General features: G+C 35.9%; 1 protein-coding gene and 1 non-coding gene across 5 annotated transcripts; one reads left to right on the top strand and one right to left on the bottom strand.

The window, feature by feature from the left end:
• Window positions 1-40,825: 40,825 nt before the first annotated feature.
• On the bottom strand, window positions 40,826-44,505 carry LOC141697422 (uncharacterized). Of its 4 annotated transcripts, none has more exons than XM_074501806.1 (7): window positions 44,083-44,505; window positions 43,069-43,176; window positions 42,154-42,261; window positions 41,934-42,053; window positions 41,758-41,856; window positions 41,545-41,646; window positions 40,826-41,464 (listed from the first exon to the last, which is right to left on the bottom strand). In XM_074501806.1, exons 4-7 carry the CDS (start codon window positions 41,976-41,978, stop codon window positions 41,435-41,437), a joined length of 276 nt encoding a protein of 91 aa, XP_074357907.1. In that variant the 5' UTR covers window positions 41,979-42,053; window positions 42,154-42,261; window positions 43,069-43,176; window positions 44,083-44,505; the 3' UTR covers window positions 40,826-41,434. The 4 variants fall into 4 exon arrangements, with proteins under 4 accessions (XP_074357907.1, XP_074357906.1, XP_074357905.1 ...); XM_074501805.1 differs by having other exon boundaries at window positions 42,154-42,216; window positions 44,083-44,503; XM_074501804.1 differs by having other exon boundaries at window positions 41,545-41,614; window positions 44,083-44,492.
• Window positions 44,506-54,084: 9,579 nt separating this feature from the next.
• LOC141699264 (small nucleolar RNA R71) lies at window positions 54,085-54,191 on the top strand. Its single transcript, XR_012565739.1, has one exon. It is a non-coding gene; the product is annotated as a small nucleolar RNA R71 (small nucleolar RNA).
• Window positions 54,192-72,089: the final 17,898 nt, after the last annotated feature.

Below are 72,089 nucleotides of genomic sequence, written 5' to 3'. Positions count from 1 at the left end.
TGCGCCTTGAATCTATTGTTGAACTCTTCATGTTGCATCGTCATGTGCCCAGTGAACTGCATGTGGCTCTCCCCCAGCTCCTCTACCATCCTCGACACAGCTGCCAGGTTAACATTGAGATTAGTCATGCTCTATTCCATATTTTCCGACCTGATAAATCTCCGGTTCTCATATATGGCACTTTTGCACTCATCGGAACTGCTACCACTGTTAGGACACATTAAAAAAGGTCATATCATAGGAGTAAAATAAAAAAATTCAAATCTAAGTTCACCAATAATGTAATAACAGGAAATGAAACGATGAGAATGTCATAAGTCAGTTGAAATAATAGGGAAAGAAATCATATGACAAGTATGAGGAATGAACCCAATCCTGAAAAATACAAACTTTTACCCCCCGATTTAGCATTTACAACACATGAATCAAAATTTTAATAAGAGGCCTAAGTTAATCTATATTTGACACAAGGTATGAACCATTAATCGACACAAGTTGAGGCATAAAGTGATGACATCAAATATGGGTTTGAACATCCTATTATACAGCACATAAAAGTGAGAAGAGGACAAAGGTTGTAGAAGATATGCAAGTGAGTAAGAAGAAGAGATGCATAATATGAAAATCATATAACATTAAGCAAACGCAAAAAATCATATAAAGGGAGTACAAATTCAGAGAAATGGGAGTATTCACATAGGTATCTAGATGCATGAGTTAAGAGAATCACCTGTTCTTTGAAGTGGAGGCCATTGTTGTGATTGATCTGAACTTTAATGAAGCGGAAGAGAAATAGTAATATGAGTGAGAGGAGATGATGAATGAACCGTTTCTAATCAGATGCAGTCTGCTTTAATAGAGGTCGTGGGGGAGATGAATAGTCCAGGTGTATCACATGCAATGGTCCATCTGTTCGTTCACCAAGACACGGTATCTAACTGGCGTATCTCTTCGACGAATGGTTAGGTAGCAGATGAAAACGATTCAACCAATCAGTATTAATTATAATAAATAATTAAATACATAATAATAACTTTGATTTAAATACATAATTGTGAGTTTAATTGAATAAAAAATTAAAAATCTGATTTTTACAAAAAACATAGATTACATTATTTTTAAACCACAAATGATGGCTCCGGTTATGTCAAAAAATAGTATGTCAATCAATATACGATTAAAATTTTATATAGATTTTTTAAAATGAAACATTAATTGTACTTCATTACGTATATATTGGATACATAAAAGGGGAATTATTTCGACACTGTAATCATGTAGTTTGGTTAGTGTAACGTAAGTACATCATGTAAATTCTGAAGACTTATTACAAAAGAATCACATAATTCCTATAACAATAAAAAAAGTGCTATTAAACAATTATCTTCAACTTAAAATTTTCAATTTTTTTCCAAACAAATATATATTGTTCAAGAACTACGTATAGTAATAAACAATTATTATTTGCACCTATGTTGTTAATTTTTTTTTAAAATTGCTAAAGAGTAATGAAATCCGAATATTAAGTTTGGAAATGTGTTCTTTAACAACCTATAAAAGTTAAAAAAAGTTAAATAGTAAATTACCTAATAAAAATAATCAAGCAACATACATAGTTTATAAACTACCTTAATCATTGGTTTAAAAATGAAAAAACTTAAACTATACAACGAAAAAGTACTTACAAACGTCCATTATATTTAAAAATTAAGATATGTATTTATTCACTTAAATGAAACAGATTAAAAATACACTATTTACTCACATCTACATATTAACTCCTTACAAAAGGTTTTACAAACTTTATTATTCAAATTAATTTATATTAAGCACTAACCTAAAAAATATTATAACAACAAATACTACAATCGGTATTGACATCCAAATATTAAAATTGGTATTTTGCTCTTAAGAAAGTTAGAGAAGTTAAACATAGTAAATTTGTAAATTACATGGTGCTTAACATGATGAGTACACGATATTGTTATGTAATTTTAGGAATTTGGAGGTGAAAAACATATCGATGACCTAATAAATTTTTTCAAGCTACGTACATAGTTTATCAATTACCTGAGTCAATTGTTTTGAATAAATAAACTTAAACTATACAAAGTAAATTAATTTTGAACTATTTCTTTGTTTCCAAAAAAGTTTAATTATAGAATATATCTCCCGCAAATGATATGTCCAATATTATTAAAGCAAAAGTTGAAGTTATGGAACAATTCATTTTACGTATTAATAAAATTGAAATAAAATTATTCAACACTTTTAATATATAGACTTATGGAACAATTCATTTTACGTATTACTAAAATTGAAATCAAATTATTCAACACTTTCAATATATAGACTTATATTAGATTTAGTTGAATTTGAAAATGTATTTATTACTTGCAGAAGCTACCTGTTGTACGGGAATGAGTTGATAGTTCCGGGTAAAGAACGAACCCTCTCAGGTACGGATCTTTGACTCTTAAATTAGATTCTGCATTATTCATGTACTACGGAACAAATTATGACATTACCATATTATGTTTACCACTACTACTCTATAACTCTTAAACGTACAGTTTCTATAGCTGAGAAAACTGTCAACGTAATATTAAAATCTTCAACTGATTTCGATATCAGGTTCCACTACGGACCGAAAATAACAAAGAAGAGGAAGTAATTTGCAAAAAAAAAAGAAATAAAATATCGTCGCACTCAATCCTTTTTAAACGGTTTTCACAAATATGTAATCCCATTCATTTAACCTTCTTCCATTTTCTGACCACCCTCATAAAAAAAATAACAATACGCATCCAAACTCCTAATTTTGGAAAAGTTGTTCTGTGTAATCACTTGATTGTCCTCTGAATTTATTAAAAAACCAACGCCACGCGAAGCGGGCATCCATACTAGTTGTATATTAATATGCATGTACGATTTACTCAGGTGGAAAAAGATGTACTAAAATAAACTATAAACTATGACTTGAATACATGGACCGCGGGTAAACAAAACAGATAAATTAAACAAACTAGCTACGCAGACAAAATTGGAAGATGAAAGAAATTGTACTTGAAAACAATGAATTAATTTTTATAAACTAGTAACCCCGGATAAAGCTACCCGAGAGTGTAAAATAAATAACTACAGAACTCTAGGTGTCCTAAAATATAAGAGAGGAGCCCATATTTATAGGGAAAATATTAGGGATTTGGGTCTTTAATTACTCGTAGGATTCTAAGAGTATTTCATTGTATTCCTTTTTCTTCTCCAACAAGTATTCTATTTATCTTCCAATTCCTTTGACTTCTAGAATAGTCCACCTCCTTCCTTATTTCCACCTTTTCCTACTCAAATTCTGATTTTATTAATTTTCCTACAAAACAAAATAAAATAATTTATTTATTAATAAAATTACGAAAACGGATACAAAATAAGTATTAATAATACTCAATATTACGGACCTAAAAATTACCTAAATTTTTTTATTGATGATTGCATTTGTACTTGATGTACTAATATCGTATGTAATACTCCCTCCGTCCCAATTTATCTGTCTTGTTTGACTTTTGATCGTCAAATTGACTCAACTTTGACCATAAATGAAAACTCATTTTTATTATTTTGAAAAATTAAAATATACATATAAAAGTAGATTAAACATACTTTCTAATGATATAAATTTTATAAGTATTTTCGATATTATACTATATAAAATTTTCGGTCAAAGTTGGGTCAATTTGACCGTAAAAAGTCAAACAAGACAGATAAATTGGGACGAAGGGAGTAGCTTGTTATTTTTTGTGCATTGATAACACCGTGTGATTCTGGTGTTAGTTTTGACTCATCAAACCTATTTAGTAAAATTATATGCTTGTAATTTTTGTTTTGTCTTCTGAAATTATTTATAGCCTTTGATAGAAATGTGGATCATTAGTATTTTGTCTACTTTTTTTATAATAGGTCTGTAGTACGGGTGAGTATCGGGTGGAATGGGCAGTTTTGGAGCTCATAATCATTCAAACTAAATTTAGCGGTTTTACATTTTACTTAACCATTACTGTAACCATAACCATTACAGATATAACCAAGCCACTCAAATTATAACGGTCTGGGTTGGGCAGTTTTTGTTTAAACCGTTGAGAAAAATATGTGCATATATGTAAGTTCATTATGTAATAATTTGGATCTTTTAACTTTAATATTTAACATTCAGGTGTGCTTAACATAATATGGATTCAACTACTTATAAATATCAGCAATTCATGTAATATATATATCCTTAAAATATATAATTAAAATATTTTAATATATTCGGGTGGTTTGAATATAACGGGCGGTATAAAAGATAAATCTAAACCAAACCGTTATTTTTTGGATTTTGGAAAAATGAAACCATAACTGATCCAAACCGTTACAAAACCATAAAATTTCGGCTTAGGCGGTTTGAAACGGTTGGTTTGGACGATTATGGAAATTTTTGCTCACCCCTAGTCTGTAGTAGCTGGATACCAGTGTATATTCATTGCAACGAGAATTGTGTGGGATTGACATTCTATGATAATAATTGCGCCTCCAACAAACTTATCTTAAATCTTTACTATCATTTTGTTAATTAGAATGCTCAGAGCAATACCGGATTTGATTATCAGTTGAGTATCCGAATTTGTATAGTCCACTATAAGTTGGGTATCCCAATTTGTATAATGTACTCCACTGCTAGTTCGGTATTTCATATATGGGATAATTCACTGATAGTTGGGTATCTCATTAAAAGCACTTGGGTATCCTATCGGCTAAAGTTGAGCAATCTTTCAAAAATTGGTCATTTTTGTTAATTTTACATAGAAATAAGTAAAACTTGTCTTTCACCCCAACACACATCTGAAGTTATCATCTTCGACGGAAAGAATTACAACAACCGGTGTAGAAGTGTGAAAATATCTTTAGGGACAATAAATAAGTTGGGCTTTTTAGATGGTAGGATTTTTAAATCAGATTGTAACACCCCTTATTATAATAAGTGGATTAGAAATGATTACGTGATTAGGTGTTGCCTTTCTGCAACTGTTACACGTAGCATTACAAAATAAATGTTGCTTGTTAATTATGCTAAAAAGTTTTGGGATGCGTTTTCAAAAATATATGGACAATCAAATGCAGCAGAATTGATTTGAAACAAAATAATATGAATGTGTCCGAGTACTATGAAAAATTAAAAGGATATTGGGATAAGATCGACAATATAGAAGGGTTTCCCATTTGTAGTTGTGCTGCTATGTCAAATTGCACTCGCGATTTGCTAAAAAATAAATTGAGAGGGAATAAAATAATAGAGTCGTTGAGTTTCTTATGGGTCTGAATGGAGGTTTTGACAATCAGAAATAAAATATCATTGTGATGGAGTCTTTATCAACAGTGGAAAAACAAAAAGAAATATGTAGTATGATGGAATCAGGAGCAGAGGAAAGTTCGTTGTTGGCAAAAAGACAAGCAATAAGTTAACCTCATCAAGGAAGTAATAATGCAACATGCAATTTTCATAGGAGAGATCGTAAATAAGAGAAGAGTAGAAAGAAATAGGAACACTGCAAGTACGCCGGGCATAGCAAGGATAAGTGCTTCAAGCTTCATGGTTATCCTGAATGGTAAACAAAACTGAGGTCTAAAGGTTCAAAAACAGGACAATATGTTGCTAATATGAATGCTACTATGGATGATGGATTACAGGATAATCTATTGGACTCTATTAACTATAAAGAGGAGAACAAGAGATGTAAAAATAATACATGAATGATGAGTGCAGTTGTTCAAAAGATTCTAAAAGTAATTAATCAAAAACAACAAGGAATCGGTGGATCAGGAACAACAATTGGTGCAAATTTGCAGGTATGATATCTACCTTACATGTGTGTTCTTATTATGACATGTATGATAAAAATTCTTAGATAATAGACTCCGGAGTTTACGACCACATGGGTAGTAACAATTTTTTTTAGTGAACTGAAGGATTTAAGTAAAAGTGTCAATGTGAGCATGTCGGATGGTAGTAGTAGATCAGTCAAACAAATTGGAATAATAGTATTAAGTCCAAAAATTATACTTAAAAATATCTTATGCATGCCCGAGTTCAAGCATAACTTTCTTTCGGTGAGTAAACTTGTAAAAAATGGAAATGTGAAGATTTTGTTTTCTGTGGTGGTTGTTGTTTTCAAGACCTTATTACACGGAGAACACTTGGATATGGAGAGGAGAAAAGAGGATTATATAAGTTGATGCTACTTGGGGAGCAAAGGAAATTGAATGATAAAAATAAGAACTTAGAGTTGTGTCTTATCAATTCGTTAAGCTGTAAAAGCAAGACTCATTCAGGTCTGTTACATGAAAGATTGGGACACACCTCTTTATCTAAGATGACACTACTAGAAATCTGTCAATAAACATTGGATAAAAAGCGATATTTTTAAAAAAATCAAGCGATGTCTTTGCATGTGATGAGAAAAGTAGGGGTCTTACACATCACTTTTTAGCTGATGTCTATAGTCGTTTTATACATCGTTTCTAGTAAGAATCTGATGTATTTTACTTCATTTTTTTACCTTGACTAGAATATCAAATCTTCAATATTATGACATATATATCATTTTAAACTTATCACATGTACAACAAAATGATACATTAACATCAAATACCTTTTTAAACCGACGTGTATCTACTTCTTTTACATCAGACCTATCGAAAAAATGATGTGACATCATAATAAACCGATGTCTTTAAATATATCTTACATCATTTTTATAGTATGGTTATGTCTATTTTATAGTTTTACATCAGTTTTGCCTTATTACACTGATATGTTTGCCTGCTTATGACATCTGTCCATTTATTTTGGTTATTAGTGATGTTATTTTTATTTTTGAAATTAATGAATCACCTATATAAATGAAATGCCAAAATTTCAAAAACATATTAAAAACCAAATTACCATTTTAAAACATAAGAACCAAACTAATGTCACCAAAATCATACTAAAACTAAATTACCATACCAAACTTAATAACCAAACCAATGTCGCAAAAATGAACACATTCATTAATTTTCCATCAAATTTACCAAGTACATACATCCACTAATCCAAAACAACTACATTAATCAAAAGTAAGTACTAGACATATTTGCAAACCATCATTTACTCCTTCATTCATCCCAAACATAACTTACCAACTCAGTTTACTCCATGTATAACAAAAACCACAAGTCTTACTATTTAGTCAAAATAAACCAAAGTTCTTAGAGTTACAAATTAGGGCATTTTCACAAGAAGGGGTCGATATAGCTAAGAGTCTCAAACCGAACCTCGTCAAGGTCAGCCTTGGAACAAGTCATCTTTCGATTCTTGACAGCCCACTGAAAACTATAAAATACAGGAATAATTACCATGAATTCTACCACAATTTATATGTAGACCAATTATCTACTTTGAAGGAATTAAAAATATCTTTTTCACAAATGACATTTCATTGTTCGAGATAATTTCTTTCATATACTGCATAATTACATTGCCATATTCAGTCTCGACGGGCTGTTTAGGATATCCCTAAATATAAAAAAAAACTCAGACCAATAAGTAAATTAATGCCATGGTCAATAGCGAAGAGTCATTAGTGCATCATCCTTAAAAACTAAACTGTAGAAAATATTTTAAAAAAAACTTACTGGAAAATATCTTATAGTTGGGGATTTATTTCCCCTCTCAACCTGAATATTGAAAGAAATCATCGCCCTGTCACCTTGGTAATGTTAATAATATAAATTGATTGATATTTTAATAATAAGCAAATTGATACAAGGAAAATAAAAATAACCTCACAATGCTTTTTCCAACTCAGGAAAAGTAGTTGTACGAGGCAGAAGATTGGGTATGAAGATCTCGCCAGCCCAAATCACAACCAATATCCAATAACAACCGTTTTTTAAAAAAACTATGACAACCACAATTAATATCAAAATCTTATATAATTATTATTTTAAGGCTTACAAAGAAATAATAAAGCGATTTATGAAACGATCAGGATTTATGAAATAATTATAATTTTGATTTATAATCGGGATTTATGTACTTACTTATGTAGCATTCCACAAAATACGATCAGGATTACCCTTCATGAAACGAGTAAGCAAATTAGCTTCAAAATTGGCGTTCGGGGTATACGAGGCTCCGGGATCACAAAAAGCATACTGCTCCAAATTGTCATTTTAATGAACCACGTAATGCAAGTACCTAGATTGTAAATCAAATGAGAAACAAATGTAAAAAATAACCCATGAGCCTAAACAAGAGTCACGATTAACAAGATAAGAATAAAAAATTATATCACTCATGCCATGTATGCATAAATTGCTTCTTGACCAATCATTTTGAATTCTAGCAAAGCGATTATGTTTTCATGCAATATGAATATTCTTTTCTCAACACCAAACACCTCATCATCAAATAAGATTTAAATCGAGATTACAGTGGACTTCATGAATGTTGTTACATGTTTATACAACAATCGGAATCGCTTCGGAACATTTTTATTGATCTCCATTTTCACAAAGTTAGACTGAACTTTATGCATATCATTTACATGATCATTTCCTTCCTTTTTACTTTTCTGAAAATATTACCAAATTAATTAAAAAAATATCTTGCTTCCTATATAACTGTGTGACCCAATACAAGTTTTATAGCTAATATATTACCAAATTAATTTAAAATAAATATATAGATGAAATACACATCACTGTAGCAGGGGCATTTGGGAATATGATCAAGTCGCAGGGCCATGAGAAGTATGAGCCAACAGATTGGTTAATTGTCTCAATTTCACCCACTACCAAAATAGGAATCTTGGCTTGTCCTTGAATTGGCCCATCGACTAACACACGAGCACAACCAGGCTACAGCGGCATTCTATGTACAGATTTGTTCATCTCATCAACAGCAAAAAAACAAGCCAAATGCTACCCTGTTTTCAATTGTTCCTACTGCCTAATTTTCTTGGTAGATTTAGAAGTAGTGAATGTTGTCTCGGTTGCTTCTGTTGCTTTCACAGACTCATGTATTTCATCTGAGGTTCTATTGCCGACACCACTACTTTATCTATTGCGTTCTCTGCCTTCTTCGGGTCTTCTTGGAACCTTATTTTGTATTTTTTTTCTTTTTATGTGCCATTTAGCTTCTTAAATATGAAAATAGGTGAAACTATTAGTCACATGAATGCAATATGAAAATAGGACATGAAAATAGAACATGGTACCAGCTCATTATAAATGCATATAAACAATAATCGTGCACATGCATATAAATACATAAATGATGAATGGAAGTATATAAGTAAATTAATTTAAACTAATGTAAACAGTTAATTGATTAAGGGGATTCAGAAAAAAGTAAAATTCAATAATATTACAACGTTAAAGAATTTAGAGAATTAATTCAAACTAATATAAACAGTTAACCGGTTAATAGGAATCAAACAAAAATAAAATTCAAATAATATTACAACATTACAGAAATTAGAGATACATGACTCAACATATAAATCACTTTTTCACCCAAGCACCCTTAATATTTTCTATGATATTTTTCTCAACATCATTTCCAACATCACATGTATGAATTTGGGAGCAGAAAGGGGCATTTTCCATAGTGGTGTCTTCTAAATCATCCTCATTATATGCCTCTTGGTAATCTCGAGTCGTAGAGGTTAATACAACAGACCACTTGGCATCGACCGGATCTTCAATTTAGTAAACTTTTTTACTTGGCCTATAGACACATATTTATCTCTCTTATGTCCTTGTCGATATAGATCGAAAAGTGTAAATCCTAAATCATCCATCTTTATGACCTTGTCATTGTCTTCCCAATTACACAAAAATAATGGGGCTTTGAATACATGATAATCCAGCTCCCATATTTCTAGGATAACACCGTAAAAATCATCTCACCCTCCACGAGATTTGAATCGTTGGCACTAGATACTCGAACCGTACTCGAACCCTCGCATTGTCTCTCTCTTTTGTGAAATACCGGACCCCGTCTACTAGATAACCATCATAAGTCAAAATGGAAAATGATGGTTTTTCGGCTATCCATCTTATTATCTCTGAAACACCTTTTGGATTCTCCAGCATTTCACTATTAACCTACACATTTTCACAAACAATAATACAACTAAATTTTATATTACTATGGAGTCAATAAAGTAAGACACAAAGGAAACTATAAGAAAATTAACTCTTTCTAGAAACCAATAAGCAAAGAGCCAATTGTGCTCTCTCAAAAGCCAATGAACGATTTTCTTTTTCCCTTGGTGGATTCTCTCTAGATACTCCTTATGTATTTTGATTATTGTTATATATTAATAAAAAAATCCACTAAATACACAATTTAAATCTTAGATAGCCACAGAAGTAAGAAATTCATACAAAATATATAGTTGTACTTCAGGGTTGTTTAGAAGGACATGTAAATGAGCCTCATCTTGCTCTTCTTCTTCGATTGATTTCATTGTCACAGCAGATAATGGACCACTTAACTTGATTGCATCATTACGGAGACCGGCAGTGTGCAATTTTTCTTGACAAAGTCTTGAGAGAATTCTACCGACTCTTCTCCAAAGTGACATTCTGTTATACAACCTTTGGGGTAGTAACAGTTTCGTACATAACTCTTCAACACCGTATTTATATTAATTTCTAAGTTCAAACTACTTGCAAATACAACTGTGTATCAATTTGAAGATTTCTAATAATGTACAAGAAATACATACAACCTATACCTACAAATACACACAAACTCATGGAAAAAATATGGAGTTAAAGAAGTTTAAAATTATTAGATCTAGTAACATATATGGTAAAATTGAAAAAATAAATGTGGATGGGTACCTTGGATCAAGGAGAATGAATTTAGGGGAGCAAGAATGGAGACGAAAAGCCAAAGACCAAAATTAAAGCTTCTTGAAAAAATGGGCTTTGTGATTTAGAGTTGGGTGTTTTGGAATTGAGGAGATAAAAATAAAAGGAAGAGGAAGAAGTTTTAATTTGGCAATAAAATTCGAAAAAAATATAAATTTGAACCCCCGAAATAAACCCCCAAGGGATGGAGCGCGCCCCGAGTGGGTAACGATTGCGAGCAGTAAAAAAATATCCTTATAAAATTTTTCAAAAAATATTTGTGAAGTAAAAATTGGAGTTTTTAAGTATAGAATCTCGGAAGAAAGTTTTATCAACTAAATGCTTTGTGAGGTAGAACAAGTTTAAGCTTACGAGAGATGAAAATCTACATGCAAAAAATTGGATGAGGACTCTACGGTAAATAAGATGGAAAGCTATTCATGGAAGTTTGAAAAAATTGAAGAAATTTTCCACTTTATTTATTAGAAAACTAGGAAATTAAGGGTGTTTGTTACGATATAGGGTAATGAAAGGAAATGGGTCGGATCATTGTCAAGGAGGAAACAAGTTGAGTTTCGGAAAATACGTCCCCAGTGCCCCAGGCACAACCCTACACGATGCTAGCCATATGGGGCGGCCGTTTGCGACGATTATCAATGGTGAGGAGTTGCAATGACAATTTATGATGTTTTATAGAAAGGCTAATGACAGTCACTACAATGAAGTTTATGACAGTCACAACAATGAAGGTGTACGATGGTAGTTATGGCTAGGGTTCTATGACGTTCTCTATGGTGAAGGGTGATGACAAAGAGTGGTTATTGATGAAGAAGTACAAAAAATATGTTCCACAACTATAAGAGAGCAAATTCAATTGTCAAAGAGTAAAGAGTAACCCGGGCTCCAGGAAAGTGTCCCCGGACCCTCTACGGGGCGCCCCGCGCTATTTGGCCGTAAGGTTTGGCCGTTTTACAGAGCGGAATGAATATGATTAAGAAGTTTTTAAGGGTAGTTGTTCTCACAACTAAAATGGTAGAAGAATTGAATATAAAAATTAAACAAGTAATGGAAAGGAGCCTCCAGAGAGGCCCCCACCCCTTGAGGCGGACCCTAAGGGTTTGAAGAGTCACCGTAGAGGCTCCAATCCGTTAGGGCAGGCCCTGAGGGTTAAAAAGGGGTTTCCAGGAGCCTAACTTCCCAAAAAACATTCGAAAGCTCCGTTTTGTAGTCTTGTGAGTTGTCCTCATAGGGGAACAGTCATTAAAATTTAGTATGTGCTTTGGGAGCCTTGTTTCTAAATTCAATAGTTGTCCTCATTGGGAGACTTTGGGGTTATCTCGCACTTTGTACTTATATGCTTGGTATCACTTGTCATGTAGTCTGGTGGGTTATCCTTGGGACGAGGATGCGGTTGAGCATTTGCGTTAAGTCATGGCTATATCTTCGATTACGATCAACGAAAATAGCCATAATATAGAGGATATCTGCCGGCTAGAGAGTTTTTTTATCCTTGAAGTTCCTAAGTCATAATCGAGTCTTGAGCCTTTGTGACTAGGATGCATCCATGGCACTCCTACAGCAAATACATGTTCTAGTTATAATAGGAAGTTGGTTCAATAACTCCTATTGGGCCTCGAAATGAGTATCCTAGTCAATATTGGTTTCTTGTTCTCCAAGAACTACGTCTGGCCTGATCCTCTATAAAATGAAGTACGTAGGCACATTGTAAGGGTACATATTTGAGAGCTCGGAGAAGGCACATATAAACCTAGCAATATCAGGCGCTTTTTAAGCACAAATCATCATACTCCGACAATTTTCCCAATCACCAACCAAAGTTGCAGATCATGATTCTGGCCGCGAATCTCAATTCTTTATTAACCAAATTCCTCCGTCAACACAATACACTAACGGTTGAGTAGAAAATAAGGGTGTTGCCTTTTACTGAATTTACTAAGAAAGAAGCCATAAGCTGATTAAGAGATCATTTGGGTTTTCTTAAAAACAACTTATGACTTAACGAGAAAAGTGTCATATATCCCTCTGTCCTATAATTTTTGACTTGTTTAATTTTCGGCGGTCAAATTGATCAAACTTTGACCATGAATTACAAATATAATATAGTTAATAACAATCATAAAACTTATACCTTTAGAAAGTATATTTAGCATACTTTATGATATATTTTTTAGTTTTTTTTTAATATAAAATAATAATATGCAATTTGTAGTTATAGTTCGATCGATTTGGCAGCAAAAAGTCAAATAAGCCAAAGATTATGGGGCGGATTGAGTAACTTATTAAGTTAGTTAGGCATTTGAATAATTTTACTTATAAGTTGGTGATGTGCTTCGTAAATCATAACTCGTAGTTTATAATTTTTTTAAAATAATTAAAATATTTTTATAATAATTTCATACATGAATAAAAAATTCAAAAGACAAGATTTAAAACAAGAACCTTGAAATACAAATTACTGAAAAAAAAAGAAAAAAAACTTCAACATTTACGTAATATGGGCATCAATCTCATCATGTTTTGTAATTGTTCGTTGTAATTCAAACGCGAAAATACACGCAAGCGTACGCGATCACAAGTAGTATAAGATATAAGTCAAGTTCGTTCTCATAGGGACTGGTTTAGGTTAATTTTAGATTAGGCACTTATGCAACAATGTATGATTATCGTTTAATGTTAAGACAAGTAACAATTTGAGTTGTTTAACTAAGAGATTATACTAAATAGCATTAACTAAGAGAATTACTATTGAATTACTTATATGAGAATAAATATGGGATTTTAACTTCACTAAATACTTCATTCAAATTTTTGTTCTTAACCTTAGCATGTGATGGTGATGACAACTAATCAGATAACACGAAACTAGTATTGGCTAAATTTCGTTATATGTATACCCTACTATCAAACATCCACAATTAAGATAGAAGTTGAATAGACACCAATTATGCTTAGTCCCTATATGTCTCTAAAGATAGAAAAATATAATGGTTTAAGGGCAAGTTATCTATCGTGATTACATAGGGTGAATAAGATGGTTAAATTACCCATGAATTATGTATGTCAATTCATACATAAACCTATGCTAGCATGGAAAGTTCTAAACCTCTATATTAACTATCGCTTCAATAGAGATTAACAAAAAAAATTAGATGTTAGCTACGCATCAAAGACGAATAAGCACAACCAAACTAGGAAATCATAAATCACCACACACAAAGGATTATAAAACAATGAACTATTAAAATCTATAGATCAATTCGTTAGAACCCCATGACAACGATTAGTTTATTATCGAATTCATCGTCATCATGGGTTCCAATGAAAACATGATAATAAACAATATAAGAGTACTAGGGTTCAAGGACAAATCGAAAACAAGCATCCAAAGTATCAACTATATTGAAGAATACAAAAGTCTTCTTCTTCGTAGCCGTCTTATGCTCTCTAGGTCTTCGTATTTCTCTCCCTTGGCTCCTTATTATTAAAAATGACCTTTTAATTGATATATATTGGCTTCTGGATGACCCGAGCTCACTAATTCTTCAAAACATACTCAAACCAGGATTCTGGGCCAGGCACCCTGCGCGGCCGCCCCGCTCTACCGCGTGGGCGCGCGCACTTTCTGCCCACCTGGCGCGGCCGCCTCGCTTCCTGCACGAGCGCGTCGTGCCTCTGTACTTTGACTCCAATTTCTTGTTTTGGCTGTAACTTGAGATCCGCTCGTCGGAATTTGATGATTCAACAGTCCATGCGAAGCTATCGAGATTGACTTCAACATGAACATGGGATTCCAATTCTGATCTCTTTTTAGCATATTTATTTGAAAAGCTCATTTATTCATCCAATTAATGCATGTAATGCAAAAACACAAAAACACATAAAACATACCATATATTTGAGTCCAAAACACCAATTTAAGCCTAAAATGAAGCATTCCATGTAGATATAAAATCCACTTATCACACCCCCAAACTTGAATCGATGATTGTCCTCAAGCATAAACAGACTCAAAAACTACAAAACAAACTAATGCATGAATGCAACTACATGAATGCCACTAAATGATAATGCAATCGATCCCCTCAGAATAACTATAACCAACCAACAAGCTAATGCCTTTAAGAATGCAATGACTTTTAACAGAGTTCGAATAAAACCTACAAATCAACTCATAAACCAGAAACGTGTGTGCGTGGATGCTTAACATATATACTCTCGATACTAGATCAATAACTATAACTTATCTATCATCAAAACAATCTCAAGTTTATAAACAGAATAGACGTTAAACGCATAATGACTAACAATACCTCCTTCCTACTAAAATTATACAAGGATTCACGCTATTATTAAACACATAACAAAGATGCTTATTTGACCGTGCAATGAATGAGGTCCCAAAAGACTTATAAAATAATACCCATGTAACGAGCGTTAGGTTAGAGGATCCTAGACTATAAAAGCCTTAGGTCACTAGGCACAAAGTCCGCTAGAACTTAATAACTCGAGTATTAAAGAGCTCACTCTTGGCCAATTATGCATAAATACATAATTTTTTTCTTTTTTTTCTTTTTTTCAACAATTTCTAAATGAGTGTGTTTCACTCCATCTCATTCAACCCTAGACTACTCATAAAAATATGAGTCGGCTACTAGCCATTTGATGCCTAGCCTTATTCACAACTAGCAATGACATCCAAGTTTTTCCCTAGTTTAAAAATCAGTGTTCTTTTGCCATTAAGAGAATACCAAAATAGCTAGATATAAATAAGTGATTCATCTCAACAAATAAACAAGTATGATCATGATCTAGCTCAAAAGCAATCTTAAGAGTTTGTGAATTTTTTTTACTGGGCATGCAAATCAATTCATTAAAACTTAAACAACCCTCTATTCGTCATCACCACACTCAAATTAACATCAACAAATTAATTAGAAACAGCTCAACCTTCGGGATCATGTTATATGCATGCAAATGCAACGACATGAACTCACATAAAAACATAAACAAATATGTCCTATATGAACAATCATGCAAAAATATGAACGAAATACAACTAAACACGCAACATGAATCTATATGAATATATATGGACACACACAAATTAATCCTTACATTATCACCCCCAAACTTAAAATTTTCAATGTCCTCATTAAAGGTAATAATAAGGATTTCAGGCATACCTAGTTATCAGAAAGATCACCCTCCTCGGGTGGAGTATCAGGTGGCGGATACACAGAATAAGCACCAAACACCGACCAATCAACCTCAACACCAGTGGCTCAGAAAGCAGTGGCTAAAGCCTATGTCAAGTCGGCCGCAAAGTGACTGTGTATATTGTGTATCACATCCATACGTCTGGCCAATCTCCTGGGCTACGCATCTCCAAGCCCAGAACCATTCCCTTTCTGCTGAGCACGTGAAGAGCTAGCCTCTCCATGAGCGGCTCTCCAAGCTGCACGCCTATCCGGAAAAGAACCACCAATATAAGTCTGATCGGCTGGCTGACCTTCTGGAAGATGATCATAAGTGTAACCCAAACCCTTCTCATCAGCTTTTCCACCATACCATTCTTGCATCACTACGATCGTGGAGCTATCAATAGAAGCGCTTGGCATCTGCAACTGCTCCAACTCGGGCCAACGAACACCAACCGAAACAGAAAGCTTCATCAAAATAGAGGCATCAGGACTCACCCCCGATGTCTAGCTTTGCAGAAACCGCGACATATTCTGATATATCATTTGGCCAAGATCCACATATTCCTCATTCAAGATCCCCCAAAGTAGAATAGCACGATCAACAGTAACATCATGCTGATGTGAAGAAGGCATAATATTGGCACACACAAAAGCATTCTAAGCCCGAGCATACTTATTCATACATGCAGTCGGAAAAGTGAGCGAGTCATTCGTGCCCTTCTTGAACCTCCATTGTGTTCCCGGAACACACAACTCAGCCACAATATAATCAAGATCCAAATCATCTCTAGACTTGTTCTCCCAGTCCTCTTGCATCGTCTTTCTCGCGGGTTGATTAATGACCCGACGAATAGTCATGAGATGATAATCCACCGTCAACCAACGAACCACAGAAAATCCATTCTTGTCCGCTTTAGCATTGGCGTAGAACTCTCGCACGATGCTCATCGGGATTGTAGGGGGTGTCTCACAAAAAGTTTGCCATCTCAACTCCGTAACCATCTCTAAGAGCTTTCCATCTTTCGTTGTGGGTAAGAAACCCCTCTCCTTAGCAATTGATTTGGACATCAATCTCGTAAACTCGGCTTGTGCCTCCGGAGAAGAAAATCTAGCCACCGCACCACCCATGCTAGAATCCTCGATAGCCGAGGGATGAGTGCTACTACTCCCAAAGGTTCTTTTTCTTTGGGGTGCCATTAGAACAGTAGAGAGAGATGTTGTGTGTAAGTACTGTATAGGATAAGCTAGGGTTTTGAAATTGGAATATATGTGTAAGAGATTTGTATGTAGGATGTATGTATATATAGGATATATATGGGTTTGGGTTACGAGTGTTTAGGAAGAAGAATTAGGGTAGGAATAGGGTAAAACTCGCCTGGGTTTTGTTTTTTGTTTTGATTTTTCTATTTTTTCTTCTTCTTTTTTTCTTACACACCTGCCATACGGCCGCCACGCTCTCCCTCGCGGGTGCGCCATGATTCTGCCAATTCCGCGTGGCCGTCCCGCTTCTAGCGCGGGCTTGCCGTGCTTCTGGAAAAACTGAATTTTTTTCTGCTTCTTTTTTTTGTCGAAGTCGAACCTACTATACAACAAATATGGGTTGCCACCCACGAAGCGCTTGGTTTACGTCGCTAGTTTGACGTGAATCTTCGAATCAAGTTGTTGACACAACGACACTGACCACATCACGGCTCGCCGTATCTCTGTAGTAATGCTTCAATCTTTGCCCATTCACCTTGAACGCTTGATTTGGATGCGTCTCAAAAATCTCCACCGCTCCATATGGAAACACGGTTTTAACCATGAATGGCCTTGACCACCTCGACTTAAGTTTTCCCGGAAAAAGTCGGAGACGAGAGTTGTACAATAGAACCTTCTAACCGGGCATAAAAGACTTGTGCACTAATCTCCTATCATGCCATCTCTTGACTTTCTCCTTGTACACTTTGTTATTCTTATAAGCCTGTAGTCGAAACTCCCCGAGCTCATTTAGTTGAAGCATTCTTTTCTCTCCAGCAGCTTCCATGTCAAATTAACTTCTTCAAAGCCCAATATGCTTTATGCTCTAACTCCACAGGCAAATGACACGCTTTCCCATACACCAACTGGAAAGGAGATATACCAAGAGGAGTCTTGAATGCTGTTCTATATGCCCAAACAGCTTCATCTAGCTTCAAAGACCAATCTTTTCTTGATGGACTCACCACCTTATCCAAGATATGTTTAATCTCCCGATTAGACACTTCAGCTTGCCCATTAGTTTGAGGATTCACATGATACTTTTCCATCAATGCAGTGAACTTGTGATTGCAGAAATGTGATCCCTCATCACTGATTATAACCCTTGGAGTGTCAAAATGCGTGAATATCTGCTTATGAAGAAAGTTAATCATCATATTATCATCATTGGTGGGTAACGCTTTCACCTCGACCCATTTGGACACATAATCAACCGTCAACAGAATATACTGATTGTTGCAGGACGAGATAAATGGCCCCATGAAGTCGATTCCCCAAAAATTGAAAATCTCTACTTCGAGCATCATATTAAGAGGCATCTCATCTCTCTTGGATATATTACCAACTCATCGGCAGCGATCACATCTCAAAACGATTTGATGAGCATCCTTAAATAAAGTAGGCCAGAAGAATCCTGCTTGAAGGATACGAGCAGCTGACTTCTCTCAACCATAATGTCCACCATACAAAGTAGAATGGCAGTCTCGTAAGATTCCCTCCGTCTCACTATACGGAATGCATCGCCGGATAATCTGGTCAGCTCCCTGACTAAACAAGAATGGCTCATCCCATTGATACCACTTCACTTCATGTAGAAACTTCTTCCTTTGAGCATAAAAAAGCTCTAGGGGAATAACATTACTCACCAGATAGTTCATAATATCTGCAAACCATGGCTCTTCTTCTTGCACCCCATAAAGTTATTCCGAGGTTTTGTATCTTTCTTCGAGACTAGATATCGAATAGCAGCATGATCAGTGTAAACTGTCACTTTTGTCCCAAGCAAATAAGATCGAAATTTCTCAAAACCATAGACAATTGCTAGCAACTCCTTCTTTGTAGTAGTGTAATTCAGCTGAGCACCATTAAGGTCTTACCAGCATAGTAAACCACATAGAAAATATTTTGCTTCCTCTGGCCAAGAACTGCTCCAACTGCATAGTCACTAGCATCACACATCATCTCGAAGGCCTCATTCCAATCAGGTGTAATAATCACAGGTGTTGTAGTCAAACTCTTTTTCAAGATTTCAAAAGAAGTTAGATATTCTTGATCAAATTTGAAGGGAATATCCTTTTCCATCAAATTGCACAAAGGTTTAGAGATTTTGGAGAAATCTTTGATGAATCGTCGATAGAAACCCGCATGACCAAGAAAACTGCGGACTCCTTTAACTGAGATTGGCGGAGGAAGATTTTCAATGACCCTCACCTTGGCCTTATCCACCTCAAGACCCTTGCTAGATACCTTGTGCCTAAGAATGATACCTTGTTGCACCATGAAGTGACATTTTTCCTAATTGAGCACCAGATTGGTCTCAACACATCTTTTCAGCACCAACCCAAGATTGTGCAAGCATTCATCATAAGAAGTCCCGAACACGGAAAAGTCATCCATGAACACCTCCACATCAGTGCCAATCATATCTAAGAAAATGGCCATCATGTATCTCTGAAAAGTAGCATGTGCACTACAAAGTCCGAATGAGACTCGATGAAAAGTGAAAGTGTCAAATGGACAAGTAAACGTGGTTTTTTCTTGATCTTCTGGAGTAATGCAAATCTAATTATATCCCAAATATCCATCCAGAAGAAAATAATACTCATGACCAGCCAACCTGTCAAGCATCTAATCAATGAATGGAAGCGGGAAGTGATCTTTCCTTGTGGCTTTATCCAGCTTTCGATAATCCATGCAAACTCTCCATCATGTGACTTTCCGAGTAAGGATGAGCTCATTCTTCTCATTAGCTACAATGGTAATGCCTCCTTCCTTAGGCATACACTGCACTGGGCTCACCCACGAGCTTTTAGATACAAGATAAATGATTCATGCATCTAGCCATTTAAGATTTTCCTTCTTCACAAGATATGATTTAGCCTCCTTGTTAGGAATATATGTGCATTAGTTTGATGATATGTTTAACAAAACACTTAAGTAGAAATTTAGTGTCTGTAGCCTCAACGGATAAGACCACTTTGGCTATCCGTTGATGGTGTAGCTTTACTTAGAAATAAGTCTAGTATTGTAGCATATTTCAGTCTCTGTATTTAAAATGTAATTCTTAGAAGTTGAGAGAAACTATGAGTCATGTTGACTACTAGATGATATGCAGATAGGAAGGCCAATTGTAAATATTTCATGCCTTGTAATTTTGTATAAATGAAGTGGTATCAACGGATGACTTAAAGACCTTCAATGGATGAGAAGCTAAGCTTCAACGGATGTCTCTAAAAGCTTCAACGGATAACATCCTTCAACGGATGAGAGCATCAACGGATGAGAGCATCAACGGATGAAAGCTTCAACGGATAACATCCTTCAACGGATGAAGTCATCAACGGATGAAAGCTTCAACGGATGTTCTGCTAATTAGCCGTTGATAAGTGGTAGTTGTACCTACAAACAGAGGCACATGGGTTGACAGAGAAAAGTGAGATGTGGTAGCCGTATTTCAGGATCAACAGAAAAAGCAGCCGTTCTTCTTTAGTACAAAGATGCAATAGTCAACAAAGTACTTGATTGAACAGGAAAAGAAGCAAGTGAAGAACTTATTTTACTATTGTAATTTTATATTGTTTTTCACTTGTACACTTGGTAATATATAAACCAAGAAGAAGCTAGTAATTAGAGAGAGATTTTCCAGAGCTGTTAAGAAATATCTTGAGAGAAAATTCATCTAGTTTGTACTAGGATGCAGCTGTGATCAACATTGTTGAACACAGATTTTCTAATATACCATCTCTGGTGGAACAACAAATCCACCAGAAAAGTTTTTAAAGTTTGTTGTGTTCTTTACATTTTGTGTTTGAATATATATCTGTATGCATTAGCTCAAAGCAATTCATACACTTGTTCATCTAGAACACACTGCTTTAATAAACTTCTCAAAACCTGAAAAAGTTTTGAGATTTACATTCAACCCCCCTTCTGTAAATCTCATTGTTAGTCCTCTAGGAATAACAATTGGTATCAGAGCAAGCTCTTGACACACAAAGAGTTTAAAGATCTTGGAATCTAACAAAGATGAGTAAGAAGGATATTGGAGTAAAGATCCCAGTTCTTGACAAAGACAGTTATCACCACTGGAAGGTGAAAATGCACCTTCATCTACTCTCCCAAGATGAAGGTTATGTAAACTGCATTGAGAATGGTCCTCACATTCCCCACAAAGTAGCCACAGTTGCTACGGCCACAATTGCTGTTGGTCAATCCATTCCAAAACCTAGAGCAGAATGGACAATGGAAGACACAGAAGAAGTCCACAAGGATAAGAAGGCTATGAACATTTTGTTTAATGGTCTTGACAAGGATATGTTTGATAATGTGATAAATTGTTCAACTGCCAAAGAGGTTTGGGACACAGTTCAGCTGCTGTGTGAAGGTACAGAACAAGTAAAAGAGAACAAAATGCAGCTTCTCATTCAACAGTATGAGTACTTTCATTTTGAAGAGAATGAATCTTTAAATGACACATTCAATAGATTCCAAAAGCTGTTGAATGGACTGAAGCTGTATGGTAGAGTGTACCAGGTGAAGGATTCAAATCTTAAATTTTTGAGATCCTTACCAAAGGAATGGAAACCCATGACTGTTTCCTTAAGAAACTCTCAGGATTATAAGGACTTTACTCTTGAAAGATTATATGGAATCTTGAAGACTTATGAACTAGAGTTGGAACAGGATGAGGTATTGGAGAGGGGGAGAAAGAAAGGAGGTTCAGTTGCATTGGTAGCTGAAAATGAGAAAGCATGCAGAAAAGAAACTGTGAGATCTACATCAAGCTCCAAAGATGGTGTAAGAAATCCAGAATCAGACAAGGGTAAAGAGCAAGTTGCTGAAAATGAAGACAACTCCAGTCAAGATGACTCTGATGGTATTGATGAGCATCTTGCATTTCTGTCCAGGAGATTTGCAAAGATGAAGTTCAGGAAAAACACTAGAGCCACTAAACCCTATAAGAACATGGTGGACAAATCCAAGTTCAAGTGTTTTAATTGTGGTATAAGTGGACACTTTGCAAGTGAGTGCAGAAAGCCAACCTCTGAAAAGAAGAAATTTGAACAAGTAGATTACAAAAAGAAATACTTTGATCTGCTCAAACAGAAGGAAAGGGCTTTCATTACTCAAGAAAAGGACTGGGCAGCTGATGGAGATGAAGAGGATGAAGATGTGGATTATGTCAACCTTGCTCTCATGGCTGATTCTGAAGAAAACGAAGTTAGTTCATCAAGCAATCAGGTAATCACTACTGATTTAACACAGCTTACTAAAGAAGAGTGCAATGATGCTTTCAATGACATGTCTACTGAATTGTATCATTTGCGTGTGTCTCTTAAATCCCTTGCTAAAGAAAATAGTAGGATCAAAGAGAACAATCTGTTTTTAAGCAATAGAAATACTGTGTTAGAAAATAAGTTGATTGACCTAGAGAAAACCAAATTGCATTGTATATCTGTTGAGAATGAACTAGCTGAATCTGTTAAGAAAGTAGAAATACTTTCCAATCAATTAGAGAAAGAGCAAGAGGTGATTAAAGCCTGGAAAACATCTAGGGATGTAAGTGCTCAAATTGCCAAAGTCCAAGGAATTGAATCATTCTGTGAAACTGCCTGGGATAAAAATAAAAAGAAACTGGAATTAATTGATGGACTGTCAACGGATGTGGAATCAACGGATGATGAAAGTTATCCGTTGAAGGAAGAAAAGGAACATCCGTTGAAGGTTCCTCAATTAAAACAGGCAGATGTTTCTAAAAGAGAAAATCTAAAGAAACTCAACAAAAAGTTTGGTTCAACTTCAAAGAACTTTGTCAAAGAAGAAGCAAGCACATCCAAAGATGTCAGAAAGGTGAATGTAGGGCACATGACCTTAGAACAGTTAAACAATAGGCTCAAGATGGTTGAGGATAAAAAGGAATCCAAAAGGAAATCCAACAGAAATGGGAAGGTAGGAGTTAACAAACATAACAATTACACACCTGATAAGTATGCTCCTAGAAAAAGCTGTGTGCATTGTAGTAGTGTTAATCATCTATCTGCTAATTGTAAATCTATTAAGAAATCTCCCATAACTGTACCCTCTTCCATGCCTAACATGTCTGTATCACCTCTACATGCTATGCCTGTTATATCTCAACAAAATCCTTATGCACATTTTGCAAACATGCCATATTTTAACAATCCTTATCTTGCTGCATTCAGTATGCCTCAAATGCCATACAATATGCCAATGTGGAATAACATGTATGCACAATCCATGCCTAATAATTCTATAAATGTGCTGGATAATGTTGTGACTAACCCTACACCTCAACCAACCACATCTAAGACCAAGGTTGACTCAAACTCACCTAAGTCTAAAGATGCAGGAGGAATGAAGTCTAGGAGAAAGGCTAACAAGAATGGACCCAAGGAAACTTGGGTACCAAAATCAAATTGATTGATTTTGTGGTGTGCAGGAAAATAGAAGAAATCTATGGTACTTGGACAGTGGCTGTTCAAGACACATGACTGGAGATTTCTCCCTGCTCACAGAGTTTAAAGAGAGAGCTGGCCCCAGCATAACCTTTGGAGATGACAGCAAAGGGTTTACTATGGGATATGGCTTGATTTCAACAAGGAATGTCATCATTGAAGAAGTTGCATTAGTTGATGGTCTCAAGCACAACTTACTGAGTATTAGTCAACTATGTGATAGAGGGAATACAGTTTCCTTCAATTCTGAAGCCTGTGTTGTCACTAGTAAGAAAGACAACAAAGTGGTTCTAACTGGAGTTAGAAAAGGAAATGTGTACTTAGCTGACTTCAACTCTACAGATGCAGAATCTATTACTTGTCTCTTCAGCAAAGCAAGTTCAGTTGAGAGTTGGCTATGGCACAAGAAGCTATCCCATTTGAATTTCAAGACAATGAATGATCTAGTCAAAAAGGACTTAGTAAGAGGAATTCCTCTTGTTGAATTCTCAAGGGATGGTCTGTGTGATGCTTGTCAGAAAGGCAAACAAAGGAAAGCATCATTTCAGAAGAAGCTTGAAACAACAATTGATGAACCATTACAGCTGCTACATATGGATTTGTTTGGACCAGTCAATGTATTGTCAATAGCAAGAAAAAGATATTGCTTAGTGATTGTAGATGATTTCTCAAAGTTCTCATGGGTCTATTTTCTTGGATCAAAGGCTGAAGCAAGTGAAATCATTATCAATCACATCAGGCAAGTCAATAATCATCCTGACTTGAAGGTAAGAAACATCAGGAGTGACAATGGAACTGAGTTCAAGAATTTGACATTAAGGCTGTTCTGTGAAGAAAATGGAATCATGCATGAGTTCTCAGCTCCAAGAACACCTCAGCAAAATGGGGTAGTTGAAAGAAAGAACAGATCTTTAATTGAGGCTGCCAGAACATTGCTTGAAGAATCAAAGTTACCAACATATTTTTGGGCTGAAGCTGTTAATTGTGCCTGTTTCACTCAAAATATTTCTTTGATCAATCAAGCTAAAGGCATGACTCCTTATCAGTTGTTCAAGAAAAGAAAACCAACTCTAAACTTTCTTCATGTCTTTGGATGTAAATGTTTTATACTGAGGAATCAATCTGACCACAAAGGGAAGTTTGATGCAAAGGCTGATGAAGGAATATTTGTTGGTTATTCAGCTGGAAAATCTTATAGGGTCTACAATCTAAGAACCAACATTGTTATGGAATCTGTGCATGTTGTGTTTGATGATAAAAAGATTGATGGACTAACAGATGAGGAACATTATGAGAGACTCAAATTTGACAATATTGAAATATATTGTGATGATAGTGAAGAAGAGATTGATGGAGACGACACTTCAAAAGGAATACAAAATTTGCCCCTGGATAATGCACAAAATTCAGCATCCGTTGAAAGACATTGTGCATCATCCGTTGAAGTACTTAATGAAGCATCCGTTGATCATAGCTCATCAACTGATAATCAATTTACATCATTAATTGATGGAACTCCAAGTTCCCTGCAAAGGACCAACAACTCAGGGGGAGTTTCAACTAATCAAAACGCTGTCTCACATCATGACAATACTGAGATCACCTCATCTAGAGCTCATCTTCCACCTCAAAGGAAATGGACCAAGAATCATCCCTTTGAACTGATCATTGGTGATGCATCATCTAAAGTGCAAACAAGAAGAGCTACTCAAGATGAATGTCTGTATAGTAGTTTTCTATCTCAGGAGGAACCTAAGAAAGTGGAAGAAGCCTTATTGGATCCAGATTGGATATTAGCTATGCAGGAAGAGCTAAACCAATTTGAGAAAAACCAAGTTTGGAAGCTGGTACCCAAACCAAAGAACAAGAGTCCTATTGATACAAAATGGGTATTCAGAAATAAGATGGATGAAAATGGCATTATCATAAGGAATAAAGCCAGATTGGTTGCTAAAGGCTATTCTCAGCAAGAGGGAATAGATTTTGATGAGACATATGCTCCTGTTGCAAGACTTGAAGCTATCAGAATCTTTCTAGCCTATGCAGCCCATGCCAATTTCAAAGTCTATCAAATGGATGTCAAGAGTGCATTTCTAAATGGAAAATTAGAGGAAGAAGTCTATGTAAGTCAACCTCCAGGATTTGAAGATCCAAATTTTCCAGACTATGTGTATTATCTGTTGAAAGCACTCTATGGACTGAAGCAAGCACCTAGAGCCTGGTATGAAACATTATCAAAATTTCTTTTGGAGAATCACTTCACTAGAGGTACTGTTGATAAAACTCTCTTCTTTAGAAATGTTAATGGCTCTAGTATACTTGTTCAAATTTATGTAGATGACATAATATTTGGTTCTAAAGATAATAAACTTTGTAAAAAGTTTGCTAAGCTAATGCAAAGTAATTATGAAATGAGCCTAATGGGAGAACTAACCTATTTTCTTGGTTTACAAATTAAACAAGTTAGTAATGGAATTTTCATTAGTCAAACTAAATATATTCATGATCTTTTAAAGAAGTTTGACTTAATGGAATGTTCATCTGCAAAAACTCCCATGGCCACTGCCACCAAACTTGAATTAAATAAGACTGAAAGGTCTGTGGACATTACAAGTTATAGAGGCATGGTTGGTTCACTTTTATATTTAACTGCTAGCAGACCAGATATAATGTTTGCTACATGTCTGTGTGCTAGATTTCAAGCTGATCCTAGGGAGTCTCACTTAATTGCTATCAAGAGAATTTTCAGATATCTCAAGGGTACACCAAATTTAGGAATTTGGTATCCTAGAGAATCTGGCTTTGATCTAATTGGTTATTCAGATGCAGACTATGCAGGTTGCAAAATAGACAGGAAAAGTACAACAGGCTCCTGCCAATTCCTGGGAAACAAGCTTGTATCATGGTTTAGCAAAAAGCAAAATTCAGTCTCTACTTCTACAGCTGAGGCTGAATACATTGCTGCTGGAAGTTGCTGTTCTCAAATGTTATGGATGAGGAATCAACTCCTTGATTATGGACTTCATGTTGATAGAATACCTATCTTTTGTGACAACACAAGTGCCATAGCCATAACAGAGAATCCTGTGCAGCACTCAAGGACCAAGCACATTGATATTAAGTACCACTTCATCAGGGAGCATGTCATGAATGGTACAGTGGAACTACATTTTGTTCCAAGTGAACAACAAATTGCTGACATATTTACCAAGCCACTTGATGAATCAACATTCACAAGATTGGTAAGTGAGCTAGGTATGCTTAATTACTCTTAAAATTCATGTCTTCTTTGCAATTTGAAGTGAAGCCTGAAATATATTAGTTGCTAGAACAAATTTGACTTTTAACAAAGTTTATTCCATCAACGGATGTTCCCTATCCGTTGAAAGTCAAAATTGCTCTATCAACGGATATTCATTATCCGTTGAAAGACAAGTATATTTCTGGAACTTTTATCCGTCAACGGATAAAACTGAAGTACCTTTCAACGGATGACAATTTACATTATCCGTTGAAATGTCACATCAGACGTTTGAGGTGTTTCACAGCCGTTGATTCTATTTTCTTAACCGTTGATACCATACATACATCTGTATGTATTGGTTTTAAAGGTAGTTATTAGAATACTTACAGTTTATTCTTAAACGGCTGAAATTCACTAACACCTATTTACTGATTAATCCTTTATTTATTTCTTTTTCTTTGAAAGAATATAAGCCCTTCTGATTGTTCATTATTACTTTACGCTTTCTTAGAATTTCAAGCATTTACCATTTTCTCTCTGCAAAACCTTCAAGTTATTCTCTGCAATTTCTACTCACAACAATGGCACCAGTCGTGAAGATTATGTCTCAATCTGGGTTCATCTACGAGAAGAACAATTTCATAGCTCTGGTAGAAAAGAATGAAGCCCACTCAGATTATCACAAAATGATGGACTTCATCAAAAACTGTAAACTTAGCTATGCAATGCTGGAAGCCCCAACGATTTTCTGTGAAGTAGTTGAGGAGATTTGGACAACTGCTGAGTTCAACTCCATGGATATGACTATCTCCTTCACTCTCAAAGGTAAAAATCACTGTATTAACTGTGATGACTTACAAGCATGTTTTAAATTACCTGAGAACAATGCCATGACACCACACACTGATAGTGATGTATCCAGCATGTTAGATTCCATAGGTTACTCTCTTAACTCTGCTAATTTAGGGGGTATTAGACGAAAAGGCCTTAGGAAAGAATGGAGTTTTCTTGGGGATGCCTTCATAAAGGTTTTCTCTGGGAAAATTAGTAATTTTGATGCCATAACTTCATCTCTTGTTAATATGTTCTATATGCTTGTTTCTGATAGGTACTTTAACTTTAGCAACTATGTGATGCTAGAATTAGGTACTAGATTAGGTAACAAAGCTAATAGACCTAATAACATCTATTATGCTAGATTCTTTATGTTATTGGCTAACCATGTTGCTGAAAATTTAGTCATTATCAATGAGAATAATAAACTCAAGTGCTGGGCACAAGAGAAAAGAGTTCTTGCAGACTTATTGAGAATGGATCTCAACAGCAGTGTGCAATTGGTATATTTACCAATCATGAATGCACCCCAGGTAGGTGAGGTAATTGCTTCTACAACTCCTACTTCTTCCAACCCCTCTATTTCTTTATCTTCTAGTGTGGCCATGAAATCTGTGTCAATGCCCCAACAGATTTCTACCAAGGTCACCAAATCTAAACTTTCAAAATCCAAGACAAAGAAAACCACCTCTGTTGTTTCTCAAAAGACAACAGTTGTAACAACAACCATTAACCCTGAGGGAAGTGAACAGGGTGTGAGTGGTGAGGGGAGGGGTGAACATCAAAGAAACCCCCAGGATAAGGAAGGAGAGTTGAGTGCTTCCCAAGCTAGCCAAGCCCCAGTTTCTCAAAAAGCTGTGGTGGTTGAAAAGGTTTCTAGCACATCCCTAGTAGCATCCTCCCAAAAGGATGTTACTATTGAAAAGAGTTCCCAACCAGGAACACAGAATAAAAGAGGGAGGGACACTAAAGCCAAACACTCACCTACAAAAGCTTTTATTAGAAGAAAGAAGGCTAGAACCCAATCTTCTATACAGGGTGCACACACTGCACAGATACATCCATCTGTCTCTGTGCCTTCTCAAACTCAGTTTGATGTGACTCCAATAAATGTGGAGTCACAGCCCCATTCTCTCACAATAACTACACATCAATCACCAAATACTTCTTCACCATCTCTGGATGTGGATATGTTATTCCCATCAATTCCTGATTCTCCCTCTTTACAACTCAGGGAGGAGCCCCACTCAAATACAGGTGATCATCATCTTTTAGATGATTTGTTGGATCACCCGCAAATTCTTTCAGATATAATTGAAGGATCTGTATCAACACATATCAAATCAATCTATACAGATTCAACAGTTATATCACTTTCAATTTCATCTTCTTTTCCTTCTTCAACGGATATCACTCATCCGTTGACAAGTGGTTGCTCTTCAACGGATAAGCTTAACAGCAGTTATCCGTTGATAACAACAGTTTCACCTTCAACGGATATTCCACATCCGTTGATAGTCTCTACACAAATAACTGAAATGATTCCAAGTGTAGAAGACATGAATACTGTGCAATCACTTTTAGGATTGAGGGCAGGGACTGAAAATTTGAGTGAGAGGCTGGGTTGCTCCCAGGCAAAAGGAGAGATTGAGAGCACAAAAATGCATGCTATTTCTTCCAGCATGGCAAAAGTCAGTGAGTGGAGTACCACCTTAGAAGGTGAAGGTGAGGGAGTGAGATGTGTGAGCCAGGGGGAGCCCCTGATGCAAGAACATAGAGAAAAAGAGAGAAAAGCAGGTACAGTTGATACAAGGGTGGAACCAGCCATTGCTCATGAGTCAATGATTGTGGATGATGCTGAAAAGGAAAGACAATTTCAGCAACATTACAAAGCTGTAATTGATAACATTTCCTTGGATGCTGACACTTTTACTCATCCTGTGACAGCCTATCAAATGTTGGCTGCTCAGGGCAATGAGGAGGCAGAAAGGACACTACATCTAGTGCACTCAACAGAATCTCTTCAAAGGGATAAAGCTGCTATTCACAGGATGCCTTCTACAGCTGGTGAGCCATCTGAGGAATTTGGAGTAAATTCTGATGATGATGACTCTATTTCTTCTGATGGAAGCATGAACATAGGGGGAGATGAAGACCCTAGTTCCATTCCTAATCTACCTGAATGGGCCTTGACTAAGGAGCATAGAACAGGTGAATTCAATGTCCACTTGGTCAAACAAATCATCACTATTCAAAAGGCCATTCAGAACACTTCAAATGCAAATATCAAGGCTATCCTCCAAGCTCACCTGGACTCACTGCATCTCATAAAGTTGCAGAAAGTAAAGCAAAATATGAGTCTGGATGATCTCAGGAAAGATATTGCTGACTTGAAATCCTTCACTTCAGAAAAATTGGATTCAGTCATGCCCTATGGTACTTTGCAGGACTTGGTTTCGAGATTAAAAAAGGAATCAGTTACTGAACAAAGGCTGGCCAAGTTGGAAGACAGAGTTCAAGGAATTGAAGATTCTGTGGCCACCCTTCTTCTCAACCAACAATCTCAAACCAATCTCCTAATGCAGCTGGCAAAAGCACAAGGCTTGACCCCTCACCTTGATGATAACAAAAAGGGGGAGAAGAAAAGGGAAGGGGAAGGAGAGCCCTCTACAAAGATTCAGATATCTAAAGTGCTAGTTCCTGCCATCACTACCTCTCCAATCATTCAAATCAAGGGAAAACCTGATGGAATTGATTTGATTCAGCTAGCAGCAGCTGAAATACAAATGAAAGAACAATGGAGGAGAATTGATGAAAGGTTGCAATTGGTGTTTGGTTCTACACAAAATAAATCAACATCTGTGAAATTTAGCACAAAGATTGAACCAATCAACATGGAGCTCAAGCCAGTAGGGAGAAATAAGGTTGGAGAGACTTCTTTCAAGAATTTAAAACCTATGGTTCTAAAGCCTAACACTAGATCCAGTATGGACTCCACAAAGAATCCCCTAGACTTTGCTCAGATGCAGGAAGTAGACTTTCCTCTTCCAAAACCTGATGGAGACAAAGTTCTAAGTGCAAGCATCATAAAGAAGAAGGAGACCAAGGACAAGGGTGAGAGAATGAACATGGCCTTTATCTATAGAGAGGGAAAGAGTATCTGTGTGATGCAAGGACATCCCAAATTTCTAAAGGCTAAAAGGGAAGAAACCAGAAGGTTGAAGAAAGAAGCTGTAAAACTCAAGGCTGACAAAAGAGCACAAGCAAAGCTTGAAAAACAGCTAAAGTCAAGCCAAGTTGAAGAAATGAAAGGAATTGAAGTCAGGGGTGAAGAAAAGATTGCTAACTTAGATGAGGTTCTTGGGAGCATATTTGGTGAAAATATGGAAGAAAGAGAGGAATGGCAGAAGGGAAACAGAAGAAAGGCCAAGGCACACAGAAGGAGTGAAGATAACCCTGAAGATACCAAATCTATATCTAAACCACTACCTTCCATACCTGAACCTTTTGTTGCTGATCCCTCTATAAATATCCATGGTGAACCAATCATTCCAAAAGAGGAACCTATTGATTGGGACAACATCACATTGCCTACCTTTTTAACCACTCTACCACTACCAAAGAAACAGAAAAGAAAATCTAAATCTACACCTCCCCTAACCTCTAAGAAATTCACTCAAAAACAAAAACCTAACCCTAAGCCACCCATTTCTAAAGATGATTATGTTCACATCTGTGACATAAAAGAAGCTTCAGACATTAATCTCTATCTGGATGAGCTGGAGGAAGTAAGGGGAATAGCTGCCTACAGACAGCTACCAGAGAGATTGGTGTTCAGATATAAGGGAGCTGGGGAAAGAACATGGCCTCTCTACAGGATTCTAAATGAAGGCTACTCTACCTTGATCAGAGTCTTTTCAGCCATCAAAAAGGATTCTGGCTTTACCAGAACAGCCAAGACTGAAATTCTCAACAAGATTGCCAACATAAGGAATACTTGGAGGGAACCAAATGCTTTGCCCAGAACCTTACTCATACAAGAAAGGGGAACTAAAATTCACAAATCACCTCATTGGTTGATGGAATTTAGAGATGACAAAGGAGTCAGAAGATTTTTCAGACTTGAAGACCAACTCAAGATTGCCAGCAATGAAACTCTCAAGGAAATGCAATCTAAGTTGGATATCAGTGATGAAGATGAAGCTGAATTCTTCAGACAACTCCAACTCCAAATTGAGGAAAATGACAAAGGGCTAGGAAAGAAAACCAGGGAACAAAGAAGAAAATGATGATTTGCTCAGGCTAGAGGAGCACCCTTGGAAATACTGTAAATCTTCAATTACCTCCTAGTACATACACTTTTGCAGCACTTTTATATTTCTACTTAGTTTCAATTCAAATATTTGTTAAGTGTTTTGTTATCATCAAGTTAACCCTGAATTTATGCCTACAATTCTTATAGACATAAATAGGGGGAGATTGTTAGGAATATATGTGCATTAGTTTGATGATATGTTTAACAAAACACTTAAGTAGAAATTTAGTGTCTGTAGCCTCAACGGATAAGACCACTTTGGCTATCCGTTGATGGTGTAGCTTTACTTAGAAATAAGTCTAGTATTGTAGCATATTTCAGTCTCTGTATTTAAAATGTAATTCTTAGAAGTTGAGAGAAACTATGAGTCATGTTGACTACTAGATGATATGCAGATAGGAAGGCCAATTGTAAATATTTCATGCCTTGTAATTTTGTATAAATGAAGTGGTATCAACGGATGACTTAAAGACCTTCAATGGATGAGAAGCTAAGCTTCAACGGATGTCTCTAAAAGCTTCAACGGATAACATCCTTCAACGGATGAGAGCATCAACGGATGAGAGCATCAACGGATGAAAGCTTCAACGGATAACATCCTTCAACGGATGAAGTCATCAACGGATGAAAGCTTCAACGGATGTTCTGCTAATTAGCCGTTGATAAGTGGTAGTTGTACCTACAAACAGAGGCACATGGGTTGACAGAGAAAAGTGAGATGTGGTAGCCGTATTTCAGGATCAACAGAAAAAGCAGCCGTTCTTCTTTAGTACAAAGATGCAATAGTCAACAAAGTACTTGATTGAACAGGAAAAGAAGCAAGTGAAGAACTTATTTTACTATTGTAATTTTATATTGTTTTTCACTTGTACACTTGGTAATATATAAACCAAGAAGAAGCTAGTAATTAGAGAGAGATTTTCCAGAGCTGTTAAGAAATATCTTGAGAGAAAATTCATCTAGTTTGTACTAGGATGCAGCTGTGATCAACATTGTTGAACACAGATTTTCTAATATACCATCTCTGGTGGAACAACAAATCCACCAGAAAAGTTTTTAAAGTTTGTTGTGTTCTTTACATTTTGTGTTTGAATATATATCTGTCTGCATTAGCTCAAAGCAATTCATACACTTGTTCATCTAGAACACACTGCTTTAATAAACTTCTCAAAACCTGAAAAAGTTTTGAGATTTACATTCAACCCCCCTTCTGTAAATCTCATTGTTAGTCCTCTAGGAATAACACTCCTTTATTGCTCTGTTATTCCTAAATAATCTAAACAAGAATTATAGATGGGGGGTTGAATGTAATTCTGGTTTCTTTTTAATTTTAAGAATAATTCTACTATAAATATATAACTGTGTTTGATTTAGCAAAGGTGCGAAATGAAAGTAGTAAAGAAATCAAATCACAAAGTAGTCAAATATAAGTATTTAAAAACTTTCTGGTGGATTGAACTTTTCCACCAGAGATATATATTAAGTTGAGAATTTTATGTAACAAAATTGTTCACAACTGCTTACAAGTTGAAAATACAAGAACTGAGAAATTCTTTACAGATTTTGTCTTATCTATTTCTCAGGTAATTGCTTACTTTCTTGGATCTATTCAACTTGCTACCCTTGGTTGATATATCACCAAGTTACATGACATAAAGACAAGATAATAAGACAAACTATTTCTAGTCTAATTTCATGCTGCTACACTTTTCTTTACAGCATCTTTGAATATCTTCTGTTTAGCATGGAAATGGAAATGCTTCTTTGTTCTCTAAATCCTTCAAACAGGCTGCCACATTCCATTTGCATACAACCAACGCATATGACTGTCAAGTCACTATCAACTGCTCTTTTGAATTTGAACATCCGTTGGAACTTAGATTGATCATCCGTTGAAAATTTGTTTGATCATCCGTTAAAACTCTGGTTGATCATCCGTCAAGACTTATTATGATCATCCATTGAAGCTTTGTGAATCATCCGTTGAGACTGTCTTTTTGACTAGTAACTTTATTTCATTTATACAAGATTACAAGGAATCTAATATTTACAATTCACCATCCTATCTCACATATCAATCTAGTAGTCAACATGACTTAAACATTCTACAACACCTAGTTCACTAAATTTAAGTATGCGAAAATGTTCTACTAATCTTATTTTACATAAGCTACTCTTTCAACGGATGTTGAAATGATCATCTGTTGAAAGCTACAAATTCACTTAAATAAAATCTACTTAGTGTTTTGTTCAAGTTATCATCAAGTACACAATATATTCCTAACAATCTCCCCCAATTTATGTCTACTAGAATTGTAGGCATAAATTAAGAGAAACTTGATGATAACAAAACACTCTATGAATACTGAATGAGATATTTTAGATTAAAATTTATAAGTGCTGCAGTTTGTTGAGAATTCTTACAAAGAAAGATTTGTAGAGTGTCTTACTGATCATTTTCAAGGTGTTCCTCTAGACTGAGCAGATATAGATCATTTCCTTGATTGCCTTGACTTCTTTCCCAGCTTCACATTATTTTCCTCAATTTGATTTTGAAGTTGTCTATAAACTTCAGATTCATCCTCATTTTTCTGATCCAGCTTTTCTTGCATCTCCATACGAGTTTCATTACTTACAATCTCTAGCTGATCTTCCAATCTGAAGAATCTTCTAATGTTCTTTTCATCCTTGAACTCCATAATCCAGTATGGCCTGAAATGTACCCTATCTCCAGTGAAGGAAATAGTCAATACTCTTGGGAGTGTATTTGGTCCTTTTTAGCTATTTCTTATCTCCTCAATCTTATTTAGTACCATTTTCTTGGCTACTATGTTGAATCCAAAATTTTTCTTGATTGAGGTGAAAATGGTCACCAGAGTTGTATAGCCTTCATTGAGAATTCTGTGAAGTGGCCAAGTCATCTTTTTACCACCCTTATACCTGATGATCAATCTCTTTGGAAGGTGCTTGTAGGCATCGATAGATCTGACTTCTTCTAACTCATCCAGATAGAGATTTATGTCTGAAAATTCTTTGATGTCACATATAAAGAGTTAATCTCCCTTGTTGACAGTAGGTTTGGGTTTGGTCAGTTGCTTGGACTGAAGCTTGACAGGCTTGACCATTTTGACTACTTTTTCCTTTGTTCTCCTCTGTTCGGAAAAGATGGGAAGGTTTAGATCAGGAAGAGGCAAGCTGTTCCAATCTATAGGCTCATCCTTTGGAACAACAGGATCATCATGAAAGGTGATGTTAGGATCAACCTTGAACTCGGCCTCCTTCACAGTAGGTATGACTGATTGACTTGTGGTTATAGATTGGGTTGACATGTAATCTTCCTTGTCTTCATCAAAATATATCTTCCTCTTTGTATGGATCTTGTATCAAAACTTTCTCTTTATCTGCTTTGGTTCTTCTTTCTATCCTTCATCCAAATTTCCAGTTGTCACAGCAGGAAATGTAACTTCTGTGGTTGCAGGCTTTTTGGCTAGGTTCTTGGCATCTAAAGCAGCTTGCTTTTATTGTTGTTTAAGCCTCACCTTTTCTTTTTTCTTAGCTTATGTAAACTATGGATGTCCAGCCACTACACAAATTAGTTTACCATTCGTATAGATCTTAGTATTCTGTTCTTTGACACTGTATCTCTGGGATATTTGGATAAGGAAATGAACCTTGCAAGCAGCTTCTTTTCATCTGGCCTAGGGGTTTAATAAGATAGGTCCAGTGGATTTTTTTCTGAATTCTTTGGATAATTCCTTTTTGGTTGAAAAATCATACTAGCCTTTGGAGACTTGATTGATGAGGGTTGATCCCTTTCCATGTTCTCTAGGCTCATTTCATTAGCTGAAATTTGTTTTAATTTGCAGAAGTAAGAAAAGACCTTGTCTTGCTTCTCAATTGGACCAAATTTCTTCTTGATGTTTTCATCAAGCTTCCTCCATTTTGCATCTAGCTCTTGCTCAACTGCTGCAACATCAAGTTTTTTAGATTTCTCATTTGATTCCAACTTAGTAGTTGTTATCTTGATTAGATCAATACTGTCCAAGACTGGTGGCTTAGGGAAAGCAATTATTGGCACAATTACTTTACTGACTTGAATGTTTAGCACTTTCTCCCCCTCACTTTTTGACTCCCCTTGGCTAATTAGAACAATTGATTCTTTCTCCCCCTTTTGTTAGCATCAAGTTGAGTAGAGGAAGAAGTCTGTGCAGCCACCAGCTTCTGAAGTAGTTGGGTTTGTTGGGCTTGATGTAGATGGATTTGAGTAATTGAAGTTTCCAGGGTTTTGAGCCTTTTGTCTAAGGAATCCATCTTGCTTGTTAGATCAGAATTTTTTCTTAGTTATCTGTTGATGTCTAGCATGGTGGTGCTAGGAAACTTAGCATTCATTCTCTCAGTAACATCCTTCTTGACTTGATCAATTTCAGTCTTTAGTTCAGTGACATCCTGATTTTGTTTGAGAGATTAAATTTGATGAAGTTGAAGAGAGTGCAGATGTGCTTGTAGAAGGCTCTTGGTGTTGGCATTTGTAGTAGTTTGAACGGCTGTCTGAGTTTGCTAAATGAAGTGAGAACGAGTGGATTTAAAATGGTGTTCATCACATGCTTTGGAAAACACCCAAGATGGCATGCTTGATCTTGAGCTAGGGCCTGCTTCTCCCCTATGTCCATGAACTCTCCTTCATCATCATCTTAATCCCCAAATAGATCCTCAGAACCACCAGTTTGATAATCAACATCATCACCAGCTGTGGGTGGCATGGCTGTGATGGCATCTTTGGCCCTTTGCATAGAAGCAGTATTGTGCACCAAATTAAGTATTCTTTCAGCAGCCATATTGTCCTGTTCAGCTAAAACTTGATAAGCTGAAACAGGGGTGAGTAAATGCCTCAGCTTCATAAGAAACAGAATCTAAGACAGCTTGATATTCTTGCAGAAAAAACTATTTCTTTTCAGCCTCATTAACATCCATTAACTCACTTACAATGGGCTCTTCCTATTCTTCTGTACCTACTTTTCTCTCATGATCTCTCTGTTCTTGCATCAAGGGCTCCCCTTCGCTTCCCACCCTCACACCCTCACATTTACCTACTAAGGTGGGACTCCACTCACTCACTTTTACCTAGCTGAAAGAAATAGCTTGCAGATTTTCACTCTTTTCCTCTCCTTTTTTCTGAGAGAAACTCAGCCTCTCACTCAATTCACTCCCTTCCCTCAGTCCTAAGAGTGATTGGATAACTACTAGATCATCTGCACTTGTAACAATTGTTGATGTTTGAAGTGGTGCAGTGATGTTCAACGGATGAGGAACATCCGTCGAAATAGTAGTTGAGAGTTTCAACGGATGACTACTGTTAAGCACATCCGTCGAGATACAATCACTTGTCAACGGATGAACAATATCCGTTGAAATAGTGGAAATAAAAGAGTTTGGAGTGGAGACTATTGTAGAATCCGTAGAATAGTGGAAATAAAAGAGTTTGGAGTGGAGACTACTGTAGAATTTGTGGTGATTGATTTGATATTTTGTACGGATGTTTTAGTAGACTCGGAAAGAAATGGCAAGTGAGCCAACAAATCATCTAATAATGATGCTCACTTGCTTGGATTTTTGGCTTCTCCATGAGAGTTAAAGATGGAGAATCAGGAATTGATGTATGAATCATATCAACATCCAGAGAATGTGTGGGTGAGTTTAGTGTGATAGGTGCTTCTATTATTAAAGATTTTGGTTGTGACTACACATTTATTGGAGCCACATCAACCCGACATTGAGAAGGTGCATGTACTAAATCTTTGACTGCAGTAGGCACAGTGTGTGCACCATGTGTATCCCTAATTATTTTGGATTTCTTCTTTCTAGCATAAGTTTGGGCTAAGTTTGTGTCACTTACCCTCTTGGCTGAGAACTTTATTCAATAGTTACATCCTTTTGGGAGGATGCAACTAGCAATGAGCTAATATCCTTATTAAGCACTGCAGTTTGTTGGGAAACTGCAGTGTGGCTAGGCTGGGTTTCACTCACCTCTCCAACCTTATTCTTAGGGCTTCTTTGATGTTCACCATGTCCCTCACCAGCCTCACTTCCCTTCACACTCCCCTCTTGTATTTGTGTGGATTTTACAACTAGCTTCTGTTGAGAGAAACTAGAGGAAGATTTCTTTGATTTGGGATGGGAAACCTTTGGTTTTATGGCTTAGGTAGGCATCTGTTTGGTCACATTCACAGATGCCATTGCCACAGTTGATGGCAAAGAAGCAGGTTGTTGAGAAGTAGTAGTAGAGATAGAGACAGTTACCTAACTTACCAGATGCAATTCCATGATTGGCATGTAAACCAGGGGAACCTCACTGTGATGGTTTACCCTGTTCAAGTCAGCAATAACCCTTCTTTCTTAAACCCAACAATCAAGCTTGTTGGTTGGGTTCTCAATAATGAGATCTTCAAAAACAAAGTTAGCCAGTAACATAAAGAATCTAGCATAATATATGTTTTTAGATCTTTTCTTAATATCTCCTAGCTTAAAACTAATTCAAACAGAACATACTCACTAAAGTTATGATACTTATCATTAAGCAGCATATATAACATGTTTACAAGTGAATAAGTTACTGCATCAAAATTACTAATTTTCCCAGAAAATACTTTAATAAAAGAATCACAGAGAAAGCTCCACTTCTTTCTGAGGCCTTTTCTCCTGACATCACCTAGCTTGGTGGGGTCAAAAGCATAGCCCATAGAACTGAGCATGGAACTCAAATATGTGTCTGTGTGTGGGCTTAGTGTATTATTCTCAGGCAATTGAACACAGGCACGGATTATATCACTATTTATGCAATAGTTTGTACCTTTGAGAGAAAAGGTAATGGTTTTGTCACTTGAGTTGTAAACATCAGTGGTCCATATCTCTTCAACCACTTCACTGTAGATAACAGGAGACTCTAGCATAGCATACTTCAGTTTGCAACTTCGAATGAAATCCATCACTTTGTGGTAATCATCAGAAGCAACAATCTCCTTGTTTACTAATGCAACGAAGTTGTTCTTTTCACACACAAACCCAAATTGAGACATGATCTTGACTACTGGTGCCATTGCTGAGAGTGAGAATAGTTTGCAGAGAGAAAAAGATCTTGCTTTGGAGAAGAAATAGTTAGGGAAATTGATTGAGAAAGATAAAAGTAAAGAATAAAAATGAAATTAGCTTATATACTTTCTCAGAAATAAACTGTCAAAAATTAAAAAGTGAAATAAAGTAACCAATCAAATTAGCCCAAAATAAGCATTTAAAAATAAAGAAAACTGTCAAAATTCTAAGATTATCCGTTGAAATATACATACAGGCTGTAAGTAAATTCGACGGATATTGTTCAAAATCAACGGCTAAGATTGAGTGCAATTCGACGGATAATGGTAAAAGTACCCAGAGTAAGAGTTGACACTTCGACCGATGTTATAATCCGATGGATATTCATTTTCAACGGATAATGAACATCCGTCGAGATACAATTCTGACTTAGTCAAAATTTTATCTTAGAAATATCAACTTTTACTCTGGCTGCATTACAAATTGCTTAGACATCAAAATAGATTAAGAGTAATCAAGCATACCTAACTCACTTACCAACCTAGTGAAGGTGGATTCATCAAGTGGCTTGGTAAAGATGTCTGCAAGTTATTTTTCACTTGAAACAAAATGAGGTTCCACACTACCATTCATAATATGCTCTCTAAGTGGTACGTGATGTCAATGTGCTTGGTCCTTGAATGTTGTACTGGATTCTCAGTGATGGCAATAGTACTTGTGTTATCACAGAAAATAGGAATCTTATTCACCTGTAGTCCACAGTCCAACAGTTAATTTTTCATCCATAAAATATGTGTACAGCAAGTACCAGCAGCAATGTATTCAGCTTCAGCTGTAGAAATAGAAACTGAATTTTGCTGTTTTTCTATCAATTTTACAACCTACATAATCTGCATCTGAATAACCAGTTAGATCAAAACCAGAATCTCTAGGATATCAAATGCCAAGTTTTGGTGTTCCTTTGAGATATCTATAAATACTCTTTATAGCTATTAAATGAGATTCTCTAGGATCAGCCTGAAATCTAGCACAGAGACAAGTAGCAAACATTATATCTGGCCTACACTACACCAAAAATGGCCTTTTATAACCGAAAAAATGTTACAACAGGGCCCTTTTAACGTTACCAAAGGCTAAAAACAGCCTAAGGTAACATAAAATTTAAGTTAGTTTTTTCGGTGATAGCTTAGGATACCAAATCTAACATAAACGTCGCCTACTATAACATGGCATTTTCTGTTACCCTAGGCCCTAAGGTAACAAAAAACAATCCAAATGTAACATAAAATGTATGTTACATTAGAGAGACACAAAATTTTCAAAATGACGTGGAATGCTGACGTGGCATGTAGTGATTTGGCATGTAGGTCCCACTTTTAGTAGCTAATGTAACATTTGTAAGCAAGCTACCGAAACATTTTACATTGTCTACGATAACAGTTTATGAAGCTTATGTAACACTTTGACAAATAAGAAATTGAAAATGCGCTATTAATATTTAAGCAACCCCAAATTTATATAAAACATCCAAAATAGAAAATATCTAACAAACATCCTCCCACAACATCCAACCATCCAACAACCATCCTACTAAAACATCCAACCCCTACTAAAACATCCAACATCCAACAAAAGTTAAACTACATAAATAAAAGTTAAACTAGTTCACGACTTAATAGATAGCGTTATACACTTATAAACTTGAAAAACACTGGTACTAGAAGGTACTGCGACCAGTTATTAGTGTACCATCATCATTGTCACTTGCAGCAATCACGCACAAGTCCTGGATGTCAATTCTTATATCCGAGCTGGCTTCCGCAAGTCTTTTAAGAACAACTTCCATGCTTTGCTGTATAAGATGTAACCCAGAACATCACCATTTGATATAACATTAATTGATACTACAGCCACAATCTGTAACTTCATTCCAGTTGGTAGATCTCTTGGCCTATCAATTTACCAAATAAATGTAATACCATTTACCAACTTGGATAACAACTTATGTAAAATGAAAGGCAATGTTAACTTAACTGTCATTATGTCTCAAGCAACCAAGTTAGCTGTGTACTGTACATTATGTCTCAAGCAACCAAGTAGCAGTGGACTGGATAGCAAAGAACATTGAAGACACATCAGAGAATAAATTTAAGAACTACTTGAGAAACTAAAAGGTATAACTCTCACCACACTGTTAGCATCCCTCCCTCCACAAAGCAGAAGAAGTCCATCTGAGCGTGCACTTGCAGTAGCATACCTAATTTGAAGTAACAGGGGCTGATAAGTATTCTGAAACAATAGTGATCATAAAAACAATACAATATTATTCAAGAAAGCAAACTTCACCCATAACAACAGAATTTTGAAAATATTTACATGGATCTTATTATGCTTTACCACCTTTATTGAAGCATACACTGGCAGAAGGTGTTTCAAGTTCACCACCTTTATCATTAGAATCAACACGATTGGGACTTTCAACAGGTAAATCTCCTGGACCTGATGATAATTGTACACATAATTAGCTTTCATAGACCATCTGTTAATCACACATGAAATATTAGTTATCAACTTACTTGAACCATCTTTTTTCTGAAGTGGTCCTGGCTCCATCCTATCATTTTTGGCAACTAGAGTTCTGCAATCATCTTGCATACCATTTGCATTAGCATATTGGCGTTGGACAGGCAAGCCTCCTAAAGGTGACATCAGAAGTTACTATTTTGCTACAATAATAGTAGAGTAATGATCTGAAAAAAATTACAAACTGGAAAGATAGAAACTAGAGTTGCTCACTTGAATATTCTGAATCTGTTGGACACGGTTTATCTATCTGGATATTAGAGTTGCTTACTTGATCTTCATTAAAATCAGCAGGAATTTCAATAATCGGCGTATCAGCATCTTTCGAATGACAAATTTCATGAAAAGAAGAATCTCCTCTTGATGCATTATTATCATATTTTGTAGCATTGCACAAATTTCACAGTAATAATAGACAACAACATAAAATAAATACAGCATATACATTTTATTAAGCACGATTAGAATAACTCTTGCTCCGCAGCTCAAGTAAACATGAAAAACAACTTTTGCTCAGGAAGAACTATTTTCAGTGCACATCTTACAGATTGGCTTGATAGTCAGGCATTTCATTTCTTTCCTAACTATCATTTATACATAGCTATTATTTGAATTCCAGGACGTACTCGGGTTCAAAAATTTAGGTTCACCATGAGAGAATTCCCCATTATCTAGATATAAATTGAACTTGACACACATCTATTACAGTTACACACACTCGCACACATATAAATAAAAGGTTTGTTGCCAATTAGTTAAAATTGCTGATGAAACTTTAGAAATCAATCAAAAATTAAAAAAAAATCATATTTAGCAGTCCTATAAGATATAGTGCAACATTTATCAGAAAGAAACCATGAAAAGGGAAATATATCAGGGTGACATTAATGGACATGATTTCTCACACAACAAAAACACCAATATCCCAAAAAGTCAGAAACTAATATCAGACATACCAGAAAATAAGTTTAGATATCCAACACACTAAATTCAAAAGAGCAGAACTTTGAGCAGATTATGTTAATGGATATAAGCTAAAGAGGCCTAATTACATAACTGGGTTCTATAAGCAATCAAGATCTCTAATATAACCAGTCATACAATCGTAATAATTCATCTACTTTTTACCTTCTCGGCAGTAGAGGTTGTTGCCTGAAGCTGACCATTTTTCTCATCCAAGCTCTTATGTAACATATATATCTCATCTTCCATATTTCTTGCTCTAATTTCCGCTTCCTGCAAAAACACAAAAAACACCATTAAATCTCAATCACAAATGTCACACAGTAAAACAAATTCCAATAGAAGTTCCACAACACCAAAATTTCTTTGATTTCCAATAGTATCTACCAAATACGAACAAGAAATAAATTAACCGATTAACCTGCCTAGTCAACATTTCTCGAACCAAAGATTGTTCCCGAGTAGCAAGTCTGCTCCGTACTAATGACACGATATTAGAATAAAGGGTAGGGTGCAAATGGTTCACATTTCAGACACTGTAACGTTTTCAATTTACTACATAATACACTGAAAAGAGGATGTATTAAATAATGAAGCAATATGAACCGCAAAAGAGTCGTGTGGTATAAACAATCCTCCAATGTATCAAACTTCATATTTTATTAAGTCGATAAACAAAACTATATGTCATTAGACTTTCTCAAGTCTTCAGACAAGTGAATCTATCTAGCCATCTATGTTCTTATGACTGTTTTCTCTTCAGATTCACGTAAAAGTAAAGGAAGGTATAAATAGCCTTCTTCTCCATTCATATGACTGTTTTATCAACTTAATCTATAAATCATTCAAAATCATTCTTAGATTATTCAAAGAAGTTTACTGTATAAAATCAAAAACTAATATTAATCACTCCTAACAATGTAATATAAATCACTCCTAACAGTGTAATGTAAATGACTCCCAACAATATACACAGAAGCAGGACTCATAACATTAAATTAGAAAAAATGAACTAAATCACTCCAACAAATAAGATACCCCTCCATTTCTTCAATTCAGTCAACTTTTAAGTACAAAACTATATCTTCACTAGTTCAATTTCCGATATTAGTAAATCACATGGAAATTAGTTACACAATTATTATCTGAAGAATCTCTTATATAATAATAACAACTTACAAAATGATGCAAGAAAGCCCCCAAGTCAAGAACACAAGAGAGATAGAGAGGGGGTGCGTGAGAGAGGGGGAGAGAGAGAAATAAGAGAGAGAGAGAGAGAGAGAGAGAGAGAGAGTAGATGAAGTTTAAAGAAGGAACTAAGCCCTAATTGAAGAACCCAAGCCTCGACCGCAATTCAGTTGACCCCTAATTTTAAAAGAAAATCCCTAATTATATAGTATAGAATAGTAGTGGTGGACAGACAGGGAGACAATATAGATTAGTGAGAGAAGGAGGGCATAGTCGTGGTAGAGAAACAAATAGACGAGAGAGATTAGTGAGAGAGGGAAGGAAAGGAGAGAGAAAGTGGGTGAGTGTACTGAGATATGAGAAAAAGCAGAGGGAGCGAGGGTGTGTGTACACAAAATTTTAAAAATGTCTGAAAATTTTGGCCTGTTGTTACCCAAAATTTATCCCGCTTGAGCCCAATTATTGCCCCAGCTTATGAATCCAATAATTCATGTATATCTATATTTTATTATTTTGTAAATAAATTAAAATAATCATTATAAAAGGTTAATTACTTATATGTATTTTATTACTTTTATAACTCATATATTTATATTTTAATATTTTTTATTTTAAAAACTTATATTTAATGCTCATATAAAAAAGTGAAAATTATACTATTAATAATATTTATTATTTTTAAATTTTTAAATTTTTATTACTTCAAAATTCTTCTTTTTAAAATTTTAAATTTTATTATGTACAAAATTCATATATCATCAAAATTCGTATATCTTCAAGAATGTTTGTACTCTCCAAACATTCATATATTTGTATATTCATATTTTATTGCTTTATTAGTATTTTTATAATAAAAGGTTAAAAAGTCATTTTAATAAAAAAATAACGACTTATATATATTTTACTACAAATATAATTTGTAGATTTAAAATATTTTAAATTATATATTTTTAGAAGTTATATATGAGTGCTTATATTAACATTCTTATAAAATTAATTTAAAGAAATATTTAAGCTTAAAGATATTATATTTATATTTTGAACTCTAAGCTAACACTTTTACAAATATGTTACAAGCTGCAACACTTTATTGCTAATGTAACATCGGGTTTTTGGCTAAGGTAACATAAAAAATACAATGTTACATTTAGAGCATAAGTAGCATAGCTAAGGTAACATATTCAGGTAACATTTCTCGAGAGGGGGTTGCAATAGGTCATATATGGTGTAGTGCCTACTAGCTGTTAAATATAAAAGTGAGTCAACCATGCCTCTATAGCTTGAAATATCCATAGACTTTTCAGTTGTGTTTAATTCAAGTTTAGTTGCAGTGGCCATGGGAGTTTTTGCAGATGTGCAATCCATTAGATCAAACTTCTTCAAAAGATCATAAAAATATTTGGTTTGACTAATGAATATTCCATCACTAACTTGCTTAACTTGTAAACCAAGAAAGTAAGTTAGTTCTTCCACCATGCTCATTTCATATTTACTTTGCATCAATTTGGCAAACTTTTTGTAAGTTTTTCATCTCTAAAGCCAAATATAATATCATCTACATAAATTTGAACAAGTATACTAGAGCCATTAACATTTCTAAAGAATAAGGTTTTGTCAACAGTACCTCTAGTGAAGTGATTTTCTAAGAGAAACTTTGACAAAGTATCATACCAGGCTCTAGGTGATTGCTTCAATCCATTAAGTGCTTTCAAAAGATAGTAGACATTTCTGGAAAATTTGGGTCTTCAAAACCAAGAGGCTGACTGACATAGACTTTCTCCTCCAAATCTCCATTTAGAAATGTACTTTTAACATCCATTTGATAGACTTTGAAATTGGCATGGGCTGCATAGGCTAGGAAGATTCTGATGGCTTCAAGTCTTGCAACGGGAACAAAGGTTTCATCAAAATCAATTCCTTCTTGTTGACAATAGCCCTTAGCAACCAATCTAGCTTTGTTCCTGACTATTATGCCATTTTCATCCATCTTGTTTTTGAATACTCACTTGGTGTCAATAGGATTCTTTTCTTTAGGCTTGGGTATCAGCTTCCATACTTTATTCCTTTCAAATTGGTTTAGCTCCTCCTGCATAGCTAAAACCCAATCAGGATCCAATAGAGCTTCTTCTACCTTTTAAGGCTCTTCCTGAGATAGAAAGTTGCTATATAGACATTCCTCTTGAGTTGCTTTTCTTGTTTGCACTCCTGAAAATGCATCACCAATGATCAGTTCAAATGGGTGATCTCTAGTCCATTTTCTCTGTTGTGGCAGATTAGCTCTAGATGAAGAGGCCTCATTGTTGTCTTGATGTGTGACATAGTTTTGATTAGAAGAAACTCTCCCTGAGTTTGTGGATCTTTGACTTGTATTTGGGGTCCTTTCTGATTGTGATCTGTATTGGCCCTCAATTTTTATTGATAATTCAACGGATGTTGAGTTTTGCCATTCAACGGATGATGCAGATTGTCTTCCAACGGATGATGCACTTGGTCTTTTGACGGATGTTGAATTATGTGCTTCATTAGTTGTATATTTTTTTACATTTTCTTAGACATTGGTTCTTGATCACTTTCATCATCACTGTCTTCACAAACCATCTCAACATTGTCAAATTTTAGGCTTTCATGTAAATCTCCTTCTTGCAGTCCTTCAATCTTTTTATCGTCAAACACAACATGTACAGATTACATAACAATGTTGGTTCTAAGATTGTAGACTCTATATTCTTTTCCAACAGCATATCCAACAAAGATACATTCATCTGCTTTGACATCAAACTTCCCATGTTGATCAGTTTGATTCCTTAAGATTTAGCATTTATAGCCAAAGACATGAAGAAAGTTTAGTGTTGGATTCTTATTCTTGAACAATTGGTAAGGAGTCATGCACTTTGCTTGATTAACCAAAGAAATATTCTGAGTGTAGCATGCAGTATTTACAGCTTCATCCCAAAAATATGTTGGTAACTTTGATTCTTCTAGCATTTTCCTTGCAGCTTCAATAAGAGATCTGTTTTTTCTTTCCACATACCATTTTGTTGTGGGGTTCTTGCTGCTGAGAATTCATGCATAATCCCATTCTCTTCCCAAAATGATCTCATCACAGAATTCTTAAACTCAGTTCCATTGTCACTCCTGATTCTTCTTACTTTGAAATCAAGATGATTGTTGACTTGTCTTATGTGATTGATGATGATTTCACTAGCTTCATCTTTGGACTTGAGAAAATATGTCCAAGAGAACTTTGAGAAATCATCCACAATTACTAGACATTACCTTTTCTTTGAGATTGATAATATGTTTACTGGTCCAAATAAGTCCGTGTGTAGTAATTGTAGGGGTTCTTCAATTATTGAATCAAGATTCTTTCTGAATGATGCCTTGATTTGTTTTCCTTTCTGACATGCATCACGCAGTCCATCCTTTGAGAATTCCACTTGAGGAATACCTCTTACCAAATCTATCCTGACTAGCTCATCCATAGTCTTGAAGTTAAGGTGGGACAACTTATTGTGCCATAGCCAACTTTCATCTTTACTTGCCTTGCTAAATAGACAAGTGACAGATTCTGTATTTGATGAGTTGAAATCAGCTAAGTACACATTTCCTTTTCTCACTCCAGTGAGAACCACTTTGTTGTTTCTCTTGTTGGTCACAACACAGGCTTCAGAATTAAATTTTACCGAGTTGGCCTTGTCACAAAGCTGGCTGATACTCAACAAATTATGTTTGAGTCCATCCACTAGGGAAACCTCTTCAATGATGAAATTATCCTTTAAAATGAAGCCATATCCCACAGTATAACCCTTGTTGTCATCTCCAAAAGTGATACTTGGGCCAGCTCTTTCCTTGAACTCAGTGAGCAGGGTAGAATCTCCAGTCATGTGCCTTGATCACTCACTATCTAAATACCAAAGATTCTTTATGTTTTCCTGCACATAATAAAATCAAATCAAGTTGATTTTGGTACCCAAGTTTCCTTGGGTCATGTTTTGTTAGCCTTTTTCTTAGGTTTCTTAGACTTGTCCTCATTTGACTTAGACATTTGGGATTCATCCTTAGTCAATTGAGTAGAGTCCTTAAAACTATTCATCATTGTAGAATTATCATGCACAGGCTGATTAACATGGAAAGGCATATTTTGTGCAAACATGTTATTCCAATATGGCATGCGAAATGGTATTTATGGCATACTAAATTCAGCATAGTAAGGATTTTGAGCAAATGGCATATTAGCGAACTGTGCATTCAAATTATGTGCAGGCATAACATTAACATGCATTGTAGGCATACTGGGACATGAAGGAGGTGCAGACATGGGAGCAGTCGTAGCAAGTTTGTAATTAACAGACAAATAATTAACATTACCACACTTAACACAGGTTTTTCTTGGTGCATATTTATCAGGTGTGTAGTTGTTGTGTTTGTTAATTCCTACTTTCCCATTCCTATTGTTTTTCTTTTTAGACTCTACTCTCACTTCAATTTTCTCCCATCTGTCTTTTAATGGCTTAATGGACATATGCCCTACATTGACTCTCTTGTGCTATTTCACTTGACTTGTTTCTCCTGGAACAAAATTCTTAGATACTGATCCATATTTTTCATTTAATTTAGCTAGCTTAGTTTTGCTGACTGGTTTACTTTCACTTAATGGATGTGGCTCATTGTCTTTTGACGGATAATCCTTTTGATTATTCGATGGATAATGTTCATCATCCGTCGAATCCACATCCGTTGAAAGTCCTTCAACCAGATTGGCATCAAGCTTCTCCTTACTCTATTTTCCAGGCTGCATCACAGAAAGATTCTATACCTTGAACTTTAATAATTTGAGCATGGACATCTCCAGACAATTTCCATGCCTTAATTACTTATTTTTCTCGTTCAAGCTGTTTTCTTAAAATCTCCTCTTTCTTTAAGGATTCAGTTAGTTCATCTTTAGCAATCCTGAATTCTATCTTTAATTTCTCAAACTCAACAAACTGAGTCTCTAGCACATTGTTTCTTTCACTTAAAAACCAATTGTTCTCTTTAAGTTTGGTGTTTTCTTTAATGAGAGACTTGAGTGTAACACGTAGATGGTATAATTCAGTAGACATGTCATTTATACCATCATTACACTCAGCTTTAGATAAATGTGCTAGGTTAGTGGTGATTACCTGATTGTTGGATGAACTGACTTCTATTTTATCTGATTTGTCCATAAGTGCTAGATTGACATAGCTTGTATCTTCATCCTCTTCAAATCAATCTGCAGCCTAGTCATTTTCTTGTGTGATGAAATCCCTTTCTTTTGTTTGAGCAACTCAAAATATTTCTGTTTATAATCAATAGGCTCAAACTTCTTTTTATCAGAATCATACTTTCTACATTCATTTGCAAAATAACCTGTGAAGCCACACTTGAAACATTTGAACTTGGACTTATCAACCATGTTTCTGTTTGACTTAGCTGCTACAAAATTCTTCTTGAATTTGAGCTTGGCAAATCTCCTGGATAAAAAAGCAAGATACTCATCTATGTCATCCATATCATCTTGACTAAGATTTTTCTCATGTTTAGCTACTAGTCCTTTTCCCTTGCTTTCACAAACTCTAAGGTTTGATGCAGATTCAACAGCTTCAACATTTGTCTCCTTCTCCTTTTCTTTCTCAACAACCAATGTAATGGACCCTCCCTTCTTTCTTCCTTTCTCCAACTTCTCATCTTGCTCTATTTCAAGCTCATAAGTCTTTAGAATCCCATACAGTCTATCCAAGGTGAATTTCTTGTAATCTTGAGAATTTCTCAATGAGACTGTCATAGGCTTCAATTCCTTTGGCAGAGATCTAAGGAATTTGAGGTTTGAATCTTTTGTTTGATAGATTCTTCCATGCAGTTTTAGAGCATTCAGTAATTTTTGAAATCTACTAAAAATGTCAGTGAGTGACTCATTTTCTTCACTGTGAAAATGCTCATATTGCTGAATCAAGAGTTGCATTTTGTTTTCCCTTACCTGCTCAGTTTTATCACATATAACTTGAATTGTGTCACAGACATCCTTAGTAGTTTTACAGTTTATGATGTTATCACACATGTCACCATCAACACCATTAAACAAAATGTTCATAACCTTTTTATCCTTATGAACTTGTTCAATATCAGGATTAGACCATTCTGCTCTAGGCTTTGGGACAGATGGTTCATTTCCTATAGCAGCTCTCATAAGGACATGTGGACCTTTCTCATTGCAGTCCACATATGCTTCATCTTGTGATAGGAGATGCAGGTGCATCTTCACCTTCCAATGGTGATAGTTATCTTTGTCCAAAAATGGAATCTTTACTCCAACATCTTTTCTGCTCATCTTGTTAGTTGTTGTGATCTTTAAACTCTTAGTTCTTCAAGAGCTTGCTCTGATACCAATTGTTATTCCCAAACAATCTAAACAAGAATTACAGAAGGGGGGTTGAATATAATTCTGGCTTCTTTTTAATTTTAAGAACAGTTCTACTATAAATATGTAATTGTGTTTGATTTAGCAATGGTGCGGAATGAAAGTAGTAAAGAAATCAAATCACAAAGTAATCAAATACAAGTATTTAAAAACTTTCTGGTGGATTGAACTTTTCCACCAGAGATATATATTAAGTTGAGAACTATGTGTAACAAAATTGTTCACAGCTGCTTATAAGTTGAAAATACAAGAACTGAGAAATTCTTTACAGATCTTGCCTTATCTATTTCTCAGGTAATTGCTTACTTTCTTGGATCTATTCAACTTGCTACCCTTGGTTTATATATCACTAAGTTACATGACATAAAGACAAGATAATAAGACAAAATATTTCTAGTCTAATATCATGTTGCTACACTTCTCTTTCCAGCATCTTTGAATATCTACTGTTTAGCATGGAAATGGAAATACTTATTTGTTCTCTAAATCCTTCAAACAGGCTATTACATTCCATTTGCATACAACCAATGCATGTGACTGTCAAGTCACTATCAACTGCTCTTTTGAATTTGAACATCTGTTGGAACTTAAATTGATCATCTGTTGGAAATCTGTTTGATCATCCGTTGGAACTCTGGTTGAACATCCGTCGAGCCTTATGTTGATCATCTGTTGAAGCTTTATGAATCATCCTTTGAGACTGTCTTTTTGGCAGTTAACTCTATTTCATTTATACAAGATTACAAGGCATCTAATAATTACAATTCACCATCATATCTCGCATATCAATCTAGTAGTCAACAAGACTTAAACATTCTACAACACCTAGTTCACTAAGCCATTTAAGTATGCAAAAATGTGCTACTAATCTTATTGTACATAAGCTACTCTTTCAACGGATGTTGAAATGATCATCCGTTGAAAGCTACAAATTCACTTAAATAAAATCTACTTAGTGTTTTGTTCAAGTTATCATCTAGTACACAACATATTCCTAACATGCTCAATAGTTGGCTTACTTCCTTCCTCAAGCAGAATTTTATGCATGCAATAAGAAAGGCTGATTCCCTTAAAATCTGCTATTGTCCATCCAATTGCTGATTTAAATTCTCTCAGAATTCTCAAAAGCTTATCTTCATCACTTCCTGAAAGGTCAGATGCAATAATAACAGGCAAAGTAGATGCATCACCTAAAAATGCATACCTCAAGTTATCAGGCAGTGGTTTGAGCTCAAGTGTAGGAGCTTCTTCAATAGATGGCTTGAGACGCTTTGGAGAATTTTTCAGCTCTTCCAATCCAAGAGACTCGAACGGTAATTCTAACTTCCTCTTCCATGGGAATGCATTCAAATTCTGCATTTGCTCCCCCCTTCTTCATATTCACTATCAAATTCCCCGTTAAGGCTCTTTCTAAGGCGTCAGTCCTTAGCAAGTGATCAAGCTCTGAAGTCACTACAGAGTCGACCAACTCCACTTTAAAGCACTCCTCTTCATCATTAGGGAATTTTATTGCATTAAAGACATTGAACGTGACATCATGACCCTGAACTCTCATGGTAAGTTCACCCTTTTGCACATCAATAAGAGTTCGGCCCGTAGCTAAGAATGGTCTTCAAAAGATAATGGGAATATTCTTATCTTTCTCAAAGTCTAGAATGACAAAATCAGCAGGAAAGATGAGTTTATCCACCATAACCAATAGATCCTCTACTACTCCTCGCGGATAAGTGATGGAACGGACAGCCAGTTGCAAAGACATGTTCACAGGGTTTGGATCAGGTAGACCAAGTTTCTTGAAAACGGACAAGGGCATCAGATTGATGCTAGCTCCCAAGTCACACAAACACTTGTCCAACGACAAATTGCCAATGATACAAGGTATCGTGAAGCTTCTTGGATCTTTAAGCTTAGGAGGTAGTTTCTGTTACAGCACAACACTGCACTCTTCCGTTAGAGCAACGGTTTCTAACTCCTCAAGTTTTAGCTTCCGAGATAGAATACCCTTCATGAACTTAGCGTATCTCGGCATCTGTTCTAGAGCTTCTGCATAAGGTATGTTAATGTGCAACTTCTTGAAAACCTCCAAAAACTTGGAAAATTATTTATCGAACTTCTGATTCTGAAGTCTTTTAGGATATGGCGGAGGTGAGTAAGTAGACCTGTTTATCCCCTGTATTACCCTCAGGAGGATTGCTTTCAATAGCTTTCTTCTTAGGTTCCACCTCGGCATCCTTCTGTATAATTTTTCAGCTACAATCTCATTTTTCGGGATTGGCAAAGGTGTAGATGCACCTGCATTCTGAACAAAATTTTCAGAATCTTCGTCTTGCTGATTTTAGGGCTCTTGACCTTTCCAGATCTCAAGGTAATTTCCTTCAACTGCTCATTGACTTCGTTCTTTCCTGGATTAGCTTCTGTATCACTAGGAAGAGTTCTTGGTTAATGGTTCAACAAAGCATTGGCAATTTTACCTATTTGATTCTCCAGAGTCTTGAAAGAAAGCGCTTGGCTTTTGCACATAAGCCTTAACTCCTCCAATTCAGATTTTTCATTAGTAGATTGATCGGCACTTCCATGCGGTTGTTGTTGAAGTTGGAGTTATTATCTTGATGCATACTGTTGTTGAAAATCAGGAGGGTTGAATTTTTCTGCATAATTTTTCATCTACAATCTCATTTTTCGGGATTGGCAAAGGTGCAGATGCACCTGCATTCTGAACAAAATTTTTAGAATCTTCGTCTTACTGATTTTGGGGCTCGTGACCTTTCCAGAACTCAAGGTGATTTCCTTCAACTGCTCATTGACTTCGTTCTTTCCTGGATTAGCTTCTGTATCACTAGGAAGAGTTCTTGGTTAATGGTTCAACAAAGCATTGGCAATTTTACCTATTTGATTCTCCAGAGTCTTGATAGAAAGCGCTTAGCTTTTGCACATAATCCTTAACTCCTCCAATTCAGATTTTTCATTAGTAGATTGACCGGCACTTCCATACGGTTGTTGTTGAAGTTGGAGTTATTGTCTTGATGCATACTGTTGTTGAAAATCAGGAGGGTTGAATTGCTTTGCTCCAAACTGCTGATAAGGCTATTGTACCACATTCTGGTTGTTGCTCCAACTGAAGTTAGGATGATTGCGGTTGTTAGGATGAAAAAATGGCAGGAACTGGTTGCTGCGACCTCTGAAAGTTGCTCACAAACTAAGCTGATTCACTAGATATAGCACATTGCTCTGTCTCATATGCACCTGCACAAAGCTCACAGACACTAATTATCTGATTAACTCCATAATTAGCAAAAGAATCCATTTTCATCGTTAACCCCTATAGCTGAGCAACAATAACCGTAGCTATATCCATCTCTAGAATTCCTGCTACCTTGCCTTGAGGTAGTCTCTGAGTTGGGTTCTGATATTCATTAGCCGCCATCAATTCAATTAGCTCATAAGCTTCATCATAGCTCTTAGCCCATAAGGCTCCACCTGATGCTGCATTGAGCATGGGTCTGGACTACACTCCCAAACCATTATAAAAGCAATTGATGATTATCCAATCAGACATTCCATGATGAGGACACTTTCTAAGCATCTCCTTGTAGCACTCCCAAGCCTCACACAAAGATTCTCCCGATTGCTGCACAAATTGAGTAAAAGCGTTCCTGATTGCAGCTTTCTTCGTCATAAGGAAGAATTTAGTAAGAAACTTCTGAGCAAGATCCTCCCTGATAGAACCTGTTGGTAGAGAATGCAACCAGCACTTAGCTTTATCCCTCAGAGAGAATGGGAAAAGCCTCAGCTTCACAGCATCTTCAGAAATATTGTTGAACTTGAAAGTATCGCAGATCTCGATGAAATCTCTAATGTGCATATTGGGATCTTCTGTTGGAGAACCCCTAAACTGGACTGAATTCTGCACCATCTAAATCATGCTAGACTTGATTTCAAAGGTATTAGCCACAATGGATGGTCTGACAATGCTAGACTGAATGTTATTAATCTTCGATTGAGAATAATCCATCAAAGCTTTCGGATTTGCTGTTGGTTCTCCCATTATAATAAAAACTTCTTCTTCAACTTTTTCCTCTTCTTCAAAAACTTTGTTTTTCACTTCTTCAACTCCGCCTAGTGTTTCCTTACGAGATTGATAATGCGTTCGTATACACGCTCTCTAGAGTACCTAAAACACAAAGTAAACAAGTAAGTAAAATATCCGAGTCAATAAACTTAAACGAAGACTGATGTCAAGCTTATAAACTAAATTTAACACCGATTTCCCTGGCAGCGGCGCCAAAAACTTGTTCGCTATAATTTAAACACGAAAATACATGCAAGCGTACGCGATCACAAGTAGTATAAGATATAAGTCAAGTTCGTTCCCACGGGGACTGGTTTAGGTTAATTTCAGATTATGCACTTATGCAACAATGTATGATTATCGTTCAATGCTAAGACAAGTAACAATTTGAGTTGTATAATTAAGAGATTATGCTAAATAACATTAACTAAGAGAATTGCGATTGAATTACTTAAATGAGAATAAACATGGGATTATAAATTCATTAAATACTTCATTCAAAGTTTTATTCTTAACCTTATCATGTGATGGTGATGACAACTAATCAGATAACACGAAACTAGTATACGCTAACTTTCGTTATACGTATACCCTACTATCAAACATCCACAATTAAGATAAAAGTTGAATAGACACCAATTATGCTTAGTTCCTATATGTCTATAAAGATTGAAAATATAATGGTTTAAGGGCAAGTTATCTATCGTGATTACATAGGGTGAATAAGATGGTTAAAATTACCCATAAATTATGCATGTCAATTCATACATAAACTTATGCTAGCACGACAAGTTCTAAACCTCTATATTCACTGTCGCTTCAATAGATATTTACAAACAATCTTAGATGTTAGCTACGCATCAAAGACGAATAAGTACAACCAAACTAGGAAATCATAAATCACAACACTCAAAGGATTATAAAACAATTTACTATTAAAATTTATAGATAAATCCGTTAGAACCCTATGACAATGATTCGTTCATAATCGAACTCATCATCACCATGGGTTCCAATGAAAACATGATAATAAACAATATAAGAGTACTAGGGTTTAAGAACAAATCGAAAATAAGCATCCAAAGTATCAATTATATTGAAAAATACAAAGGTCTTTTTCTCCGTAGCCGTCTTGTACTCTCTAGGTCTTCGTATTGCTCTCCTTTGACTCCTTGTTATTAAAAATGACCTTTTATTGATATATATAGGCTTCTGGACGACCTGGGCTCACTAATTCTTTAAAATAGACTCAAATCAGGATTCTGGGCTAGGCACCCCGTGCGGCCGCCTCGCTCTATGGCGTGGGCACGCGCACTTTCTGCCCACCTGGCACAGCAGCCCCGCTTCCAGCGCGGGTGCGCCGTGCCTCTGCACTTTGACTCCAATTTCTTTTTTTGGCTGTAACTTGAGTTCCGCTTGTCGGAATTTGATGATTCAACTTTCCATGTGAAGCTATCGAGATTCTCTTCAACATGAACATGGCCTAGGCTTCCAATTCTGATCTATTTTCAGCATATTTCTTTGAACAACTCATTTATTCATCCAACTAATGCCTGTAATGCAGAAACATACAAACACATCAAAAATACCAAATACTTGAGTTCAAAACACCAATTTAAGCCTGAAATGAAGCATTCCAAGTAGATATAAAATCCACTTATCAACAATCCACATATTATCAGTGTCACCCACTGTTTCGGTATCTACATCCCTATTATTAGTTGTCGTAATAGAATTTTTAGAAATGTAAGTTTCACTTTTAGTAGCTTGAAATGCACCGTCTTTAAAACTTTCCAAACTAGAATTTATTATTATACCTTTGTACGAAGCCATATATCCTTTTTTGTGTGAGTACCCTGCAACTACAAAATAGAATTTATTTCCATTTGGACGTGAAAAATTATGTTATTTTCAAGATTTAGCTTATGTTAAAATGAGACTATTTTATGCCCAACATTCTCATCATGTCCAGACAAAATCAAAACACATGTTAAAATCATACACCGTAAGAATATTTTATGTGACATATCCTTTATGTCCAAAATAAGGGGTTCACTCTGATCCATGTATCCGGCATCGATATTTAATATGTGTACCATCAATAGCTCCAATAACATTGTGCATTTTAGATTGAAAATATTAAAAACTACAATATTACATAAACTATAATATAAAAAAGTATGTGCACCTAATGTAAATAATATTGATCATGTTCAGGTTGGTATCCGGCTCCGGTAAAATTTAAGTTGATGAAAATTACCTATAATTTTTTTAAAAAAATTGTTATAATAATAATTTTTTATTATATATTTTATTCATAATTCATAATTAATCTCTATAATAATATTATTCATCATTGATATTTAAAATTTTTTTCCCGTATTTAATGTGTTATCAACTAATTAATAATAACACGTAATTTTGTAACATAACAATTTTTTCTGACAAATTTATCTCTAGTTAAAATTTTAAAGCAGTCAACCCGTTGTTATCATAATAATAATTAGTATAATATAAATATGAGGATAGGAGTGTTTGTTGTGTGTGTTTTTGGTATATACACAAGCTTTGAAAGGTCGTGGACTTGAAAGAAAATATTTTAATTGCAGCATTATATCCTATATATAATTAAAATAAGGGAGTTTAAATAATTTGATCGTCAAGTTTAAAAAAGTAAATTTATATATATTATTAGTACTTTGGTAATGTTGTAATACATTGTGAAGTGGTAGATGATAAGTAAGTGAAATGTAGTTAAAGTTGCATAAATCTAAAAAAGCAAGTATAAAAAAAATTATTAATATATATTTTATTTAACACGAAATAAAAAGAAAATAGATAAACAAAATACTTTATAATAATATTAACAATACTAATGTGATAAGTATAGGCATGAGAGATATAATCCCTTTGCGGGCAGATTTGTAAATTATTTTTTTATGATCTTCTTTTAATATTTAGCTTTTGAGTTAAAAAAATTGTGTTATGTTTTTTCATATTCTGTCCTCTTTAATTTTTTGATGTGACTTTTAATAAGTTTTGCTATTTTGTTATAAACACTTGTTATTTATTAAGCAGTTTAAATTGATATATTTTCAATATTACAATTTTTCCTATATACTTTTGTTACCTTTGCTCCATCTTTCCATTTATTCTTTTTGTGTTTTGTATCCATAAAATATTTTATTTCCAATACTTAAAGGTGTGTTTTTAATTAATTTCATGCTATGCCTTTCCTAGTGTTTATGTTAATAATGGCTTTAATAATCTTTATTAATAAACGAAACTCCTTTTTAAGAAATTTATAAGTATTAATTTTGATTTCACTAATTTTTGATACTGTTATGCCCAAATATGGACATGGGCTCATTACAAGAATTATTAATTATATTGGGTTTAATAAACAAGCTCAAGAATATGGAAAAGCTCTCCTAATTTGTATATGGATCGGGATCATGTACCGCATGTTGACCAAGACTTCGCATGATGACATGTGGGAACATATAAAGGAGGATAGTCATGTTCACCTCTTACTAGGAGATGGCACATATCCACCTCTAACTAGGAGGTGACGCCTGCCCATCTCTTACTAGGAGGTGAGTCATATCTGCCTCTCCAACAGGAAGGGGGCATGTCCACCTCTTACTAGGAGGTGAGTCATGCCCACCTCTTACAAGAAAGTTAGTCATGCCCTCCTCTTACTAGGGGTTGAGTCTTATTCGCCTCTCCAACAGTAAGGGGGTCATGTGCACCTCTCAACAAGACTGGAGTCTTTTCCACCTCTCAATTGGAAAGGGAGTCATGTCCACCTCTCAACAAGATAGGGATCAAGTTCACCTCTCAACAAGAGGGGAGTCCTCTCCCCATACTACTAAGAGGGGAGTCCTCTCCTTATACTACTAAGATGGGAGTCCTCTCCTCATACTACTAATAGGAAAGTTCTCTCCTCATACTACTAATATGGGAGTCATCTCCTCATACTACTAAGAGGGGAGTCCTCTCATCATATCACTAAGAGGGGAGTCCTCTCCTCATATCATGCATGACTCCATATTACTAGGAGGGATAGCCTACCACCATATCACTATGAGGGGTAGCATGTCCCCATATTAACAGGAGGGGAGTCCCCTCACCTTATATTTTTAAAAGACTTGAAGAGACAAGTGAGAGTCCATGATCACATGTCAACTGCACAAGGAATATTATTACAACACCTTATGACTACATGACCTTATTGGGGTACATCATAAAAATCTAGCGGGACTATATTACGCTTGGTAGGACCTCTTCGAGGTCACCACTACTTACATATTTCTGGGTCCACATCACATGACCAGACTTTAAGGGGTCGCATGTGAGGCCTCTAGGTGTTCTCGTGCCTCACCAACGAGATATCTTCGCCTAATGCCAGACAGCCTATTACAGCCTAATTGGACTTGGGCCATGGAATAATATGAGTTTATTACGAACTATCCAACGGTCAACGAACCTGCTTTGATGGACCGGGCCAAACCCTAGCCCGTCTAGGTAACTTGTCCTCCAAGAACTACATGTGGCTTGAACCCCTATAAAAGGGTACGCATGCCTCTTGTTTATGGATGATCAACAGTTTGAAATAAGAGAGAATAAACAATATTCCTATGGCATTCTAAGAATTAACGAACAAGATCAGCTATAACATCCATCAATTTTCATCCCATGTTCTTCGCATTTTTCATGAAAATAGCCTCAAATCAACATAATTTGCTCCATGATTTCAGCAACCTCCGAATTTGTGTTGTTAAGAATTTCTTCCAACAACATTTGGCGCTAGAAGGAGGGGATTTGACATCTATGGGAGAAAGATGTCTCGATTTCATTAAACGGAGCTAGCAGTTATCCAAGAGGTGAAGATAAGGACAACTGGGAGACCACTAGCCTGAGAAGAAGGGGCGCGCGACCCTGAACCTCTTAGGCAAGAGGTCCCCTAGTACTTGAGCGTTGTCCACCATAATTTAACCTCATCTGAAGTAAGTTGCTCAGTAAGGGGTGGTCGTTTATCTAATTAGGTTGTCGACCTTGGAACAACCATCAATATGATCTTTCATCAAGGACGGCTGTCTCTCGCATGTTCCTTCTTGAGATGCCATGCCCCCTTGTGAGATACCTCTACTTGAGTGCCTTAATGGGCCTCTCTGGATGAGATGCCTCTATATAAGATTCCCCCTTGTGGGATGCCTCTACGTGAGCATCTTAGCGGGTCTACAAAGATGCCTCTGTATGAGATGCCCCTTGTGGGATGCCTCTGCGTGAGCGCCTTAGCGGGCCTCTCTGCATAAGATGCCTCTACGTGAGATACCCCCTCATGGGATGCCTCTGCGTGAGTGCCTTAGCGGGCCTCTCTGCATGAGATGCCTCTTAATGAGATGCCCCCTTGCGGGATGCCTCTGCGTGAGCACCTTAGCGGGGCGCTCTATATGAGATGCCTCTACGAAGATGCCTCTACGTGAGATGCCCCCTCGTGGGATGCCTCTGCGTGAGTTTTTATCGGGTCACTCTGCATGAGATGTCTCTATGTGAGATGCCCCCTCGTCAGATGCCTCTTCCTGCGATGCACTTAACATGACGCCTCTTCTTCTTTATGGAGTGACAGTCTCTCTTAGCGAGGCCCCCCTACTTGGATGACCAACAAGGTCTTTATGGTTTGTTTGTCTATCTCCAGAAGGCCCCTTATTTATGCTACAAGTCTGATCTTCTTCATTGTTCGGTAGCCGTTTAGTGGGCCCCCTGCTTTGGCGACTATCACGGTTTTTATCGGGTGATAACCTTTTTAGCGAGGCCTATCTACATTATATGGATTTTTCTCTAAATTTTTAACTTTTATTGTTTAGGCGGTTTTTACTTGTGTTCCAGCATCTGAACTAATTGCAGAACTAGGCCAGCATGCTCATGTAAGGCTGAAAAGTATAGAGTACAGCGGTGCGAGGCCCCAATAGGCCTATCCTACGATCATGATTTTTTTCATTATTGTGCATATGTTGTGTACTTGATGATTTCATAAACAAAACATCCAAGTGGATTTTACTTAGTGAAATAATGTAGCACTCGACGGATAAGAATTATAGTCCCGACGGATAACTCATTATAATCCCGACGGATGTTAACTTATTATCCATCGAGTGAGTAGCTTATGTAATAATAAGTCTGTAGCACAGTTATGTATGCACCTTTGTATAGAATATGTAGTGGTATATAAGTCATGTTGACTTTAACTAGATATGCAGAATAGGTTGATTAATTATACATAAATGATGTCTTGTAATTCTGTATAAGTGAAGTGAAGTCATATGCTTGATTGCTACCCGACGGATAACCTACAAAGCAACCGACGGATGATCAACAACCCGACGGATGATCAACAACCCGACGGATGATCATGTACTCAACTAATAAAGAATTAAAACAGCAGTTGAACAGTAAAAGTTGAGCACAGCCGTCGAGATGTATACAAATCTACTGTGGAAGCCCATTAACCGGGTAATAGAGGACGAAAAGCAGCAAAGCTTAAGACTGATAGTTTTTATATTTGCTCAGTCTTTTTGACTTTTTAATCTTGGTGATATATAAACCAAGAATGTAGCAAATAGAAAAAGAGAACTGAGATACAAAAAACAGAGAAATCTTTGTAAGCGGAATTATTAGCATTTCCATGTATTCTCAGTAGTTCAATTTCTAAGCAGCTGTGAGCATTCTTGCACACAGAGTCCTCCCGATATATAATATATATCTCTGGTGGAATTCTTTAAATCCACCAGAAAGTTTTTAAAGACTCTTATTTTTAATTACTTATATTTTGATTCAATTAAGTTTCTATTCCGCATTGTGCTAATCAAAACATTATATCTATATTCGAGTTGAACATTTTTATTTCGAGAAAAAGGTTCAAGAATTCCATTCAACCCCCTTCTGTAATTCTTGCTATATTGTTAAGGGACTAACAATTGGTATCAGAGCAAGCTCTTAATCTACAAAGAGTTTAAAGATCAAAACAATTCAGCAAGATGAACAAGAAAGACGTTGGAGTCAAGATTCCTTTTCTTGATAAAGATAATTACCATCATTGGAAGGTAAAGATGCATCTTCATATGCTTTCTCAAGATGAGGCCTATGTGGACTGCATAGAAAGAGGTCCTCATGTTCCAATGAGAGCTGCAACAATAAACGAGCCATCTATTCCCAAACCAAGGCATGAATGGTCTGATCCTGACATTGAACAAGTCAGGAAGGATAAAAAGGCCATGAACATTTTGTTCAATGGAGTTGATGCAGACATGTTTGACAACATTATAAAATGCAAAACTTCCAAGGAAGTCTGGGATACTATACAGATAATCTGTGATGGCACTGAGCAAGTTAGAGAAAATAAAATGCAGCTCTTGATTCAGCAATATGAGCATTTTCACAATAAGGAAATTGAGTCACTCACTGACATTTTTAGTAGATTTCAAAAACTACTAAATGCTCTTAAGTTGCATGGAAGAGTCTATGAGACTAAAGACTCTAATTTGAAATTTCTCAGATCTCTTCCAAAGGAATGGAAACCAATGACAGTCTTATTGAGAAACTCACAAGATTATAAGGAGTTTACTTTGGAGAGACTGTATAGCCTCCTGAAGACCTATGAGCTTGAAATAGAGCAGGATGAAAGGATGGAGAGAGGAAAGAAGAAAGGAGGATCCATTGCACTAGTTGCTGATTTGGAGAAGGAGAAGGAAGTGAAGATGGAAGCTGTAGAATCAACTTCAAAGGTCTGTGAGAATAAGGGCAAGGGGCTTGCAACAGAAAGTGAAGATTCATTGAGCCAAGATGACATGAAGGACATTGATGAGCACCTAACATTTCTTTCTAGGAGATTTGCCAAGCTCAAGTTCAAAAAAAACTTTGGAGCAGCCAAGCCAAAAAGAAACATGGTGGATAAGTCAAAATTCAAATGTTTCAAATGTGGCTTGGTAGGGTATTTTGCAAATGAGTGTAGAAAGTCAGATTCCAGTAAGAAAAGGTTTGAGTCTGTGGATTATAAGCAAAAATACTTTGATCTACTCAAACAAAAGGAAAAGGTTTTTATTACACAAGAGAATGACTGGGCAGCAGATGGTTTGGATGAAGATGAGGATGTCAGCTATGTCAATCTAGCCCTATTGGCCAAGTCTGATGAAACAGAGACAAGTTCCTCAAGCAATCAGGTAATCACTACAAATCTTGCACATTTATCTAAAGTTGAGTGTAATGATGCCATAAATGACATGTCTACAGAATTGTATCATTTGCGTGTTACACTTAAGTCTCTCACTAAAGAAAATGCTAAAATCAAAGAAAACAACTTATTTTTAAGTGAGAGGAATAATGTGCTTGAGTCTCAGTTTGTTGAGTTTGAGAAACTAAAAATTGAGTGTAAGATTGCCAATGAGGAATTAACTGAGTCCTTGAAAAAGGAAGAGATTTTAAAGAAGCAGCTCGAGTGTGAACAAGAGGTGATTAAAGCATGGAAAACATCCAGGGATGTCCATGCTCAAATCACCAAAGTTCAAGGAATTGAGTCTTTTTGTGATTAAGCCTGGAAAAAGAATAATGAGAAACTATAACCGAATTTGGTAGATGGTTTGCTGACAGATGTAGACTCGACTGATGATGAGGACTATCCGTCGGATAACAAAAAGTGTTATCCGTCGAAAGATGAAAATCCTCATCCGTCGGCTTTGAGCAAGCCCATTAGCAAAGCCAAACTAATCAAGCTAAATGAGAAGTATGGGTCTATTTCCAAGAACTTTGTTTCAGGAGAGTCAAGCCAAGTTAAGAAAGGGAGAAATGCTAATGTTGGTCACATGACTGTCAAACAGTTAAGTGACAGACTTGAGAAAATTGAGGTAAAAACAGAGACTAAAAGGAAAAACAATAGGAATGGTAAAGTAGGGATTAACAAACACAATAACTACACACCTGATAAGTATGCTCCTAGAAAAATCTGTGTCAAGTGTGGTAGTGTAAATCATTTGTCTGTTAATTGCAAATCTGCCATGCCTACTCTCATGTATGTTCAGTCTCAATTTCCTAACATGAATGCAATGCCTCCCATGCCTATTAATGTTATGCCTACACAGAACATGAATGCACAGTTTGCTAATATGCCATTTGCACCTAATCCATATTATGCTGCATACAGTATGCCTCAAATGCCATTTAGCATGCCCTACTGGAATAACATGTTTACACCAAGCATGCCATTTCCTGGTAGCCATAATATGCATGATAATTCTGTTGCATTAAATGGTTTCAAAGGCCCAACCCAAATGACTAAGGAAGAATCTGAAATTCCTAAGTCAAATGAGTTAAGACCTAAGAAACAGAAGAAGAAAGCTAACAAGGCAGGACCCAAGGAAACTTGGGAACCAAAATCAACTTGATTTGATTTTGATGTGTACAGGGAAACAGAAGGAATCTTTGGCACTTGGATAGTGGTTGTTCAAGACACATGACTGGTGATTCTACCCTGCTCACAGAGTTTAAGGAGAGAGTTGGCCCAAGTATTACTTTTGGAGATGACAGCAAGGGTTATACTGTGGGATATGGATTGATTTCAAAGGACAATATCATCATAGATGAGGTTGCCTTAGTGGATGGTCTTAAACACAATCTGTTGAGTATCAGCCAGCTTTGTGACAAAGGCAATTCAGTAACCTTCAACAAAAAAGCCTGTGTTGTGACTAATAATCAAAGCAACAAAGTGGTTCTCACTGGTGTGAGAAGAGGAAATGTGCACCTAGCTGATTTCAACTCAACTAAAGCTGAATCTGTAACTTGTCTTCTCAGTAAAGCAATGTAATTCTTCAATTCCATCTCAGCATATACATTTTTGTAGCACTTTTGAATTTCTGCTTTATTACAGTTTATATATTTGTTAAGTGTTTTGTTATCATCAAGCTAAACCCAAATTTATGCCTACAGTTCTAGTAGACATAAATAGGGGGAGATTGTTAGGAATATGTGTATTAGTTTGATGATAAGTTAAGCAAAACACTTAAGTAGAAATCTAGTGTTTGTAGCCTCAACGGATAAGACCATCTTGGCTATCCGTTGAAGGAGTAGCTTTACTTAGCAATAAGTTTAGTATTGTAGCACATTTCACTCTCTGGTTTCAAGCTGTAATTCTTAGATGTTGTTAGGAAATAATCAGTCATGTTGACTACTAATGGATGTACAAATAGGATGGTTAATTGTAAATATTTCATGCCTTGTAATTTTGTATAAGTGAAGAAGTGTCAACGGATATTGAAGACCTTCAACGGATAAGAAACAAAGCTTCAACGGATGTCTCTAATGCTTCAACGGATAATATCCATCAACGGATAAGTGCTTCAACGGATAAAGACTTCAACTGATAATGCATCAACGGATAAAGCTTCAACGGATAAAGACTTCAACGGATAAGGCATCAACGGATGAAAGCTTCAATGGATGCTTAGTTCATTAGCAGTTGATAGTGACAATTCACAAGCTGACAGAGGCACATGGGTTGACAGAGACATACTGGAATGTGGAAGCCTCTAGGAGGAATCAAGAAAATGCAGCATTTCCATTCTGATGCAAACAATGAAGTATTCAAAGATTTACCGATTATCCTAGATTGCATTGGATAGAGAAATGAAGAAGAAACATGTGAAGAATCTTTTCAATTGTATTTTATAGTTTGTCTTCACTTGTAAACTTGGTGATATATAAACCAAGTAGCAGCTAGTAATTAGATATGAATTTTCCTGAGCTGTTTAGAAATATCAAAAGAGAAAATCATCTAGTTTGTACTAGGAAGTAGCTGTGATTTAATTCTTTGAATCACAGATTTTCTGAAATAACACATCTCTGGTGGAACAACAAATCCACCAGAAAAGTTTTTAAGTTCTTTGTGCTCATTACACTTATGTTTGAATATATATCTGTCTGCATCAGCTTCAAGCAATTCACGCACATTTGATCACTCAAACACTTAGCCTTAGAAACTGCTCAAAACTTGAAAAAGTTTTGAGATTTACATTCAACCCCCCTTCTGTAAATCTCATTGTTAGTCCACTGGGAATAACAATTGGTATCAGAGCAAGCTCTTAATATACAAAGAGTTTAAAGATCTATTCTACTAACATCATGAGTGCACAGAAGAATCCTCCTGCTACCATCATGAGTAGGAAGGATATTGGTGTAAAGATCCCAGTCCTGGAAAAAGATAATTATCATCACTGGAAAGTGAAGATGCATTTACATCTTCTTTCTCAAGATGAAAGCTACATCAACTGTATTGAAAATGGTCCTCACATCCCTCACAAAGTAGCCACAGCTGCTACTGCAACAGTTGCTGTTGGACAGTCCATTCCCAAGCCAAAAGCAGAATGGACTATTGAAGACATGGAAGAAATCTGCAAGGATAAGAGAGCCATGAACATTTTGTTTAATGGCTTAGATCAAGATATGTTTGACAATGTCATCAATAGCCAAACTGCAAAGGAAGTTTGGGATACTGTACAAATCATCTGTGAAGGTACTGAGCAGGTCAGAGAGAACAAGATGCAGCTTCTTATTCAACAGTATGAATATTTTCACTTTGAAGAAGGTGAATCATTAAATGATACCTTCAACAGGTTTCAGACACTATTGAATGGATTGAAGCTGTATGGTAGAGTGTACCAAGTCAAGGATTCCAACATAAAATTTCTTAGGTCTCTGCCAAAGGAATGGAAGCCCATGACTGTCTCTTTGAGAAATTCTCAAGATTATAAGAACTTCACACTTGAAAGATTATATGGAATTCTGAAGACTTATGAACTTGAAATGGAGCAGGATGAGCTGTTGGAAAAGGGAAAGAGAAAAGGAGGAACAGTTGCTCTTGTAGCTGACAGTGAGAAGATGGAAGCCAGGAATGAGGAGAAGACAATGCCAAGTCTCAAAATTGGCACAAGCAAATCAGAATCAAGCAAGGGTAAAGAGCAAGTTGCTGAGGATGAAGACAATTCTAGTCAGGATGAATCTGATGATATTGAAGAACATTTGGCCTTTCTGTCCAAGAGGTTTGCAAAAATGAAGTTCAGGAAAAACACAAAGTTCACTAAGCCAAACAAAAACATGGTGGACAAATCAAAGTTCAAATGTTACAACTGTGCCATTAGTGGACACTTTGCAAGTGAGTGTAGGAAGCCAAATTCTGAGAAAAAGAAATTTGAGCAAGTTGATTATAAAAAGAAGTATTTTGATTTGCTCAAACAAAAGGAAAGAGCTTTTCTCACTCAAGATGATTGGGCAGCAGATGGGGTAAATGAAGATGATGATGTGGAATATGTCAACCTAGCCTTGATGGCTAATTCTGATGAAAATGAAACTAGTTCATCAAGCAACCAGGTAATTACTACTGATCTCTCTCAGCTTTCCAAACATGAATGCAATGAAGCCATAAATGATATGACCAATGAATTATATCATTTGCGTGTTTCCCTTAAATCACTAGCAAAAGAAAACACTAGGATCAAGGAGAATAATGTGTTTTTAAGTGATAGGAATGCTGTGTTAGAGGATCAGGTAATTGAGCTTGAAAAGATAAAACTTCAATGCTTGACTGTTGAGAGTGAACTAGCAGAAGCTGTTAAGAAAGTAGAAATTCTTTCTAAACAATTAGAAAGTGAGCAAGAGGTAATCAAGGCCTGGAAAACATCTAGGGATGTTAGTGTTCAGATTGCAAAGGTTCAGGGAATTGAATCATTCTGTGAGGATGCCTGGAAGAAAAACAAAAAGGAGTTAGAATTAATTGATGGATTGTCAACGGATGTGGAATCAACGGATGATGAAAGTTATCCGTTGAAGGAAGAAAAGGAGCATCCGTTGAAGGCTCATCAATTAAAACAGGCAAGCTCTTTTAAAAATAAAAATCTCAATAAAAAGAATGATTCAACTCTCAAGAACTTTGTCAAAGAAGGAGCTAGCACATCCAGAGATGTCAGTAAGGTGAATATAGGACACATGACTTTAGATCAGCTAAAAGATAGGCTTAAGTTGGTTGAGGATAAGAAGGAAACTAAAAGAAAATCTAAAAGAAATGGGAAGGTAGGGATTAATAAACATAACAATTACACACCTGATAGGTATGCTCCTAGAAAAAGCTGTGTGCATTGTAAAAGTGTTAATCACCTATCTGATAATTGCAAATCTGTTAAAAATGCTCCCATGCCTTCAAATCCCTCCATGCCTAACATGTCTATGTCACCTCTGCATGCTATGCCTGTTATGTCTCACCAGAATCCCCATGCACATTTTGCAAACATGCCATATATTAACAATCCTTATTTTACTGCATTTAGTATGCCTCAAATGCCATACAATATGCCTATGTGGAATAACATGTTTGCACAACCTATGCCTTATCAAATTCAATCAAATATGTTAAATGATTCTGTGACTAACCCTACACTTCAACCAACCACATCTGAGACCAAGGTTGACCCAAAGTTACCTAAGTCAAAAGATGCAGGAGGAATGAAGTCTAGGAAAAAGACTAACAAGGCTGGACCCAAGGAAACTTGGGTACCAAAATCAACTTGATTGATTTTGTTGTGTGCAGGGACAAAGAAGGAATCTATGGTACTTGGACAGTGGTTGTTCAAGACACATGACAGGAGATTTCACCCTGCTCACAGAGTTTAAGGAGAGAGCTGGCCCTGGCATAACCTTTGGAGATGACAGCAAAGGATTCACTATGGGATATGGCTTGATTTCAAAAGAAAATGTCATCATTGATGAAGTTGCATTGGTTGATGGTCTCAAACACAACTTATTGAGCATCAGTCAACTATGTGACAGAGGGAATACTGTTTCCTTCAATTCTGAAGCCTGTATTATCACAAGTAAAAAGGACAATAAAGTGGTTCTAACTGAAGTTAGAAAAGGGAATATGTACTTAGCTGATTTCAACTCTACAGATGCAGAATCCATTATTTATCTTCTCAGCAAAGTAAGTCCAATTGAAAGTTGGCTATGGCACAAGAAGCTGTCCCATTTGAATTTCAAGACAATGAATGATCTAGTCAAAAAGGACTTAGTTAGAGGAATGCCTCTAGTGGAATTCACAAGGGATGGACTGTGTGATGCTTTTCAGAAAGGAAAGCAAAAGAAAGTATCAATCAGTAAGAAGCTTGAATCTGCAATTGATGAACCACTACAACTTCTACACATGGATCTTTTTGGACCAGTCAATGTATTGTCAATTTCAAGGAAAAGATACTGCCTAGTGATTGTAGATGATTTCTCAAAGTTTTCATGGGTTTATTTTCTTGGATCAAAGGATGAAGCTAGTGAAATCATCATCAATCATATCAAGCAAGTCAACAATCATCATGATTTCAAAGTAAGAAATATTAGGAGTGACAATGGAACTGAGTTCAAGAATTCAACCATGAAGTTGTTCTGTGAAGAAAGTGGGATCATGCATGAGTTCTCAGCTCCAAGAACTCCACAACAAAATGGTGTGGTGGAAAGGAAGAACAGATCACTAATTGAAGCTGCAAGGACAATGCTTGAAGAGTCAAAACTCCCAACTTATTTTTGGGCTGAGGCTGAACTGTGCATGTTACACTCAGAATATTTCTCTAATCAATCAGGCAAAATGCATGACTCCCTATCAATTATTCAAGAGAAGTAAACCAACTTTAAACTTTCTACATGTCTTTGGTTGCAAATGCTACATCTTAAGGAATCAATTTGATCACAAAGGGAAGTTTGATGCAAAGGCTGATGAAGGAATATTTGTTGGTTATTCTGCTGGAAAATCATATAGGGTCTACAATCTAAGAACCAACATTGTCATGGAATCTGTACATGTTGTGTTTGATGATAAAAAGATTGATGGACTAACAGATGAGGGACATCATGAAGGACTCAAATTTGACAACATTGAGATATACTGTGATGATAGTGAAGATGAGAATGATGAAGAAGGCATCTCAAGAAGAATTCAGAATCTGTCTTTGGATAATGCACAGAATGCAGCATCCGTTGAAAGACAAAGTGCATCATCCGTTGAAGTTCATAATGAAGCATCCGTTGATCACAGTCTGTCAACGGATAATCAATTCACTTCATCAGTTGATAGAGCTCCCAATTCCTTTCAAAGGATCAGCAACTCAGGGGGAGTTTCAACAAATCAACATTCTATCTCACATCATGACGATACTGAGGCAACCTCATCTAGGGCTAATCTACCACCTCAAAGGAAATGGACCAAGAATCACCCTTTTGAACTGATCATTGGTGATGCTACATCAAAAGTACAAACTAGAAGAGCTACTCAAGATGAATGTCTGTATAGTAGCTTTCTATCACAGGAGGAACCTAAGAGAGTGGAAGAAGCTCTATTGGATCCAGATTGGATTTTAGCAATGCAAGAGGAGCTAAACCAATTTGAGAGGAACAAAGTATGGAAGCTGGTACCCAAGCCAAAGAACAAGAGTTCTATTGACATAAAATGGGTATTCAGAAACAAGATGGATGAAAATGGCATTGTCATAAGGAATAAAGCCAGATTGGTTGCTAAAGGCTATTCTCAACAAGAGGGAATAGATTTTGATGAAACATTTGCTCCAGTTGCCAGACTTGAAGCCATCAGAATCTTTCTAGCCTATGCAGCTAATGCCAATTTCAAAGTCTATCAAATGGATGTCAAGAGTTCATTTCTAAATGGGGAATTGGAGGAAGAAGTTTATGTAAGCCAACCTCCAGGTTTTGAAGACCCAAATTTTCCAGACTATGTGTATTATCTGTTGAAAGCACTCTATTGACTAAAGCAAGCACCTAGAGCCTGGTATGAGACTTTGTCAAAGTTCCTTCTAGATAATCACTTCACAAGAGGTACTGTTGACAAAACTCTCTTCTTTAGAAATGTTAATGGCTCTAAGATACTTGTACAAATTTATGTAGATGATATTATATTTAGATCTACAGATGATAAGCTTTGTAAAAAGTTTGCTAAATTAATGCAAAGTAAATATGAAATGAGCATGATGGGAGAGCTAACTTACTTTCTTGGTTTACAAGTTAAACAAGTTAGTGGTGGAATTTTTATTAGTCAAACTAAATATATTTATGATCTTTTAAAGAAGTTTGACTTAATGGATTGTTCACCTGCAAAAACTCTCATGGCCACTGCCACTAAGCTTGAATTAAACAAGGCTGAAAAGTCTGTGGATATTACAAGTTATAGAGGCATGGTTGGCTCACTTTTATATTTAACTGCTAGTAGACCTGATATAATGTTTTCTACATGTCTCTGTGCTAGATTTCAAGCTGACCCTAAAGAATCTCACTTAGTGGCTATTAAAAGAATTTTCAGATATCTCAAGGGGACTCCAAATCTAGGAATTTGGTACCCTAGAGAGTCTGGTTTTGATCTAATTGGCTACTCAGATGCAGATTATGCAGGTTGCAAAATAGACAGGAAAAGCACAACAGGCACCTGTCAATTTCTAGGGAACAAGCTTGTATCATGGTTCAGCAAGAAGCAGAATTCTGTTTCCACATCAACAGCTGAAGCTGAGTACATTGCTGCTGGTAGTTGCTGTGCACAGATACTATGGATGAGGAATCAACTATATGACTATGGTCTGACTGTTGACAAAATTCCAATATTCTGTGACAACACAAGTGCCATTGCCATTACTGAAAATCCAGTGCACCACTCAAGAACCAAGCACATTGATATCAAGTACCACTTCATTAGGGAACACGTGATGAAAGGTACAGTGGAACTTCATTTTGTTCCAACTGAAAAGCAGATTGCAGACATATTTACCAAGCCACTTGATGAATCAACATTCACAAGATTAGTAAGTGAGTTAGGTATGCTTAATTATTCATAATCTATGTCATCTATATAATCTGTCTTGAAGCCTGAAATGAATTTGCTGCAAGAACAAAGCTGGCTTTAATTAAGACTTATCCTATCAACGGATATTCTCTATCCGTTGAAAGCCAAAATTGTTCTATCAACGGATGTTCATTATCCGTTGAAAGACAAATATATTTCTGGTAATTTTATCCTTCAACAGATAAAATGGTGTTGTTCATCAACGGATAACTATTTTCCTTATTCGTTGAAGTGTCACGTCAGTTACTATAAGTGACTCACAGCCGTTGATTCTTTTACTCAACCGTTGATACAGATATACAGTATTGTATGTATTTGTATTTAAGGTAGTTTTCAGAATTTCTACAGTTTTATTTATTCTTGAACGGCTGTAACTTACTTAAAAGTATCATTTAATCATTTTATTTACGTTTTAATTCAAGAAAGTATAAAAGCCCAATTGAACTCTTATTCTCACTTTACGCTTTCTTGCAATTCTTATTCTCTTTCTCTCTAAATTCTCAAGTTTTTCTCTGCAACCTCTACTCACAACAATGGCACCAGTAGTCAAAATTATGTCTCAA

Source organism: Apium graveolens, chromosome 11 (genome assembly GCF_009905375.1).
Source record: "Apium graveolens cultivar Ventura chromosome 11, ASM990537v1, whole genome shotgun sequence".
Classification (NCBI taxonomy): domain Eukaryota; kingdom Viridiplantae; phylum Streptophyta; class Magnoliopsida; order Apiales; family Apiaceae; genus Apium; species Apium graveolens.
The sequence above is the reverse complement of the archived record's forward strand: the minus strand, read 5'-3'. Positions and strand labels throughout refer to the sequence as shown.

What these genes read in the sequence shown, in the direction of transcription:
- LOC141697422 (XM_074501804.1), bottom strand. Translation starts at nt 42,012, where the DNA reads ATGCAAGATGATTGCAGAACTCTAGTTGCCAAAAATGATAGGATGGAG. An exon ending in TCAGAAAAAAGATGGTTCAA is followed by an intron (nt 41,857 to 41,933) that starts GTAAGTTGATAA and finishes AATTATCATCAG; the next exon opens with GTCCAGGAGATTTACCTGTT. An exon ending in CAGTGTATGCTTCAATAAAG is followed by an intron (nt 41,615 to 41,757) that starts GTGGTAAAGCAT and finishes ACTTCAAATTAG; the next exon opens with GTATGCTACTGCAAGTGCAC.